Source organism: Babylonia areolata, chromosome 18 (genome assembly GCF_041734735.1).
Source record: "Babylonia areolata isolate BAREFJ2019XMU chromosome 18, ASM4173473v1, whole genome shotgun sequence".
Taxonomy (NCBI): Eukaryota; Metazoa; Mollusca; class Gastropoda; order Neogastropoda; family Buccinidae; genus Babylonia; species Babylonia areolata.
In genome coordinates this window covers 60,631,669-60,703,757 of record NC_134893.1, presented here as the reverse complement: position 1 = coordinate 60,703,757, position 72,089 = coordinate 60,631,669, and the positions used below count along the sequence as shown (strand labels likewise).

The 72,089-nt window shown below is 41.4% G+C and overlaps 3 protein-coding genes across 7 annotated transcripts in view; all 3 read left to right on the top strand.

Annotated features, from left to right (window-relative positions):
- Positions 1-277: 277 nt before the first annotated feature.
- LOC143292962 (ras-related protein Rab-5C-like) lies at positions 278-24,274 on the top strand. 3 transcript variants are annotated; one of them, XM_076603688.1, is made up of 6 exons: positions 278-402; positions 3,867-4,073; positions 7,517-7,668; positions 10,787-10,909; positions 16,401-16,494; positions 17,748-24,274. In XM_076603688.1, the coding sequence occupies exons 2-6, from the start codon at positions 3,911-3,913 to the stop codon at positions 17,855-17,857; spliced, it is 642 nt and encodes a 213-aa protein (XP_076459803.1). In that variant the 5' UTR covers positions 278-402; positions 3,867-3,910; the 3' UTR covers positions 17,858-24,274. The 3 variants fall into 3 exon arrangements, with proteins under 3 accessions (XP_076459803.1, XP_076459802.1, XP_076459804.1); XM_076603687.1 differs by lacking the exon at positions 278-402 and adding an exon at positions 930-1,062; XM_076603689.1 differs by lacking the exon at positions 278-402 and adding an exon at positions 937-1,080.
- A 6,360-nt stretch (positions 24,275-30,634) lies between these two features.
- Positions 30,635-54,581, top strand: LOC143292301 (EF-hand domain-containing family member B-like). The gene is made up of 8 exons (XM_076602489.1): positions 30,635-30,649; positions 33,117-33,447; positions 34,937-35,261; positions 37,599-37,821; positions 40,604-40,799; positions 45,920-46,087; positions 48,908-49,089; positions 54,402-54,581. Exons 1-8 carry the CDS (start codon positions 30,635-30,637, stop codon positions 54,579-54,581), a joined length of 1,620 nt encoding a protein of 539 aa, XP_076458604.1.
- A 4,044-nt stretch (positions 54,582-58,625) lies between these two features.
- Positions 58,626-72,089, top strand: part of LOC143292961 (protein white-like) — an 86,663-nt gene continuing 73,199 nt past the window's right edge. For 2 of the 3 annotated variants that reach the window (XR_013056698.1, XM_076603685.1), the window contains exons 1-2: positions 64,023-64,135; positions 65,747-66,525. Coding sequence is in view for 2 of the 3 variants with exons in the window: in XM_076603685.1 (XP_076459800.1) it covers positions 66,189-66,525 (337 nt within the window). In the remaining variant the exon portion in view is untranslated. Of the gene's footprint in view, positions 58,734-64,022; positions 64,136-65,746; positions 66,526-72,089 lie in introns of those variants that run through there. The other variant, XM_076603686.1, reaches the window with a different exon arrangement.

The following is a 72,089-nucleotide window of genomic DNA, read 5'->3' as shown; positions in this document are numbered from 1 at the left end:
AAATGGTGTAGGTCACGCGCGCGTGTGTATATGTGTGTGTCTGCGTATATATGTATAAGTGTGTTAACTATATTGGTAGAGGTCGTCGTGTCACTCTGTCAAAACAGGGTCCTCCATTTCTGAAGTACCGTCACATTTTTTGCCCTCTCCCCGTCCCAGTCTGACATTTACTGAGCCTGACTAGCTCCTCTCATCTTTTATAATGTCAGGCGATAGCGGCGGTTAGTCATACGATGAGCGGGGGAGTCTTGGAGACAGTGGTTGCTGAAGGGACAATTAAGTGGCAATCAGAGAAGACAGAGGCAGGTGTGAAAAATCCGGTTTGATTCTTGGACGTCAGTTTGCCCTGTGTGATCCAGATCTTGTACCCAACCATATATATCGGTGTACGGTGTACCACATGTGCGTTTCAAGACTTTTCAGTGTAGCACTTCAATGCTCATAGTCAAATGTTTAAGCACTTACGCCAAACAAGACTACACACACACACACACACACACACACACAGAGGGAGAGAGAAAGATTGTTACGGACAGCTGTAATGAAATCTTCAAGGACAGTCACATCAGCGACCCTATTCACCTGTGTTTCGCGTCTTTGACAAAGGCCTATATCTTGTTTATTTGAAAGGATTGGAAGAAAAATAAATTGAACACTCTTCTCTCGAACTCTGTCACCAGTGTTGCCGAGTGTCAAAATTGATCAATCATTCTCAGCTGATTCTGCTCCTGCATTACGTCATAAAATTCACACAAGAAACAAATTACTCCGCACGTTACTTCATTAGTAAATTTGATTTACGTGGATTGACTGACAACTTCAAGTAATGTGTGTCAAAGTATCTTTAGGTAATTAAAGATGAAAACGTCAATCTTAACAATGGGTTAAACCGACAACACTGTAGTACTTTTTCTTGTGTGCGAAGCTTCTTCCGGAATTGTGCATACATTAGTTTAGCTGAGAGGAGGGTGGTACTGTGTTCAAGTGCCAGACGATTTTTCGTTCCCACCCTGATTTTGCGTCCAATTCCTGTGTGTTTGAAGGGCAGTCAGCGTTTGACTTGTAGGTTGCCTGTAGCTGGTAAGATTTAATATCAGTTTTCAAGATCATTGCAACTATGGTAGTTTTGTCTCAAAAACTGAGCAAAATGGCGACAGATTTGATTGCTCACACAAATTCATACTTTCTTGTTTACATTCAGATGATCTCACAGTGGGCTGAGTTTCTTTTATTGTTGTGACATATTAAAGACATCATAGTATTGTAACTGTTTATATTTATTCTTGTACTGTTCATGACACTAAAAACATACATCCCACAACGAACCAAAACGCATGACAGTCGTATGGATCGGAATGACAGAATTTTAAGACAGTGAGAGACCTTTAGAGCAACTGCCTTAAAATCCTAGGGTCTCTGAATTTCACAAGGAATCAAGATGCATGTCAAAAGAAGACTGTCATTTGATCAATTCGACTCAAAACCGAGTGAGATACATTGAGATCTTCAGCCATAAAACCTAAGCGTTCTCTGACCAAAACACTTGATAGAAGAATGATACTGACATGTATCGTTTTTGTTTTCACTTTCAAAGTGCACAATGTGAAAGTAGAATGATCCGAATATGAACAAGGATATAACTAAAATTTCGGAGAAAATGATAGGAAATTGTGTGTCAGTGTGTAAGGTTTGCATACAAATGTGTTGTTTGTTTTGGTGGGTTTTTTTTTTGTGTGTGTACCTTATGCTGAGAGCCCCTCCCTGTTACCACAAGAGTGAAATTATGAAATAAAATTTCAGAGAAAATAAGATTTTAAAAAGTGCTTGAAAATGTGTGTCACTGTGTAAGTTTAAACACTTGAGCTTTTTGTGTACAATATGTTGAGAGCCCTCCTTGTTCATCACAAGAGTGAAACTAAAGTGTTATGCAGGGTGTAATCTTATAAGAGAAAAGTTGTTTGATTTTTTATAACTTTGTCACTTTGCTTTTCAGATATAATTAGCGATGAAAGAAATGGTTTGTCAGCACAAAACAGTCAACAGTTGGGAAACAACTTTTGTTTCCTGTTAGAAAAAGAATCATATAATATATACTCAAAGCAGCGTTAACCATTAAAGTTGGTTCAACTGATTTTCAGAAGTAGAGCAATTAATATCAAAAGCATCTTTTCAATTGCAAATTGTCTATTTTGCTGTTGTGATATTCTTAGTTTAATAAACTTTAAATTCATTGGCGCCCTGTCTCACTCACAATACAGTACAAGATCAGCAATCTACGTTATAGAACTTTGGATAACAAATCTGCCACCTCCTGTTTCTGTAGCTGCCTTTACCTCTACACCCCATCTTGCTGTCTTCAATCAGCTTCGGATGCATTGTTTCCACATTCCCATATTCAAACACTTCACAGTTGGCTGTCGCTCTTTCTTTCTCTCTTGAGCTTGCGTAAGTTAGCACCTTCTTTTGTTTTATCAAGTCTCTGAACTCATCCCTTTCATGTCTGGCCTTAAAACTTACCTCTTCCAAAAATAACACCCCCATCCCCGCCCTCCCTTTTCTGTCTCTTCCTTGTCTACACATTCTCCAGCTTTTAAATGGTATAGAATTTATAAGGGTTTTTTGGTGTGTTTTTTTTTGTTTGTTTGTGTTTTGGTTTTGGTTTGTTTTTTTTGTCTGTGTGATTTAGAGTTATGCATGCATATGAATGACTGGTGTGTAAATACTTTGATTTGTCTCTGCACAACTCACAGCACTTTATGAATTACACTTATTATTCTTATTTCATTCTTAGCATTATTATTATTGTTATTATTAATTATTTCAGTTACTATTCCTCAGTTTTAAATATATATGAATAGCACTTGCAGCAGTATTGCATTTTGGGACCATTGTTCGAAATTATTCATAATATTGGCATTTGAATAATGGAACTGGAATGTACTGGTTTTCGCTTTCAATAATGTAGTTGTCTCAGTTTTAAAAGAAATTATATTGATGGGTAACTTGTTGCATACCACCAGAGTGTATTTCGTTCGTGTACTTGGTAACATTAAATTCATGCTGGAGATTTGAGTACATCAAGCTTAAAGTAGAAAACATGCCGCATGTGCATCACAACATGAACTGATTATAAAGAAAAAGTGATATGGTGGTTTGAGTAGGGTACACAGTACAAACCCTGGTACAAGCTTGGCTGTACAATTATATGTCTGAACCAATTTTGACATAAGTAAGGTATTTTAGGTCAATATGGCAAACTAAAAGTAATACTGAATGATCAGTTAAACTGTTACAGGTCCGTTAGCCTTCTACAGCCATAAACTCAGAGGCAGTAAATTGATACTCACTTTGTCTAGAGCTCAGCTTAGGAATGCAGGGGTCCAGTCCTCTACTTCACTGTTTCAACCTTCTCCAACTATCTCAGGTGCCCATTTACAAGTAAAATTTGATTCCCAAGGGCACAACACCATGTCTAAATCAGTAAATGTGGCCTGAAACTCTTATTACTGGTGAAGACTAGATCAGTTTCTTTTAACTTTTTTTTTTTTTTTTTTTTTTTTTCTTTTAACTTTCAGAAGTCAGATTCTTCAAATGCTTAACTGAATGTGCCAGGATGCCCCCTAAATAATAGTTGTAAGACTTGAAAATATCTTGCCTGGCAATAATTATTGTTTATACAGTAACTTAAGTTATGCTGTTACAACCCCATAATTGTCCTTGTGCATATATCATTTATTGACAGAATTTTACCACTTGCATGTTTTTCTGCTTCTTTCAATCAATGGATACTTACCAACTATAGCTTCTATGATTGTAGAGTTGTGATTTATAGTTGTATAAATATTGAACATGTTTCTGTTCTGCAGTATATATACAGATTCAAGTGTGGACTTGGATTTGCATTGGGACCATGGCAGGGCGGGGTAGTGCGCAAAGACCAAATGGAGCAACACAGGGCAAAATATGTCAGTTCAAGTTAGTATTGTTGGGAGAATCAGCTGTTGGGAAATCCAGCTTGGTACTTCGCTTTGTGAAAGGACAGTTCCATGAATACCAAGAGAGTACTATTGGAGGTAAGTAATATGCATTGGATATTACACATATACACGCACACATATGCACGCACACACATGCACACTCTCTCTCTCTCTCTCTCTCTCTCTCTCTCCCTCTGAATTGAAAAAGACCATATGGGACCATGTACTTTAGTTGGAGTTCAGCATCAACTATTGCCCAGCTTAAAACTAGCTAATTGTTTTCAAACCTGTTGAACTGTGCGAGTGATATTTTTGAAGACTAGCTTGGAACTTCTTTTCTTTTCTTTTCTCTTCTTTTTCTTTCTCAGAAATATCAGTTGCACTCATGATGATGATCATCAGAAATTCTTCACCAGATGATATTTAGGGTATCAACTTCAATAGGCCCTTAATGAAAGAGTAAAAAACTTAAAGACATGCAAAATGCCCTATGTAAAAACTTTTTAAAAAAGAGGTTTGTCTTCAGCTTTTCTGTTTTGGGTTCTCTTTGGAAACTCCTCCACATCAGTTTTTCATCACAGAAATGAATATGTATTGGCAGGCCACAAACACACTTTTATACAGCTACAAGTTTGCACAGGTACATTTTTAATGTTGCCCTAACATCTTAATAAAACAAGTAAACAAACAAGAATGATTACAAAACTTCTCAGCTTAGCAAGTTTCACTCTAAAATAATTCTGTGTTGGCTTAATTTGAATTTGAAATTTGCATTGTCATTGTCAGTGGAGGCAGACCAATCCAGTCCATATGTTTCATTCCGGTTCTAAGTTTAGCAGTTGTCGTCAGTCTGAAAGAAACACACTGACAGTGAAAGTAACTCTGCTGGCCGGGTCGCTGATGTCTGGAATTTCAGTTTTGCCTGTGCGAGAAAGAAAGAAAGCGGGAGTGACTCAGTGAGCAAGTGTGCGTTTTATTTATTTATTTATTTTATTTGTGTATGTCATAGGGACAGATATATATATGGAGAACATGTATTTCAGTTACTAAATAACAAAATGCAGTATTCATCATTTGAAATGGAGAAATCCGCTCATGTTCTATCTTTGCGAAAAATAAAATAAAATAAGTAAAATTAAATTTAAAAAAAGAAGGGGGGGAAGTTAGTCCATGGTGGGTACAAGGAATAGTATGTAAAGTTCAGATAAGTAAGCAATTGGACACACACACGTATAGAGAGGGGGGAAAAACAACGAAAAAAAACCTTGCGGTATTTAGCTTTTCATTTGTAATCAGTTAACAATTCATAGTTCGACAGTCAAAGAAAAATTTTAATTAGAAAAGGAAGAAAGAAAGCAAAAGTAAATTCTAGTATCAGTTTGCCACTGTCCCTTAAGTTTCAGTTATAGGCAAAGTAGAATGAACAGATTTGTTACTCATTAGGAGAATGGCATTTGTGGGAGAGAGAGAGAGAGAGGCATGGGAGCTCGGGTTATGGCCCTTGTTTGAACTGGTATGAGGTGTTCTGTGTGTGTGTGAATCCGAGTAAACAGTGGTGATGGGACACTGCTGTTCATTGTAAATGATATCAACAGACCACATTCCTAAGTTTTGCAGCCAGAAATAGGTTCCCTTGACTCATGACAGCCTGTCACAGTGTCAGTGAAGCCAAATCAGGATTGGTCAGGCAAAAATCTGTCCAACCGTATACCTGCATTTTAATTCAGATCCCAGGGATTTTTCGCTGGCACTTTAGAGGCCTTTAAGAAGAGAGTTTTAGTGCAGTGTGACAGTTTATCACTGGCTGCTGTTTTTGGAAATCCAGTGGTAATCAAACTTTCTTTACAACCAGTGACACAACTCCAAATTATGGCACAATATGATGCTCAACTTCAGAGAGTGAAATAATGATTCAGCCAGTGGAATGACCTCTGTGGAAGAGGAGGAAAAAAGTGAAATATTGCAGACAAACATTGAAACAAACATAACAATTAAAAACTTAAATTTATTTGGGGGTTTTCTGTGTTTGCGTGCATGTTCGTCTGATGACATCTTAACAGGATATGAAACCTGGGTATACCAGTGCAACCCAGATAAGAACCCACTAGCGAAAATCAAAAGAAACAGAAGTGCTTCCAGACAATTGGTAGGGTGTTTCTTTGTTAAGTCTGGCCACATTGCCACCATGCCACTTGAGGACAGAAAGACAGTTACGGCTGACTGGTATGTTAACCGCTGTTTGCCCAGAGTCTTTGACTAGTTCCAGTTATGGTGCAAATAGAATCCCTGAACAGGTATCTGTGGTCTGATGTTCCATCATGACATTGCCAGTTCACACAGCAGCTGCAACTGTGGATTTTCTAGCTGACAGTTAAACTCACCCACCTTATTCCCCTAACTTAGCACCCACCTTATTCCCCTAACTTAGCCCCCACCTTATTCCCCTAACTTAGCCCCTAGTGACTGGTTTTTGTTCCCTTTTGCCAAGAGGCATTTGAAGGGAAAGCATTTTCAGAGCACCGAAGATGCACAAGGTTTCTTTGAGGGTATCATTTTGGATCTGCCCCAGTCAGTGTGGTCAGGTGACATGGAAAGCTGGTTTGAGAGGATAGCAAAGTGTGTGCAGGCTGATTGGGGGTTCTTCAAAAAACTAGAGTGGACAGATTGGCTTAAGTGTTGTTTAAAAACAGGTTGCAAAACATGAATGACCCTGGTACTTGTGTACATTCAAGTCTCCACTGAAGGCTTCAGAATTCCGGTTGAAAAAAAAAAAAAAAAAAAATTTAAAGAAAGCAGATAACAGAGCAGGTGGACAGAATGACAGAGACAAGAAAACAAGTCAGATTCATATTCAGTTTTCCAAAGATGACATCATCTCAAAAGTGTACATCCTGCATCAGCTGAACCATACGGAAGACTTTGTGGTTTCACTTTATGGCATATGTACCTTATGCACTATATTGTATGCATATTATCTGCGCTCCAATTTTGATTTTTCTTTAAAATGGAGGTGCGCCTTATGAGCTGCAAGTGCCTTGTACTGTTGTACTTGTGTGCTGAAAGTGTGGTATATCTTGATGTAATGTGTTATGTATTTGTGTGTTAGGTGTTTTGTAAAGCACATAGAGCAGTTTTCTGGACAGAGTGCTATGCAGGTATCCATTATGATAATTGTTATTAAGAAGTGTACAGTTAATTCACATAGTTATACTATAGTATAAATTGTGTGTATTTTTGTGAACATGGACTTGATTGTAAAGTAATTATTCCAAAAACTTATCTGTTATCACTGAAATACACAAGGAAGTTGAGTCAGAAGGAGAGGGAGATAATAGCAGAAAGTTGATATTTTTAATCACAAACATGATAAAGAAGACTGTGTCCCCTCTTCAACCTCTTATTATATGTAGATTTTCCCAGGTACAGTGGTAGCTGTCCATTTTTACATGAATCTCTACCTCATTTTCTGTTCTCTTTTTCTTTAAAAACCATATTCAATTATGTTCAGTTTTTATACCAAATGTTTGTGTTTTTTTCAGCTGCATTTTTAACTCAGACAGTGTGTCTTGATGATACCACTGTCAAATTTGAAATCTGGGACACAGCCGGACAAGAACGATACCACAGTTTAGCACCAATGTACTACAGAGGTGCACAGGCTGCCATTGTTGTGTATGACATTACAAATCAGGTAAAAATAAATTAATTAATTAATTAAAAAAAGAAAGAAAGAAAAAAAGTGTACATGTTTATGTTTATGCTTGTTTTGTTTTCATTCTTTTCTTTGTAAATTTAAAACAACACTTGAGGGTGATGATGATAAACTTTAAGTTAGACATTGGACATTTTAGCTGCAAGCACAAGTGTTAAAGAGGTCCGAATGAGAGATAATGATAAATTAATGTTTTAAGACCCATCAATTTTATCATTATTATTAAGATACAACTCGGTGAATGCTGGTAAACATTTGTTCCTGCTCCCACTATGCGCCCTTGATAAACAACATCACACAGTCAAAACTAATGACAATAAGCATGACACAAAGCAAATGATGCACACAGGTGACACGCTTCAAAGCTACTTATGAACATCCCTCTTTCTTCAGTTTATGAACACAAGCCATAACAAAAACGCAATAACAAAAATACTGGAATGAATAAAATAACCAGAAAATCATGAACAGTTCTGCTTTTTGCAAGTTCATTCTTTCTTTGTTTATGCAGTGTAAGTCAGAAGCGTTCTTTCTTCTTATGGGTCGCATCAGGACTCTGTTTCGGTGGAAGGTATTCCCATCTTCAACTTTGTAGGACCTCTCATTCACTGTGCAGCTGATTGTTCCTGAAACTGTGAAAGTATACTTGTTTGTCATAGCTTTTCTTCACTGACTACTTGTTCTGTTCTGTTCTGTTCTGTTCTATGCCGATGCTGCGGCATGTGAATCTACCGCTGGTTTGTTGCTGCTGGGACCCGGGATCTTGTCAAATGTCCATACAACAGCTGTGTTGGACTCCGCCATGCATCTTGTTGTGATGTGTTTCTTATTTCCAGAAGAGCCACATATGGATCACTCCCGTGGATGATGCATTTATGCATATGTGTTTTTATGACTTTCATGGCTGTTTCTGCATTTTCATTTGTTTGTTGATAATTAGGGGATGTCTTGCTGTGAATGATTCCGCATGAGCCCATCATTTTCTGGAACAGCGTTGATGTAAACTGTGGTTCATGGTCTGTGACAGTCTCAATGGGGACACCATGTTGGGGAAAACTGCATTCTCAGTTTTTGAGTAATGATACTGGTGCTTGTGTTGGTCAGGAAGTCAACTTTATTGAAGGCTGAGAAATAGTTTACTGTCACCCAGTAGTGTCACCCATCCATATAAACAAATCAGCACCAAGCTCCATTCATGGACCATGTATCTTCATCATGCTGTTTCTCTCTGGTTCTATGATTTTATGCTTTGGCATACGTCACAATGATCGTAGATCAGCCACTTTTTTGATGTTTTTGGTCATGCCAGGTCAGTACACTAACTGACGTCTTGTCTCAATATTCTCTTACAGTTACACTGTCACCCCACAGTGCTGCAGGTACCAGGATTCATTCACCCTTGAGCCTTTCACTCCCGACCATGGATGTATCTGCAGTTTAGGGGCAGCTGCATTATCAGCAGTCCAGCCACTCATTTGCATATACCTACTTTTCTAATGGCAATTGCCTTGATGCATGTTCCAAGCAATATCTCGGCAAGTTTTGGCTCAGTTGTTATGCTTTTTTTTTTCCTTTTTTTTTTTTAGTGGGGACGGGTCTGCCTTTTTTTGTGTTTTGTAAAGCAAAAAACTGTGAAGCGTATTCAGCATGGCTGCCAAGATGTACGGTACAGAAGTGATGGCTAGAATTTTGTTTCATTTTCCGCTCAATGTCAACAGTAGCAACTACAAAAACATGATAGAAAACGAAAGTAATGTTGTTGATCAACTGAATTGATTCTGGTTATCCTTGTGATGATTACATGCTACAAGGTACATTAACAGGAAGGGGTTGGGGCTGTGTTAGAAATGGGTGTAGAAAAAATACAGTATTTCAGCTAGAGACCTTCATGTTGGGGTTTTCTTTTACCCTGAAACCTTTCAGATGAAAGCTTTTCACCAAAATATTGTTTACAGTGAGCTTTTGTTTGTAATATTATGAGATTGTCGGCAATGAACAGCTGTTTGCATTGCACATGATCGAATGTGAAGTCACACTTGTACAGCCTCACCATCAGCGGCTGAAGTCATCTGAATACTTGATAATGGCATCTTCAAGAATGATGCTAGTGGCTGGTGGTCATTTTGTATGCGTACCTTATGTCCATTTGTACTGATTTGACCGCTCCAGTCCATAGATCAAAGCCAATGCATCCTTTTCTATCTGGGCCCAGTTCTGTTTTTTGAAGATGTCAGAGCATGTGACGTATATTTGAGTGGTAAGTTGTTCTGTATCAGTGTGGCCCACCCTTGCTGCTGTCTACCTGCAGGACCAGTTAAGGACTGAAGAAGGCCAGTACTGGTGCTGAAGTGATTTTCTGCTTTTGTCAGTGCATCTTCACATTGTTGGTTCTATTTAAGTGGAGTGATGGCCTAGAGGTAATGCGTCCGCCAAGGAAGCGAGAGAATCTGAGCGCGCTGGTTCGAATCACGGCTCGGCCGCCAGTATTTTCTCCCCCTCCACTAGACCTTGAATGGTGATCTGGATGCTAGTCATTCGGATGAGACGATAAATCGAGGTCCAGTGTGCAGCATGCACTTAGCGTACGTAAAAGAACCCACAGCAACAAAAGGGTTGTTCCTGGCATAATTCTGTAGAAAAACATTGATAGGAAAAACAAATCAAACTGCATGCAGGAAAAAAATTTAAAAAAGGGTGGCGCTGTAGTGTAGCGACGTGCTCTCCCTGGGGAGCAGCCCGAATTTCACAGAGAGAAATCTGTTGTGATAAAAAGAAATAATTTTTTTCTTCCTCCTTTTCGCATCTGAAGACTGAAGTCCAAAGCAGCTTTACCCCAATGAACTCAGTGCATGGATATGTTGTATTACATGATAAATGAAAATCAACTGCCTTTAAGAATGAAAACTGTGCTTTCTCTGACATGACTCATAGGACAGGCTTGTAATTTTCTGTTTTTTATTATAAATTTCAAGTACCTTGTTTCATTGAAGAAGAAAAATTGAAGGAAGAATGTTGCACAATAGGTAATCATGTATTCCTAGAATGTATACCGTTAATTGAGTTATGATAACATGAATTTGAAACGTGGTCTTTTCAGGATACATTTGGACGAGCAAAAACGTGGGTGAAAGAACTGCAAAGACAAGCCAGTCCTAACATTGTGATAGCCTTAGCTGGCAACAAAGCAGATTTGGCAAACAAACGCATGGTTGAGTTTGAGGTAAGAATTATTTGGGTTTGGGTTGGGTTGTTTTTTTTAATTTGTTTCCCCTTTAACACTGAATGTTTTTACTAGTATTACATGACTTTACATTGTTCTTGTCATTCTTTTTTTCTTTTTCTAAAATTTTACATTTTGTATTACAAGATTGTCTTTGATATTGACAAGTTGAGTATCTGTCCAGGGACAGACTGTGGGACGAAGAAATTATGTTACTGTAAGTTGTAAAACATAACAGTCAACCTCTTCAGCGTCTGAGAATGTATTTATTGTAGATTTTTTTTTTTTAATTTTCAATTTTTGCCCCAGGACATATATATATACGTACATCCACATTATTTCAGGAATTTTCAGTTACATTTTAAAGTTAATGTGTCCCAGTAGCCATTCATCAGAAAGCTTGATCTGTGAGGAGCAACAGCCAGTCACACTTTGTATGTTCAGAGATCAGGTTGGGTTCAATAGACAATAGGTCATATGACCGGAAGAACATAAAATCAATAGGTCATTTTGAAAATCAATAGGTCAAATATCACCCGTCCTGGGCTTTTTCAAACTTTAATAATGCACAAATGAAAGGAAAATGTAATACATTGGCCATTCTGGTCATTCATTGACTAGAAAAAAAAAAGAAGTTAAGAATGTCATTGATTTCTGACAAGAAAATGCAATGTTCTGGGAACGCCAATTCTTCTCGCGAAAGGTAGCGATAAAGATTTGTTTCGGAATTCGTTTCGTCACGGATCCGTATTTTAATAAACCAGTTTATAGTAATTTCCTGTAGGAGCAGACAAAGCGATCGCAATCGTTAAAGAGAGAGAGAGAGAGAGAGAGATGGTTACCTTGGTTGACTGGTCATAAAAACAATAATTCATGTGACCTGGCAACTTGAAAAACAATAGGTCATTTCAAAATTAAATGCGTCAATGACCGATGTCGAACCTGATCCCTGTATGTTAATTACTTGATTTTATTGTATGTGCCCCTCTCAGAAATTCAGACAATGCTTTCAAAGTGGCAAATGACGAAGCATATCTTAGCTTGAAACAGCAGCATGTTGCAAAAACCTTATATGATATTGTCCCTGAAGATGTTGCAGAATCTGTACAAGTCATTGAAGAAAGAGTGTGTATGAGGAAGAGAAAGTTTGTATATGTTTTGATTGTATATCAGGATGCTATGTCATTTGTATGTATGAAGAGACTTTTTTTTCTTGATTTATCTCAGCTACTTTTACTGACAATATGTAACACCTATTCAGTAATTATCAAAAATTTATATATCTCACATTCTCTTGTTGTTAATCAGTGTGTTACATAAGTTTTGACAATCATTAATAAATGGTCTGTTCATTTTCCTTTCCTTCCATTACCAAAAATCACGTGACAAAATAGGCAACAAAGCCAGAATAATGTGTGGCACTGAAGGGGTTCGTAAAAGAGCACACTCAGCTTGAGCAAATTTTGTCTGCTGCCATAAAATCTGATTTGAATGGCCCATCATAAGAGGCCATCACAGAACATGTGCAATGGAAACAAAATATGGCCAGCACTATCACCTGTTTTCAGCTCATCACCAAATGCTGAAACAGTATGCTGCAGCTGGATGCACAGAAACAATAATTTGATGCACAGAAATAATTATACCATGGGTTATGTTTCATAGCCAGAATGTTATAACATGAGATCACTTGCAAATTTATTGCTGTTTGTGTAATATGTAGTAGACTCTGCTTGTTGTATAATCATTCCTCCGTCACTCACACACACACCTTTTTTTAGATGGCACAAGACTTGTCAGGTATTTGACTGTGATAAGTATTAGAGTGTGTCAGTGCGTGTGTGTGTACATAAGGATGGGGCTAGGTATGTACATACATTGGTAGAGGGTGTCATGATATTGCAGAATGTTGTGTGTGCATAATGTGTGTGTGTGGCATATGTGCATGTGCACACTTGAGTGTTCACGTGTGTGTGTGTGTGTGTGTGTGTGCATAAAGTGCACAGCTTCCCTGTTCTTTGCCCATTTTCATTCTTATTTTAATTACTTGCCTTCACTGTATGCTTATTTTTATTTCATTTTTATTTTTACTTAATTACCAATTTGTTTTCTTGGTTTTATTTATTTTATTTCATTTTTGTTTACTGTTTTTCTTTTAATTCCAGGCTGTTGGGTTTTTTTTTTTACTTTTGTTCAGTTTTCACACACACACACACACACACACACACACACACACACACACACACACATTGCAGTCTTAATGGAGTGTATAAGTGTTCAGAATCACTCATCCCAATCTCTCCCCCCTCTCTTAAAGGAATGTATAACTTTCAGTTATAGTATAAATGTATGAACTCTGTTGCTGTATCTCTTCCCCCTTTCTGTTTCTGTTCTCTCTCCATCCCTCTCTCACAGCTGTCCAAGTTCTAAACAGAACCGCACACTTAGCAGACGGCGAGCTCCCGCGGACAGCACAGATAGTGCCAGACCTGTAAACTGGTTTGGCTGCTGTGCCTGCCTAACCCTCCTCTGACCCTTCTTTGTCTTGTATTAAAATGCGGCAATTTCCCACGCCTTTTGGGCGGGCTTGTGAGCGTACGTGAGATTCTGTGGCATTAAAGTTTGTACTGTCGGATTGTTCAGACATTTCTCTTTCTGGTGGTGGTAGTACCTTTCTCCATAGGAACCTGTCTTTTAATATCGCAGCATTTATTTGTGAAAACTGTTTGCTGGCAACTGTGACTGGCAGTGGTGTATTTTTCACAGCAGAAATTCGTGAGTAGGGTTTCCTTCATCTCCTCTTCTCTCTCATTTTCTTTCTTTCCTTCCATATTTCGTTCTGTGTTTTCCCTCTCTTTCTCTTGCTTTTTGTTTTTCTTAGTTCACCACCCTCTCTCTTATATCTTTTTTCCTCTCTTTTTTTGTACTTTTTCATTCAGTATTCATTCATTCATTCTCTGTCTCTCTCTCACCAGAGGACCAGAATCTGTCATCCTTTCTGTTTGTCTTATTTCTTTCATTCTTCTTTCTGTTTCTTTCAACACGTGCTGTCCACTTATATCCTGCTCTCTCTCTCTCTCTCTGATCACTCATTCTTCGCACTGCATCTCTCATCTTGCATTTATTCATTTTTCTCTCTCTCTTTCTCTCTCTTTATCCGAATTAAAGAAATCCTCTCTCTCTCTCTCTCTCTCTCTCTCTCTCTCTCTCTCTCTGGATTATTAAATAAGTGGTTCTCTCTCTCTCTCTCTCTCTCTCTCTCTCTTTATCTGAATGAAAGAAATCATTCTCTCTCTCTCTCTCTCTCTCTCTCTCTCTCTTTGGATTATTAAATAAATCGTTCTCTCTCTTTCCATCTCTTTATCTGAATTAAAGAACTCTCTCTCTTTGTGTCACTCTACTCTCACCACCTTTTTCTCTTATCTCTCTCTTTGCCTCCTCTTATCATTCTCGCTCTCTCTCTAGTCACCCTTCTCTCTTTACCTTGTCTCTCTATTCTCTTATCCACATCACTCTCTCTCTCCCCCTCTCTCTCTGTCTCACTCACTCTCTCTCCACCCCCCTCTCTTTCTATTCTCTTATCCTCATCTCTCTTTGCCTCATTCACTCTCTCTCCACGCCCCCCCCCCCCTCTCTCTTTCTATTCTCTTATCCTCATCTCTCTTTGCCTCATTCACTCTCTCTCCACGCCCCCCCTCTCTCTCTTTCTATTCTCTTATCCTCATCTCTCTTTGCCTCACACACTCCCCCCCCCCCCCTACACACACACCCTCTCTTTCTATTCTCTTATCCTCATCTCTCTATCTCACTCAGACTCTCCGTTACAATCCCTCCCCCCTCTGTGTCTATTTTCTTATCTTCATCTCACTTTGTCTCTGACTTTCTCTCCGTCAGGGCAAGCTAGCCCATCCAGCTTGCTGGGGGTAAAGAGTGAAAAGTAGTAACCTGCTTGCAGCTCCACACTTGACCACGTTAACTGTTAGGCAATTTATGAAGTGGACAATTGATTAAGACTTTTTGATAATGTGTCTGTCCTTTCTTCTGACAGAATAATCAGTTTAGTGATTACTGCCAATGACTGAATGGTGATGACCACCACTTTCACAAACTAGTCAGCAGACTCTGATTTTTTTTCTTCAAAATACTAAAGCTGCCATCCAGATATGTATCGTGACTGTTATTCGCTTCCATGTATGTGATTGACTGAATCAGTGTGTGTCAGTGGAGTACTTGCACAAGCTACAATAGTTGAATCCTTTGACACGCTACAGCTTCTCCCAGACTTTCCAATGGTCAATACAGGTTAGTGAGCAGCATGCCAATGTATTATACCGTGCTAGAAATGCATTTGCGTGTTGTGCTAACTCTGTGAAATTAGATTTAGAGTGTTCAAAATGTGTCAGAATGCACGTGTTAACGAAATGGTGATAAGCATGCATACTTTTTCAAACAGGTATCCTGAAAAAAATAATTGGATGTTCATATTCGAGTTTCCTATCGTTTTGAAGCTAAGACTGTATTCTTTAAAACCGTACTGTTAATAAAACGATTGCGGTGACAAGCAACGTGTTATCAGATGTTAAAGAAGATGTGGTGTTTTCTCTCTGTGGCCACTGCCGTCACTCGGCACAGCACACACCGCTCTGCTGGTCTTTCTCCCTCCCAACAGCTGGTAACAGCTAGAGGCGCGACATGAAAGAGCACCCATGGCGCTTTGTGCTGCTATCTCTTCCAGGCCACAGTTATAACCATCCTGGCTGCTGCGTGTTATTTTTAATTGGTGCCTTTCCTTCCCGAGTTCACTAGTTCATTGAACTAAAAGTTAAGCGCTGAACACGTGTGCTCTCTCTTCCTCCCATGGTGTGTACATGTGCATAAATGTACTTCCTCCTTCACACACACACACACACACACACACACACTCGGAAGTGTTTGTCTGCAGTGTTTCTAAGTATGCTTATGTTCTGATTTACCTATGCACTGGTATATACTTTGTATACATGTATGTCTCTCTCTCTCTCTCTCTCTCTTTCTCGGACATGGGAAGGTAGATTAACCCCTGAGACTAGAAAAAGCTTGCGACTTACGAGACGCAATGGTGGCTGACTCGAAGCTCAGAGCAGTGCCACTTGGATAATGTTTTTTGGTACATATCATGATGTGTCTGCTCACATCGTCTCAAACTCAAAGAACATGACATTAAAGGTAATTAGTAAATAACAGTGAAGTTTGCATTTGTTGTTAACATATATGTCCTGTAAGGATGCTCTGGCATGTTTCAGAATGTTTTGCATCAGAAACACATGTTCTGGGGACCTTTCATAGTTGTAAGCCTTTTTAAGTTTTAACCAGGTTTTTTTTTTTAAACTTCTGAAATCTAGGGCGGATGCAGCTAAAAAAAAAAAAAAAAAGATAAAAAAACAAACAAACTATGATAGTAAAGAATGAGCAGATTTGACTTCATTACTTTGCTTTTTCTTCATCATTTCAGGAAGCACAGGCCTATGCAGAAGAAAATAGTTTGTTGTTCATGGAAACTTCAGCAAAGACAGCCATGAATGTCAATGACATATTTTTAGCCATTGGTAAGTTCATTATTCATGTTTATTTTGTGAAAATAATGATAAAAATAATGATAATAGATAGTACTTTTATGGCGCAAACTCCCCATGTAATTGGCAACCATATGAAATAATACCTGTACATTGATGCTTAATAACTTGCCTCTGCACATGAAAAAGTGCATAATAACTTGCCTTTACACATAAAAAACAACACATATATGTGTATCTATACACCAATATGACCAATTGCAGATGTGAACACACACACATACACACTCACACATGAAAGACAACAACAAAAATGCCTTACACATGTGTGCACACGCACTTGCATGAACACAAACACCCACCCACAGACACACACATACGACTTGATGATTTCAGTAGAGGGCAAAGTGGGATGGGTAGGGGGAGGAAGAATGCAGACAATTAGCTATGCTTCATCAAATTCAAAGGCCTGTTTAAACAGGGGGGATTTCAAGTTTGTTTTGAAAGAGGACATTGTGGTAAGTGATGGAGATCCAGAGGAAGAGAATTCCAGACTGAAGATACTGAAAGGCCCTGAGGCCAAATGTCTTTGAAGAGGTTTTGGGGACTTGAAGATTTTTAGCAGAAGACCTGAGAGAACGGGAAAGGGTGTAAGTATGAAGGACAACAGATAGATAAGATGGGAGAGATTCATCAAAGTGGCTGTGAGCCAATGTGGCAATTTTGTACTGAATTCTGTACTGGATGGTAACATTACATTTGGCTGCTGAATTCATGAGGGTCATGGACAGGCAGAGACCACATTGCCTCAGGAACATACTTACACTGAGTGACAGAGACAGCTCTGATGCTGTCTCTTCTGTCTTGGAAAAAGTGTTGACTTGTCACATTTGCATTCATATTATCATCAGGTACGTAATAATTCACATATTTCAGTCTAAATGTTCCTTTCTTGATTTAGAGTCTCACCATCTGCACAAGATAAAGTCTAGCTAGCAAAGAAAACCAGATCGGTGTGTGCATGCACACATATATTTACTTGCAGAGATGTATTTGCAGAACACATGATTAACTCATCAGTGCATGCTGAAATTACACAATGGTATTAGTAGTAGAACAAACACACTAGCTTCAGTTCTGTCTGTTGCCTCTTCTTACCTCCCACACCTTCTCCTGTTTTCTTTCTCACAGGCACATGGATTTATAGCTGTTGTATAGCTTCCATTTACTATGAGTTAGATAAGTATGAACTATACTGAAATCCTGTATACTCTTTCCCATTGTAGCCAAGAAGCTGCCAAAGAATGATGGTGGAAGCAGTAACCAGCAGAGACAGCAAGGTGTACGATTGAACAATGAACCCAGTCAACAGTCCGAAGGAGGGTGCTGCAAGTAGCTGTGCGCTGTCTTGTAATCAGAACCTGTTCAATCCTCCTTCAGGTGTCCATGTGAAAGGGGACATGTGCGGTTAGTGTGTGAGATCCTTCAGTGATCTAGAAATGGGTGAGCTGCCACTGGGACGAACGCAGGTTCATCACCCTGATGAAGCGGTGTTGGCTGTGCTGGCTTGGCATTTTACCTAAACAACTGTATGGGGATGCATGGTGAACACACTTGTTTCTTTCTCTTGAAAGTTTCTCATCTGTATTTTACATTTGACAAAACTTGGTCATTTGGTGAAACCTCTATCTGATTATAATCACAAGGCTGTCATTTTCCTGATGTTTCCATTTAAATATGATTGGGGCTTATCAATTTGATTGGGGCTCATGACTCTCTTTCCACATTTTATCAGTATGATTTTAAGATTGTGTAAGTGCTCACATTTTTCTATGCCACAGGAAATTCTTAGCCACGTGTTGTGATTATAGTAATTAGGGTATAGCGGTCATACCCTTTAGTTAGAAACTTTTGACAGAAGAAATTCATTTACACATATAGTCGGTTTATTAAGAGACATTCCATTGACAGTATTGTGGGTTGTTGCACACTTACATGGATCATATAATTTACTTCAGAGCTAATTCAAAGTTCACATACGATACAGAAGCTTTTTTTCTTCTTCATTCAGATAAGTTTCTTTATTGATATTATCTTGGTAGAACAGATCCAAACATTTGTTTTAACAATACATGTGAAAACATGAATCATGCTACAAATGGATGAAACTTCATATCAGTGAGAATTGCTGAAAGAGGGTAGGTGGAGATTATAAATGTGTACCAGAACAAAGGAAATAGAGTACCTCAAAACTGTTCTCGATTAGTGTGTTTCAAACCAATTTTAATGATGACCGATGCAGGAACATCTTATGGTTTATTTAGAAGAGGGAACTTTTCTTTCTCTCCTTGCATTCCCATTCTTCTTTTTTCTGTCTTTATTTCCAGCTTCAAAGATTTCTTGTTAATCCATTATCCAGCTCCTGATGCATCTGTCTGAATCTCTCTCTCTCTCTCTCTCTCTCTCTCTCTCTCTCTCTCTTGCATACTTTTCATGGTATATTTTAAGTAATCAACAGGCAAAGTCAAATATTTCCAGAAATATTGAATGGCCATTTGTTTGTGTTGTAGAATGATATGTTTTATTGGTATCCACCATATTTTCTGCAGTGTGGATAAAATAAAATCCATTTAAACTCATCTAAAGAATATTTTCAAAATCTTTTGACTTTACGATTATTCATGCTGTGGTAACAATACCTGTACATGACAAAAGCAACCTTTTCAACAGATCCAACCAGAAAAACCCAATCAACTCAGCATGAACTGCAGCCTAGCATGTTTTAACTCTGCAGCAGCAATTTTTAGATGCTGTTGGAAAAAAAAACGCACATGAAAAAACATGATACTTGATAGGTTTTGTTATCACTGGCATTGCCTATATTTCTCAGTTTTCAGGACAGTATTGAAATCTTGTTTTTCAAGATCAGAGTCAGTGACTGAATTAAGGAACTTTTTTTTCAGTTCTGCTAACTGATGATGAAGTATTAGGTTTTGGTTATTCTCCTTGAAAGATAGTGGAATAGAAGTATCATGGGTGTAGTACAGAAATTTCAAGTGAGACAGGTCTGCTGGATTAGTGGTGAAGGGCATTTAAATACAGTCCAGGTAAGGGTAGTGTGTAGTAAAACTATGGAATAGAACACAGGTATTTTGATATGATCAGCCTTGACAACATGCATAGACAGTGCACAATTTGTCTCCCTGCATAGTTTTACAGGATTTTTGATGATTTGCTTTGCTTAGTTCGGAGGGCTAGAAAGTCAGCCATTAAAAAAATAAGTTTTAGTTGTCTAAAACCAAAGTCAATTCTGCCTTAACCTGTTGCCTGCCTTAGGATGTGAGACTTTTGGTCCATCAGTTGCACTGTTGTATGCCAACAGGACATACATGGTTGATAGTTAAAGAGAAACGACCTACTTTGGCTCTTCCTCTCTCCCAGAATGTTTGAATATTGTTTACATCCCTTGCACTTGTGTGGTTGATACTGTATGACTCCTAGGCAGTCGGAAATTTTTAACCTCTTGAAAATTTTCTTTGTCTCGGATTTAAAACAATAACAACAGTTATACAATGGAGTTATAACAACTTTATCACCTACTTAAGCCTTTTACTACGGATGACAGATGTAACAGCAGCAGTTTAGGGTAGGGGTGACTGCATTAGCAACTGTCCAGCTACCCATTTTCATACACTTACTTCATTGTTAATGGCAACTGCCTTGATGTGTGTTTGAAGCAATATTGCAGCTCGATTTGGCTCGATTTTTATGTATTGTTTGCTTTTTGTGAAGTGAAAAGATGTTGAGTTTGTCAACATGGCTGCCAGGATATACAGGACAGAAGAGGTGGCTACAATTTTGTCTGATTTTCCACACATCATCAACAATAGCAACTACAACATGATACAAAATGAAAGCAATGTTGTTGATCAACTGAAGTAATTCTGGTTATCCTGGTGATGTTTACATGCTACAAGGTACATCAACAGGAAGGGGGCAGGGTCCTGTTAGAAGTGGGAATAGAAAAACCCCAATGTTTTAGCTTAAAACCCTCTTTTTTTGTCTTTTTCGTATACTGTGAAACCCTCCAGATGAAAGCTTCAGTCCAAAATATTGTTTACAGTGAGCTTTTGTGTTGTACCGTTGTGTGATAGTGTTTGTGGGTGTTTGGATGAGAGGGTGTGTGTGTGGATGTATGTGAGTGTTACATGTATAGTGTTTATGTTTAAAACCACATGATAGTGGAGGAAACAAGATAATTGTACATGGTTGTTGTGTCTAGCACCATTTCCACCAATGAAATAAACAAAATTGAATTGCCTTCTTTTTTTCAAAATATTTTGTGTGTTGGTTTTTGTGTGTTGGTTTTTTCAAAAAATACGAGTTATCTTCCCCTGATTGGGAGTTGTCTCATTCTGTCAGCATTGAACTTATGATGATCATATTCTCCATTTATTTTCCTTCAAGAAAACATACACTTTTACATACTTATGAGCATGATTTTAATTTCTGTTGTTTTTGGGGGTTTTTTGTGTTTTGTTTTGTTTGGTTTTTTTGTTTGTTTGTTTGTTGTTGTTTTTGTTTTTTAGGGGTTAGTGATTACTTTGCAAAAATCACAAATAGTTCTGGAAGTGAAAGGGTTAAAGTACAAGAGCATTTGTCTTGCAAAATTTTAAGGATGTATCTTTGTATTTTAGGAAGTAGTGCACATTGTTGTTGTTTTCCTCAGTACACAGGAATGACAAAATTGCTACGTTTGGCAGACAAGGGGTTAATGACACTGCTGCAGTTGAACACCATACAAACAGAAGCATGACTAAGCCAAAGGGGAAACAAGTTCAGCAGCCTACCTGTTTCTGGTGTTTGAAATTAGAAACCCCTCCCAAAAGCTGGAGATTCAGAGTAGTACTAGAAACTAAGAAAGGGAGCATTTGTCTTTTTGAAATGGAGGATGGATGAACCATTCCTACCATCAGTGTGGGTGAGTGTCACTTGATTTATTTAATGACTTATTGTTTGTTATTACCCAACCGACCATGGAGGTGGTATCAGGGGCTGATGAGGGCCAGTCAGAGGCAAATGAAGGAGAATGATGTGGGTGATTGTTTTGGGTTTTTTTGTGATTCTGGTAGCATGCTTGTGCAAGAGGCATTTTCTTCCAGCCTGAAATTGTTAGCATGTTTACAGATGAGATCCCTAGAGGAAAGTATTGATAGGAAAGAGTGGGTTAAAAAAAAATGAAGAAGAAGTTTTAAGGCCTTCAGATGAGATGATTGGAGAGAGCTTTATGTCTTCATCCAGAGCATTCATATTCTATTGGGTGTGGGTTATTGTGGTATCACAATCATTTTCCTGCACTCGCAAGTTTTTGTTATTTATGCTGTTCCGTCACAGTGTTTCCAGATTTCAGTTTTACAGAATTTACCAATTACCACCACTATGAATATACACTGGCTTTCATTAAAAAAAATTTTTTAAAAAGAAGAAAAAAAGAAAAAATAAAGAAACATTTCCCACCAAGTAAATTGAAGAACTTTACAGCAGAAGTATCACTGTGGCTCAGTCAGTGTCCCAGCAGTTCTCTGGGCAAATCTGTTTCCACACAATTTTGAACAGTGCTTTCTCCTAAAGAATAGCATGGATTCATCTCAAGGAGAATGAAAAGGCAACTTTTTTCAGAAAGACTTGAAATTGTTTCTCTTATTCCATCCCAAGCAGGTACATGCCTTTTCTAGAAAAGAACAACTTTGAAGGTGTTTTTGTTTTTTGTATTGGTTTCAGAGGGGGAGCTGCAGATAACTAGATTTCTTCGAACAACAAAATTTAGCATAATAAAAGTGAACTATAAGATGCAGCTGTAGGCATTGTTCGTTATTGTTGCTGCAAATACATTTGTCACCTTGTGTTATGACTGTCTTCTTCATCATATTCTTTATTTCTTTATTTGGTGACAGGCAATGCATTTCATATGCTCATTGTAAATGGAACTTTGAAAATGTGATTGTTTAAAAATCCTTTTTTTTTTCTACGAGTGTATAAGTCTTCTGTCATCTAAATGTGTCATTAAACCAAGCCAGTAGGTTGTTTTTACACCTCCTGTGTATATGAATATGAAAATATGGCATGTACGACACGTGTAATGATGGTGATGATTTTAAATGAGTGAAAACAAACATTTGTGGCTTCTTGCTGTAATATTTTGTTATTTGTAATGGTATGAAACATTTTTGTGATAAAGTGGTCGGTGAATGTTGCTTTCAGAGTTTGTTTCATCTGGCATATATATATATATATGAATATATATAAAACAGGAAATGACAGCTTCATCACCTGATTTTTCTGCACTGTGCAAAACTCACCAAGTTCATGCCTGGAAAAGACATGACTGGCTCTTGAGAATGAGAGATTTGATCGTTTTTTCTTGAAAATGCAGATGCCATTGTTAGAATTAACTATTGTTTATTTCTGTTGTTTTTATAGTAAGCTAGTGTATGTTTGCATAAATGTACAAAATGTATATTTGCAGAAATGTACAAATTGTGTGCATGTGTGTGCAAGCACTTCACTCTTTTCTGTCTTGTTCAGGTTACCTGAAGCCAAGTTAATGGGGAAAATCTACACTGACATATCAACAGTGAGTGGAAGATTTATAATAATTGTAGCCAAGGGACCAGTTTCATGTTTTTAAAGTGTACTGGTTCTCATAAGAAATATGAAATGGAAACAAAGTTTGCCTTGTACTGAATGTGAAAACTGAAAAGAATTGACAATACCAAGAATGGAAGGTGTTTGTGGACTGCTATCTCTTCTTATTTCATAAATTTTTCATCAGTCCGTAAGTGGCTCCCGCGGCTCATTCAAGTAGGGGGGATGAGGTGGAGGGTGAAAGTAGAAAGCAGATACACCCAAAGGTAATTTTTGATTGATTGCATAAAGTATACTTTGAAAGATGACAGTTTTAGATATACAACTTGTTCTAAATACCTGGTATCTCAAGCAGAATTAATTACTTTCTGTGTGAAAGTGGGTTTTCTTTGTTTTGTTTTTTTGTTTGTTTTTTGCGCAATTTTTGCAAAGGTATGGGCATTGGAAAAGAGATCGAGTTTGTGTGGACGATATTGTATATGTGTGATATGGTTGTGGATGTGTCAGTGTGAGTGCCCATTTGTATGAGAGTGCATATGTCTGCATATGCATGACTAAAATAACAGCATGTCTCAAAATCTATTAGGAAGTTTTCTATAGTCTGTACATCTATGAATGCAGTGCTTTGCATCAATACAAACCGTGCGCTGTTTAACAAAATGAAGGGATCACAGTCACTGATCTAGCAATTAGTATACATTATACATGGTTAAGGTTCACACCATTGAGTTATTTATATTTCTGTTTCATGTTATTTGTACGTCTTGAGGACTTTTTTTTGTGTCCCCCTACCCTCTTCCATCCCTGTGCTTCCCCTCCCCCATCCCACCTCTCCACCCCACCCCACCACCCTTTTTTTTTCTTTTTTTTATGTAAAATATATTTCATGAATATAACCTGAGATGTGTGACTGAAGTGTAACCCTCACATGAAGTTCACGAGGGCTTGAACAAGTTGAAGCAGCAGAGTGAAAATCCATACCATAGAAGCATACTTCAGATTTATGGAACCAATTTGCTTGGGTGCACATCTTCAAGGTATATGGTCTTGCTTTGCAATATTGTAAATCTGCAAGTCAGACTTGAAATGAAAGTGTGACACATGTGTGTCCCAGCTTTGTATACAAGTAAATGTTCATATGGATGTACATTAAATCATTCAGTATACAGAAATGTTTTTTTGACTCATTGTGTGTGTGTGTGTGTGTGTGCGTGCGTGCGTGCTATTTTCTGTTTAGTCTTTGTAAAAGAAAGTAGGGGAAGCATTTCTTGCTTTACATATGAGTAAGATAAGCCTTGCTGTCTAATCACAATGTTAATCCTTGTAAGAAAAGAGAACTGTGTGAAGCACCTTGTCAGTTTTATGCAGTATTTTACCACAAAAATTTGGGAAATCATTAAATTCCCAATATTTTGTTCTTTTGAGACAAATGTTATCAAATGTAAGATCAGATTTGTCATATTTATTCAAAATTGATAATGTGTCATATTATTGAAAATCAAAACAGAATTTAAGCAAGTTAACGGTTAATAAAAAGCAATATTTATTTAACTCAGTGCATTGAAACAGTGACACTGATGATAAAAGGAAAATTGTCATGTGACCAGATTTGATGAAATCAGCTGCAGTGAATCTTATCCTTCCTCACTTCTTGTCTGATAGTTCAAAAATCATCAGTCATGGCCCAGTGACAAAGATCTTTAACCCAGTGCCGCTTTATGCTGCTTAGTAATTCCTATAAGCTTGCACATAGATGATGGAAAGAAACATAGTTCAAAAGTTCCCTTTAAAAAAAGTAATCCTCCATGTGTTCATCTCCACCATTTATTTTAGAATCACACATGGTAACAAGAGCATAGGAAATGTGTGAAGACGAACCATTCAAGATTGGACAATATCTTTTGGACTTGGAACATGCCATACAGAACGTGAAATAAAACACTGCTTCATGTTTATGAAATAAAACTGGCTGAGATTGACTTTTGAACACTATTAATATTAATGAACACCTCTAAAAGTACAATAAATTCCATTTAAGAAGGGCGCACAACTAAGTCAACGCTGCTTTGTGATTGCTTGATCTATGAAGACAAGGATATTGAACATTTCACTGATATTGAACAATTCCAGTAAGTGTTCAGCATCACACTGTCTCAGAAGAGGAGAGGAGTGTTTCCAAGGATACCAGCAAAACATGCCAGCCCAGCCTATGTTGATGCTTTGACATGTCACAATTTCTGGCATCTGTTGGGAAACCCCAGAGATGATCAAGCAGCAAGATGGATTATTCAGAACTACAAACATACTCCCAGATGCTTCATGATCCCAAGAGACAATTACCACAAACCAATCAGACATCTGAATCACTGTTTTGGACATATTTATTCGGACAACGTCCCATATTCTGAAGAGGCCTCCCGACTGTGAGAGGATACACATGTATACTTATCGATCCAAATAATATTTTTGATAATCAGAAACCAGTGTCTGTTGAACAGAAAGTTGTGGACTGGAAGCAGGAAAACAGTCCAAAACCGTCCATGTTGATCAGTATTTCATTATTTTACAATCATGATATACTTGTCAAAAGTTTCAATCTTTCCCTGTTCTCACTACTACCTTCCCAATTTGTATGAATTGTATCATAAGCACCCAACACATTTTCGGGGTTAGTACACATAATTAACCCAGGCGAGACCAGCTCTGTTTACAAAAACGCCACCACCCGTTCAGAACATTTGGTTCATGGTGTCTTCTTCGTGACTCAAGTCAGGGTGACTTGAGGAGCGCATGCTACCATAGGCACAAATACCCCCCAAAGTGGTTTAGAGCAGAACAATCCAGTCAAAGTGACCAGCTCAATGTGTATATTGTACATATAACATGTTGCACGATCGTCAAATGCAGCTGTTTTCTTTTTGAAGGCTTTCTTTGATTGGCTGTTTCAAAAAAAGTTTGTCAAGTCCTTTCCAATTTTTTTTTTTTTTGGGGGGGGGGGGGGGGTCAACGATTGAAATAACAGGGATGTGTGTGGATTTAATAATGTGAACAGGTTAGTCTGTGAACGATGGGTTTGGGTACGTGTGAACAATTCATAATTCAAACAGAAGCAGGTCTTGAACCCATTAGATATAACATATTCTTGGAACATTGCATCAGACTGTTGAATTGTTGGTTTGATTACACACACACTCTCTCTCACATTAAAACACACACACACACACCACAGACCACAGAAACACGCCCTTTTTAGAGCACTCAGTAACTGTGCAGCATCGTTCGCGAATGCACGCATGTCAAAATACCATATGGTTAGATTGCAAACGACAATATTTTGGAGATTCCTGTCAAAACTGATGTGCCGGTCTGTCACCAACATGCTTTCTTAAATTCCCCCAGCACTGGTAATGCACAACTAGTTAATCATATATACAGTCAAATCGGCTATTTTAAACTCCAAGTTCAAATCCAGTCTTGTTTGCTTACCTTGGTTTTTGTCTAGGATTGTGAGAATATGCCAGTGGAGTTCGTTGGCAATGGTTCGCGAAGAGAAAAACAGCTCGGAAATAGCCAGAAATAGCAGATGTTTGGTTCTTGGAAATGAAGATTCTTCTTCTTCTTCTTCCTTTGTACAACCAACATCATTCTATTGATGGTTCTGTTGTAGTTTGGGGAGGTTGCTGAGGATTGCGCTGTTGTGAGGATTAAAAAAAAAAAAAAAAAATCTCTTTCTTTTGTCTCTTTTCTTCTTTCTTTTTGCGACCTGGCCAGCCAGTGTACGTTCAGCGTGCACTGACATGATGCCAAGCCTCTGCATCAGCTGTGAGCGGGGGGGAGGGGGGGTGATTTGGGGTGTATGGGTGGTTAGGAGGAGGGGGGGAATGGGGGGGTGGGGGGGGATTCACTTTTAGAGATGAGAGGCCAGTCTGGACTTGAAGCAGTCCAGTGACTCGGCTGTCACAACTTCCTGAGGCAGCTTGTTCCACTCTGGTATGGTCCTTGGGAAGAATGCCATCTGCCTGTACAGTGTTGTGCAGGAGGGAATGTCGTAGCTCAGGCTGTTGTTCGTTCTACAGCTCAGCCTGCTCTTAGATGGCTTGGGCAGGTACTTGGAGTTGATGGAGATGATATCATGGTGGAATTTGTAGAACATCTCCAAGCGGGCTTTCTTGCGGCGCTGTTGTAGGGGAGGCCAATTGAGTGAATTGAGGATGGAGTCCACGCATGATGTTTGGCGGTGGCGATTTGAGACCCATCTTGCTGCTCTTCGTTGGATCTTCTCGAGGGCCTCAACCTCGTTTGCAGTGTAGGGATCCCAGACGGTGGCTGCATACTCAAGAAGTGGGCGAACAAGGGCTTTGTACGCAGTTTCCTTTGTCTTCTTGTTGCCGATCTTGAGGTTGCGCCGGACGAAGCCTAGGGTCTTGCTGGCTTTCTTGGTGATGGAGTCATTCATTAAGACATCAGAACGAGGTCGAAGCGGACGTTGAACTGTGAAATGTGTGTTGTGAAAACGCTTCAAAGTGGGGCGGTACACGAACCGTTCGTAATTAGGTAGGCTATACACGCTGTTCGCAATAACTGAATAAGGCATACCAACCCTAATCATTGTCGAAATCTCTTGAAATGCACGCTCATCTTCAAAAACGAATATTTCTCTTAAAATAAATGCCGAGTATTACTCTCGCTGATCCACTCAGAAACTTGGAAAAACTCTTCAGATGTGCAGAGTTTAGATTTACTTCTGCACACTATAGTTCGTTTGACCAGTTCTTCAAAAAACCGACGTCATTTTCAAAAATAATGGGTCATGAAAAATATCCCATTCTTCCTCCCCCATTGGCAATCTTCCATGCCCCCTCCCCCACCACAAAATGTGTATTTTTATTTTCAAACTGTCCAATACACATGTGAAACTGCTTAAATCTTTTTGTCTTGTCCTGTCTGTAATCCTGTACAGGGCAAAAATCCTCAATAGGGGGGTGCGCTCTTGGAGACTATGTCTGTGTACGACCGTTAAGCCCCCAAGTTCAGCCAGGGGAACCCGGTCCCCATACAGCATCGGTAAAACCACTACCAACAACAACAACAACAACAACAACAAAACCTTGCCCTGTAGCTTTTGTGAAGCTCGCAGCCAGGCCTCAGTCCTGGTCTTGAAAGCCTGAGGGGAAATAGCTGGGATGATATGGTCTGGAAGATGGTTTGAGGGGTTCGAGTTCCAGCCTGGAGACAAGCTCGCCGAGCTGATCTGCGTTGCACCATTTAGTGTTGGTTGTGAGATACTGTTGCGATGGATCCCGGACTGGTGCAGCATAAAGTGTAGGCCTCTCAAGCCCCTTGTAGCATGTCTTGTCAGGGTGGTGTAGGGGCATCCTCTCAGGTTTCTATACATGAAGGCGCTGGTCTTGTCTACCTTTGCTGTTGTGGCCTGGATGTGTGCCCCCCAGTGAAGGTCTTTCGTCAACTCTACACCCAGGTATTTGGCTTTCTCCACCTTCTGCATTTCGTCATTATACAGACAGTTGGTGGTAGGGAACGGCTTTTTCTTCCTTGTCACTGAGAGGACATGACTTATGCTGGCATTGAATGACATCTGCTAGGTCTCCCAACGCTCAAATTCGTTCAAATCTTCTTGGAGGGCGTTGGCATCTGTTTGGGACCTGATCTGTCGGTATAGGATGGTGTCATCGGCAAACCGACGGACCGTGGATTTGATGTTTTTGTTGATGTCGTTGATGTAAATGACAAACAGAGTGAGGCCAAGAACAGATCCCTGGGGAACCCCGGAGGTCACTTGGCCGATGGTGGAGATATGTCCTTCAACATTCACTTGCTGGGTTCTGTTGGTGAGGAACTCTTCAATCCAGCGAAGTATTTTGTCCACGGATTCCGAAGTGACAGAGTTTGAGAAGGAAGAGGCGGTGAGGCACCTTGTCAAAAGCCTTCGAGAAGTCCAGCAAGATGTTATCTATTTGTCCTCCCTCGTCAAGCGCTGCTGCCAGGTCATCTGCTGTGAGGATTAGTTGTGATTCGCAGGATCTTCTTTTGCGAAATCCATGCTGGGCGTCGACAATGATCTTGTGCTTGTCGAGGTGTGATGTGATGGCACTCGGAACAATATATTCCATCAGTTTGTCACAGACGGATGTCAACGAGATGGGACGGTAGTTTGCTGGGGAGCTCCGATCTCCTTTCTTGTATGCTGGATGGACTGTAGCTTGTCGCCAGACTTCGGGTCTGAAGAGGTGGGCAAGTGCAGGGGCCAGTTCCTGAGTTACTGTAACCAGGAGGCGACAGAGAATGTAATCTGGACCAGCTGCCTTTCGATGGTTTAGATTCATCAGTAGCTACAGAACGTCCTCTTCAGAAATGTCGATGTTAGGCATGTCTGGTAGGGGCTGTCGCCTGGCTCCAGGATCTCTCTCAGGTCCTCCTCAGTGAAGACAGAGCAGAACTGCTCGATTAAAATGTTGGCCTTCGCTGAGGGGCCACTGTTTGTTACGCCCGCTTTCTTCAGTGGAGCCACTCCAGTTGTGTCGCATTTCGTACTCTTCATATACTGCCACAAACGTCTTGCACACTGCCACAAACGTCTTGCGTCGCCTTCTTCTGTGATCAGGGCGGAGATGTATTTAGAATGCGCTGTGCGGCAGGCCTTCCTCGTGTGTGTGTGTGTGTGTGTGTGTGTGTGTGTGTGTGTGTGTGTGTGTGTGTGTGTGTTGCTGTTGTTGTGTTGTTGACTCCAGCAAAGGAAATGTTTCCTGTTTAAGCATATCAGGGTCTACAAGCACTTTCGACCTTTCTGGATCGGGGAAATTTACCTCGAGACAGTCAACACACACACACACACACACACACACACACACACCACACCACACCACACACACACACACACACACACACACACACATATATATATATATATATACGCGCGCGCGCGCGCGATCAAATGCACTCGTTAAGATCCAGTAATCCATGTCAGTGGAAACAGGTAAATAGTCATTACGTCTTTCGCAACGCCAGTCAAACCCCAATGCTTCATTTCTATAGCTGCCCAGTTTTTCTCTGCCTTACTGAGATGCGAGACACTGCGGATGTGTCAGCTGCTACGGTGGTCTATTTGAGGAAACCTGTGTGGCTTGAACTCTCGAGTTTCAATCCGAGGGTCCCGGGTTCGACCCTGCATATTAGTGGCAGCTTTTGGTGGGTGAAGTGTCGATTTCTTGTTCCAGATTCTCAGGTCAACAGAGAGGGAAAACTGACTGAGTCGAGATAGGAGTGAATGTGTGCAATTATTCTTATTTAGATATGTTCTCATTTCGATACCGCATATGCAGTGTCATGATTTAGATTTTTCATTTCTTCCATCAGTTTAGCTTAAGACTATCACTTGTTGCCAAGAACAACCGCAGTGATGGGTGCCATACTTCAGACGTTGAATTGTGTCGCAGTGTGTTTCAGTTCTTTGTGTACTGATAGATATAGGCCAGCACACTGAAGAGGGCAGTTGTACGGAAAGGACAAAATGGCAACAGAGACAGTTCGTTTCCCGGAAATTCAACTGAAGCCGATCTATGAAGGCCAATTCCGAGACAGGACACCTTCGATTAAGGCGGTATGTCAATTGGATTCATCAACTGTGAATGATGGTCAATAATCAAACTATGTTTTGTTAAGAATCCGTCTGTACCATTTTAGATCTAGATTATAGTACTTTTCCCGGTAAATTCAGTGAACAGATCAGGCTCCATTTGAAACAGTTAATGGCGGGCATGTTCAGTCGTGAAACGAACTGAGATTAACAAATTGTTAGTAATCTAGATCTGGAGTCTGGAGATTGATCTTGGCACAGGGCAACTACGTTGGGACTTGGACATGACGGAAGGGGACTTATTTCATTCTGGTGGCCAAGACCGTAAGAGGCAAAGTAGTCCGAGATCCTATGCCCATTTACGTCACAAATGATTTGATGGTCAGTAGGCTATCACTGTCAGTTTTAATCGAGTCACAAGATATCGGTTTCTTTATTCAGTATCCATTCGCCCGTCCCTTCGTGCCATTCCCTTCTCTCTCTCTCTCTCAATCAGTGTATCCTGGAGTGGGATCTTGTTCGAAGTTTCCCTTATTTTGTTCCAAAATCAGTCAATCAGTCAGTCAACCAACCAGATAACCAACCAGTTACCCACCCATATGTACGCTCCACCCATCTCATACTTGCCAACCAACTAACCAACCAGTCATGCCAATGGGTAGTATGGTCTGGGCAGATGATGTGAGGCATATATGTGATCCATATGGTCAGCAACAATCTTAAGTTTTCTTACAGGAAATTCTGTGGTCCATCTGCCCGAGCTTTGTGTACACTGGGAGTTTGGTGTTGAAGATGATCTTGTCATAGTTTAATGAGTTTCAGCTGGCATCACACCAGACAAATAAACATGAAAAAAACAGAGACACAAACATATAGTATCACACACACTCGTTTCACTCCTACTCCTTCTCCCTCCCTAGCCCCCCCCCCCCCCCCAAACCAACACAACAGGATGTTTGCTTACCGGTACATAATCCCCCCCCCCCTTTTTTTTTTCTTAAACAAAATGATATAATTTTATTATATGTCTTGGTCACTCCATGATTTAAAAAAAAAAGTGACATGTCCGGTTGACGATGCAATGTTTCACCCAGGCTGGAAAACTGACGGCCATTAGTGGTGATGGTGTCGGGACCTGCATGAAACCGAAGAGAGGGGTAAGAACGTCTGTGTTGAATTTCACTTTAGTTTACAGTTATCAATAGATGGTGCTGATGCATGAAAACCTGCAGCCACAACACACACAAAAGAAACAATAAAGAATATGTCATCACATATACTCCTATTGTCCGAATCCTCAAAGAAACAGATGAAAAGAGAAGAAACAAAGAAACACAGGAAAGAAGTAACTAGTTTCTGTGACACAGAGGGAGAGGCAGACACAGACAGATAGATGGTAAAGTTGTTGTTTTTTGTTTGTTTGTTGTTGTTGTTGTTGTTGTTTTTACAACGACCCATGTTTACAATAGAGACATTATGTATACCTATAGAATAGCCACTCGACATGATTTTAATCTCCAGGTTTTGAATTAATTTCACCGAGAACCGGTAAAGTAGGGGCCTAAAGCTGGACATGAAAATGGAAATGTGACTGCCACGCTTTCCTATCCCGTGTCAGCGAAGAGGCCATCGTAATATAGCATTCATTAAGAATCTTTTCCTTTAAAATCTGGGTTAGGTCAGATACAACCGTAAAAATAAGAGCCAGGAAACTTCACTCATACTTAATGATAACTTCACGGACCGACCAAGTAACCTATAAAAGCACGCAACAATTCAGGTCAATCTAAATCAGTAATCAGGCTCATGCGTTTCGAACGGGAAATAAATTACAAACACTGAAAGATTTACTTAATTACCGTCATGTTTTATGAATGCTTATTTTCGAAGATATTTCTATCAATCATGGACACGTGTATGCATGCATTCCCTACCACTTAGAAACACACACACACACGCGCGCGCGCTCGCTCTTACTTGCCCGCGCAGACGCAGACTTTGAGTAAATTGGCATACATCTCTGTTACATGTTTGTCCATCTGTCTGCCTCTGTATCAGTCTCTATGTTTTTCAATTGTCAATCTCATTTATTCTGTCTCTCTACTTCTGTCTCTCTACTTGTATGTCTGTCTATATAACTCAGATAAACACAAGATGCATGATAAATATTTTGTCCTCACATCACGGTATTTGTATACTGCACACATCTCACCTGGTCGTAGAAAATATACGAATCAATATTCCGGAACAATCATATTAGAAGAACAGTCTAATGATACCTGAGGTTAGGATTCATTGACGGCACTGCCGTTGTTACAAAAGAATGAAATTAAAAAATGAGATAAAGTTGTCAAGTGCATTTCAAACGAAACCATGAAATGATGGAGGGATTAAAGCACGGTGAACATGTCGACAGCCCAGAAGCCCCGAAATCATCCGACGCTTCCGCAGAACCTTCCGACCCGATGCCGCAAAGAGGACTATCTTCTACGGCAAGGCCTACGACCCCCACCTTCGATGGGCCGATGAGATGCGGCACGGGGTGGAGTCAGAAGCCTCCATATCCGCAAAGAAGCTGGTCAACCCCAACCCCAAGACCCTGTTCCAGCAGAAGGTAATTGACCAGAAGGAGCGGATCTACGCCAGCCATGTGCGTGCTCCGCTTGGACATACCCATGATCAGACGCCTGGGTTACCTGCCGATTTAGACCCAACCACTTTCACCTTCGGGGCTCCGACACCGTATGGTAAAGGGGGTTGGCAGAATAGAATAGTCGTGGGTTGTCCTGTTTTCTTGTCTCGTAATCATTGGGCAAAGGTCGGTAAAGGGCACGTTTGACTGTTGGTCAGTGATGCTTGCATCTGGTACAAGAGTGTCAGCATAGTCAGTCTGCGGAATCTTATTTTGGAATGTGTGTGTGCGTGTGCGTGTGTGTGTGTGTGTGTGTGTGTGTGCGTGAGTGTGCTATGTTTTCGTTACTTCAGTCAGCCAGAAATCAAGATTTACCTTTACATTTCATTCTGGTCATGTACCAGTCTATAATTGTTCCTATTTTGTTGTATGGTGCAGAAATATGGGGTTATGAAAATATAGATATACTTGAAAAATTAGAATTGAAATTTTTGAAACGCTTGTTCAGACTGAAAAAGAAATACTATGACCCAAATTGTTTATGGAGAAACTGGTATTTATCCAATTAGTGTGTTAGTGAAAATGAGATTAGTTCGATTTTGGACCAGCTTAGTGATATCAAACACAGAAAAATATTCTGGGAAAATATATTTGAGATTACTTGACTTTTATCGAAATGGTATTTATTCTTCAAATTTGATGAGTTGTGTCAGACAAATTTTAATAGAAGCAGGGTATGACTGTGTTTGGGATGCTCAATTCTTCTTGGAGAGGGAATCTTTCTGCAAGAATGTCAACATTGCTTTGAGAGATAGTTTTCAAAATCTATGGAGACATGCTCTAGAGGCAAGTAGTAAATGTTTGTTTTACGGCTTTGTAAGGTTTGTAACATGCCTGTGATTGGGGATGAGTTTCATTTTATAATGGAATGTCCCAATTATGAACAGTTACGAAATAGATATGTTCCTAAAAAATATTTGTCTCCAAAATCGGTTTTTAATTTTTGTAATATGCTCAAAGGAGGCAAAAAAAGTTATTTTAGTTGGAAGTAAGATGATTACATTTTCAAATGTTGCCTAGCTATACTTTTGGAGTTAAAAGACATTTGTGTTTTCTCAACTTTAATGTGGCCTGAAAAGATTATTTTGCAGTAATCATCCATACTCCAGTAGGAGTGAAAGGATAATTAAAACTTGAAACTTGTGTGTGTGTGTGTGTGTGTGTGTGTGTGTGTGTGTATGTTATCCAGTAATAGGTCCAGGAACAAGATTTATTCCGACTTCATTCTTTGATTCTAAATAACGTACTTTTTTTTTTCTCAAACATTTGCTCGCGCGTGTGCATACAAGGAATTTAACAGCTTTTTTTCCCTTTTTCTTTTTTATCTACCCGAATTCTCGTTTCCCAATGATGTGCTTAAGTCTGACTTCGCAGATGGAAAGATAATATTTGTATCCATCATGACTCGACAAGAGGGGCCTAATCAAGTGCAAAAATAGACAAGGCCGCTATTGTGACATCATTGATTCATTTTTAATTGAAATCATCAGCAGAAAACGAGTAAACGGCAATGATGATGATGACGATGGTTCATATCATCACAGATGAGGGAGTAGGAACGATGGTCAACCCTAAGAAGACCTACGCCCAGGTGGAGGAGGAGTCAGCGGTCGGCCACGACAACTACATCACTTCCCACAAAGATTACAATATCTTCGAGCATGTCAACCGCCGTTACAACTCGCCCCTCTTCAGTCCCCAACGCCGCTACGGAATACCCACCTACACGGACTACACCGGTAAGCAGGCGCGATTGACCCTCAAGTGGCCGACCGAGACTGAGAAGGAGAAAACCACCAGAATCGTCAACAAACGGATCGACGACTTCCACGAAAAGCACCAACCCCTAGTGGGCCACTTTCACGACCCGTAAGTTCTGCTTGCAGTGGAAGAAAGCAGCAGCAGTCACAAAACAACATCGACCGCTACACTCACGAGAACTAGATATGCTGCTTCTGTTGTTGTTCAGTTATTGGTGCTGTTGCAGCTACTACAAAGCTTACTACTGTTGCCGTAGCTGTTGTAGTTCATACTGCTGTCACTACTACTGCTGCATAAATGATTCTGCTGTTGCTACAGTCTCTGATAGCCATCACTTCCTTATTTTATTATTCATTTCTATTGTTCCTAATAACCCCTTCTAAATATTACCATACAAGCATGACGGCAATAGGGGCGCTAAATGGGTAGCATAATATGCAGTTTAAAAAACTTATATTTCTCTTTCAGTGGTGAAACTTGTGCACACATACAACAGGCTACACACCCACACACACAAACATGCACACATGCAAGAGAGAGAGAGAGAGAGAGACATACAGGTTGGTGGAGAAACAGTCAGACAATCGCACAGACATGATAGAGAGAGGTTCAAAGCATCCGAAGTTCACAGTGAAAACAGTTGTCATGTCATTCAGGGACATGATCATGCCTCTCCTTTATTCACCAGTCTTTGCTCTTTGAGTTCAGTTTGAGACAGTGTACGTTTACCATCCATGCGTTTGCCCGTGAACCTGTTGTCATCGTAATCTTCCTCCTCCTCCACCTCCTCATTAGCGGTCGTGTCATCATCATCATTGTCGTTGCGGGAAGGACGTGGTTGCGGTTTCCACTCGTTCAGTCTGAGTCCGCGACAGAGCGATTACAGGGGTGTGGTAAAGGGCTATTGGTGGTGTTCTGCAGAATATGTTGAATCAGAAGATACATCACTGAACTCCACAGAACTGACTCAGTAGCAGTAGAAAGTTACTTCAGGTCTCGTGGTGACCAAACTGCGTGTGAACTGTCGTGAGTGATGAATGCGTGAGAGAGGTGACTATGAACTGTGCACCAAAGACCTGCGATCTCAATGCTTTCCCTATCACCCTTCTGTTCGAATGCCTTGATGAAACCTTACCTGTTTTGCCTCATGTAATCAGTAGCTCCTTATCATCTGTAAATTAGCATTAGCTAACGCCCTGCTCAAGAAACTTTCCATGACCGTAACGACCTAAAAACAAAACAAACAAAAAACAACAACTGGCGTCCAGTGTCTGATCTGTCCTAGTCGTCTCAAAGATAATTGATAAGATAGTACTTCAGCTTTCCATCTATCTGATTTTCCATGATCTCTCCAGCTTTGGTCAGTTTATGTACCGCCCGTTTCACAGTACGGAAATTGCTCTTTTGAAAATTACAAACAATCTTCTCCTTACACTGGATTCTAGAAACGTGTCCATACATGCGTTGCTCGATCATTCGGCCGCGTTTGATACGATCGATCTTGATATTCTGCTTTGCAGGTTCGAATATGTCATTGGCATTCGACGAATGGCTCTGTCATGATCCAGATCGTATCTGTCAGATAGGATCAAACAGTTGTAGTGGAAGGCTCGAGGTCAGCACCACCCTGTCTTACGTATAGTGCTCCACAGGGTTCGGTATTGGCGCCTCTTTTGTTTGTTCTCTACACACAGTCACTTGACTACATTTTCAAAGAACACTCCAACAGTCACCACGCATTTGCAGATGACACACAGATGCAGAAATGAGCTCCCCTTGAACAAATGAGCACAGCCATATCAGATATGCAGACATGCATTTCACAAGTTAAATTCAGGATGAGCACAAACAAATTAAAGCTGAACGAAGAGAATACTGAAGCACTGCAGATCAAGTCTAAAAGATGATCTTTCCGAGACACAGCACCCACTTCTCTCCATGTAGGTCAGACCGACATTCTCTTCGCAGATCACACAAAAACTCTTGATGTCACTCCTTTGATACAATGCCTTGTCATAAATCGACATGTTTGCTTACTTAGTTGGACTGATCTGCACGTTTTGATGGATGATATATACATTTTTATTGGAACTATTGTAATTGTAAATGCTTACAGCAAAATCATTTAATTAGGCATTATAATCATAATAAACTTTTTATTAAAAAAAAAAAATTCATTGGAACTATTGTAATTGTAAAGCGCCTGGAACAAAATGTTTAGATCAGGCACTCTATAGATAAAATTATTATTATCATTATTAAGACGAGTCTTGTGTGATTGTGATGGTGGGGGTATAGTAATGTTAATGAAAGAGCGCAGCAAATGGGGCAGTAGGGAAAAAAAGGCAGACCCAACAAGAAACAAACATTAAAAAAGAAAGAAGAGAAAGAAAAAAAGATTCGGCATCATTGTCATCGTCATCATCAAACTCCCTGATTACCCAGAATCAAGGAGACGATGAGGGTGGGCCCAGACCACGTGTTCGGAATTCCCCTGAGGACTCAGAACTACGGGGTGAATGAGCTGCTGCATGACCGCCTTCCCAGGACCTACACCGAAGGGAGGGATCAGCAGAGAGGCCTGGTGATGGCCATGAGGCAGCACCTCAAGGATCTCAGCTTCTACAGCTTCCCAGAGCTCATCCATGCCTTCCGCTTCTATGATAAGGTGAAGGCGGACGGGAGAGCGGAGAGGAGGGGCGCAAGGAAGGGCGGGTTTGATGGAAGAGCCAGTGGGTGGGGGGAGGGGGGGAACAGGAAGGGGTTGGTGTCACCAACAAAGAGGCTCAGTGCTGTTTTCTTGTCATGGTATATGTCTTCGTGCGTGTGTTTGTGCGGGGTGTTTGGCGTTATAGTGTGTGTGTGTGTACATGCGTGTGTACATGCGTGCGCGCGCGCGCGCGTATGTGTGTGTGTGTTTTGGGGACCTCAGCAGCCACAGACTTCTTAACCATCCACATAATACATGTACCCTCCGCTTCAGTCTGTAGCGCGTTGAACTTGTGGTTGCAAAGATCATTAAAACGCAATGGGCGATGGTGACGATAATACGTTTAAGCATGCGTGTGTCAGCACGCACGCGCGCGCGCGTGTGTGTGTTTGAGTATTCATTTTTCGGCATTGCGTACGCACTTCATTTTGCCACCAGTAACCTGCGGGTGTTTTTTTTTGTTTGTTTTGTTTTGTTTTTTACTTATCCGGTTCCACTTTTCCTACGTGTTTTCTCTCCCTTGGATCATCGCACTGCGTCGACATATAAGAGCGAACTTGAATCTGATAATGAAGTGATAATCTATCAAACCACCTTTCTTTGTTTCTCAGTCTCATTAATAGTTGGATTTTTTCCGTATTTTCTTGTTTTCTTCTTCTCTTTGTTTTTTTTTTCTTTCTTGTTTTACTGTCACTAAGAGAAGCTGATAGGTCATAGCGAGTGTTCTATTAATGATTTGGGTATATCATGGGGAACAAGTGATTTTAAAAGAGTTCAGATAGTTCCTTCGGTAGCCTATAACATTTGACACATTTTATTTCAAATCTAGTTTATAATTTGATAATGTATGTTTTCCCATACCATCTTATCTCTCTCCAGCCATATTATGCGTGGGTATTCCCAAGCTTGTATATCGAAAAGAACAACGATTAAAAAAAGAAATAAAAAAAGAGGTCCTTAAAAAAATAATGTTACCCTGAGTCATTTGCTCCTTTTATATTCTGCTGCTGCTGTTCTTGTGTGGTTTGGTTTCCCACTATGTTCTCAGACCGTCTGCAGACTGACAAGGTCGCGGGCAACCCTTCTTGGAACAGGAACGTCTCCGCGCCTTGTTTCTGAAAGTTCTCCTGAAGGTCCGCCACCTCTGGCTGATCAAAGAATGCGTGTTTATGATTATTTTCAAAGGAGCGGGTATTTTTCTGCTCTAAATGTTTCACCTGGTTTCAGCAAACTGTCACAGTTTCAGTGGCATTACTCCCACGCCGCTCAATCCGAGTCCCCCCTCCCCCCCCTTCCCACCCCCCTCCTCCTTACACGGCCACACCTGTTCGTCTGTCACAGTCCAAGCGTAGGCACTCCGCAGGAAACCATCGATGTTAGGTCGTCAGGAGGCCACACACCAGAGAAGACCCTGCACTGCTGCTGAGTCACTTCGGTGGTGTTCAGTGGTACCTGTTCTGATTTAACGTACTTAATACACCACCTACTAAGCCCCCAACTGACGACAATAATGGCTTAGTCACGGAGCCAGACTGAGTGAGCGTCCCTCCCAGAGTGGAGACCGCCACCACGTCCCTCCAACAACAGCCCCCATGAATCTGCCGACGCTGAAGACACTGACAGGACTCACCCCGAGCACGGAAGTGGAGCGGTATCGAAACTGAGGTCACCATGACAGGGCATGAAAGGCCACAGATTATGGGACTTTAATGTTTACATTGATGATGAATAAGGAGGAGGAGGATGACGATGATGATATGGAGGCCCATTTTGGTTTGGGACTTCATGACAAGGCTGTACTCTACGCTTCCTGTCATAATGATACCCCCGGCCGGAGTCAACCATGCCCGAGCATACAGACACTTGCTGAAGTGGATGATACTCGATTCTGTGGTCCCAGTCTCCCCATTTAAGCGCATTGCAAACTCAACTCTGGGTGGGAGCCGGCCACGGGCCGAAAAACCCACCTCCGCTAGGATTCGAACTAGCGTCCTCCCAGCCGTCAGTTCGCGAGGCTAACTACTTCGCCACGGCGGCTGGTCTATTCATCTTTTATTCATTTAGCCTGTTTATCAATGTTTCCAGCCTGGGAGGGCAAAGGCAAGATCGATAGAGAGGAAGTTCGAGAGGCGTGCCTCCGTTCTGACTTTTATTCAGTTGTCTTTCAGTCATTTTATCCATTCTTTTATTGGTGTTCCCAGGAAAGTTATCTCTTGTATGTGCTTGAGGGAATAGCTCTGGTGTTGAATGTCTGTCTGCGTGTGAGTTACAGTGATTTCATGATTGTGAGTGTGACAGTCTTTTTACCGATGGAACGCTGGTCTTTTCTGTCACTTTTTGACCACGGACAAGGGACTTATGGTTCGATTTGTCAACCTCACTTTCTTCTTCATCTTTTATTACGCTGAGCTGCTCACTCTCAGCTTCCTTGTTCTCCAACACCACCCATGTCAGCTCACTTTAAATGTATGAAGAGTGGGAAAGGGAGTGTGTGTGTGGGGGGGGGGGGGGGGGAGGGGCGGGAGGGGTTTTGAGAGAGTGGTCATGAATGATTCATGTAACTTGTAATATTTTTCGTTCATGCAAAGCGCCCTGACCTCCTAGAGAGAAAGGGCGCTATATAAATGTACATTATTATTATCATTATTGGTGTAAAATCGACAGAGAGGCGTGCCTCTGTTCTGATCTTTATTCAGTTGTCTTTTAGTCATTTTATCCATTCCTTTACTGGTGTTCCCAGGAGGGCACAGGCAAGATCGACAGAGAGGACGTGCGGGAGGCGTGCCTGACCTTCAACTTGCCAGTGGACGTGTGGCTCCTGGAACAGGTGTTGGACTACTGTGACGAGGAAGGGGACGGCCAGATCGACTACCAGCAGTTTGCCCGCTTCCTGGACTGGAAGCAGAGACTGCCCATAGGCTTCGCTTACGTTCCTTGTGAGCTGGGATTTGGTTTGGAGGTGGTGGGGTGGGGCTGGGGTATGGGGCGGCAGGGAGGAAGAGGAGGCGGGGTTAAAAGTTGATTTGAATCGTAGTACTTGTATTTATCAAGTGTGTGCTTGGTTTTTGGTGGTTGTGTTTTAATTGATTCCACAGATCTGTTCTTGCCACCGTGTGTGTCTGTCTGTGTCTGTGCGTCTTTGTGTTTTTGTGTATATGTTGTATGTGTGTGTGTGTTTGTGTCTGTCTGTCTGTTAATCTGACATGTCTGTCTGTCTCTGTCTCTGTCTCTAGGTTTGCAATAAGAGTTAGCTATGATGGTGAATGCTATTGAGCTGTATCAGCTGTAGTAGTGTTTGTATTTGCGTTTGTTTCTGATTATGTGAACATTTTTTTCCAATATCCCTCTGTAACTCATGTTCTTGATGTTTCATTTGTCGTCAATAGTGTGAATATATTAACCTTGTTATTATTCTTTTATTTTCTTTTGTCATTGTTCAGTACCACTGACTACTAAGTAGCTCTTTGTCAGTCTCCCTTTCTTGTGTATGGTTCTTTTTCTTCTTTTTTCTGTTTGTTTATGTGTATCTGTGTAGTCTTGTGTATTTGTATATCACCTCCACCAGAAGGCCTCCAGCCCTCCGTCCCTTTCTCCCACCTCCTCCCCCCCTTTCCCTTTCGACTTGTGCTGTCCATTACCGTGATATAACTCGCAGTTATTAAACAACTGTTCAGTTGTCCAACTTTTTTTTTGTTGTTGTTGCTTTTTTGGTTGGTTTGTTTTCTTCGTTTTCTTCTGTGTCCGTGGGCTACAACACGCTATGTTCAGACGTATGTGTTTGTGGGATGTTACATATAAATCATAACCGTCTTTACTCCGTCATATTGGCAGCCATACTCCGTTTTCGGAAATGTACATGCTGAGTAAAAAAATATTAAAAAAAAGATAAAAAGTTCTTGTGTCCATGAGTCATCGAACTCAGATTGAGTGCGGTATCTGACTCACGTGTGTAGACAAAGTGAGTCTATATAATGACACGGTGTCCATGATTGAACTTTAACGTTTGCATTTCTCGGCAACTACAAGTGGCATATGAACCAATCTTGGCAGGATGGTAGGTATAGATAAGACCTTTGAAACCATCCAATTTATTGTGACATGGCAAGTAAGGTCAAAGGTCAAGAGTATGATATGTAAGGAAATTCAAAATCAGATTTAAGGTCAAAAGTCACAAAACGGCATCATTATGATAGGCTGTTCGTAGGAACAGTTCCTATGTGCAAGAGAGAGAAGGTCTTGTAAATAATCTTCATCAAATTTGTTACAAAATTGGTCATGGTGAAAAAATATTGTGTAAATAGACAGTCAGAGATCAAGGTCAAGATCACAACGTGGCATATTTGAAAAACATATAGGAGCATGACAGAACGTCGGTTTTTTTTCCAACTGTCATTAAACATTGAATGACAGTTTGTTTTGGCCAGAACATAATGTATTACAGATGTAGAGGTCAAAGGTCTAGATTACATCAAAGTGTGTCTTTTTCCTCATATGATCTGCTTTGCAGTTTTATGTGGTTTAAGTGGGAATCACACGTAAGTCTTGAAGATCTTGCCTCTCTTGTTTGTTTTCGTTATAGGTTGTCTATATCTTTAGTCGTGCAGTAGATCGGCATGATCATTATATAGACAAGGTGAGTGTGATCCAACACACCATGCAGTGCTCGTCCTTTACTGTCGCATGTCAGATGTCGTCTTTTTCTCCCCCTCTTTCTCCTTTTCTCATCGCTCCCTCCTTTTGTATATCTTTTGTCTGTCTGTCCCTTAATGTCTGTGTTTGTTTTTATCTCTTTCGCACTGTCTCCCATTCTGTGATTCCCTGTCTGTCCGTCTCTGTCTCTGTCTGTCTCTCTGTCTCTGTCTCTGTCTCTCCCCAATCTCTCTTTCTCATCGTCACTCTGTCCCCCTCTCTCTTTGTTCGCTCGCTTTTTCTCCCTCCCCGCCCCATTCTGTCTTCCTTCCCACAGTATTTAGTACACCCCTCTCTCTCTCTCTCTCTCTCTCTCTCTCTCTCTCTTATATATAAAAATATGATTGTAAGGAAAAAGATAGAATATAATGAATTAATTCTAAAGGAACTGTTAGGTTCAATTAAATGTCAGAAGCTATTTTGGGAAACTGTAAATAAAGTTGTACGCAAAAAATCTCAACCACAAAATAGTATATCTATTGATCAGTGGTTTGATCACTTTAAAAATGTCCTTGAAAAGGAAGCAGAGGAGTACAGTGAAGATGATATTTTAGATGAAGGTGTCGTAGATGAAGGAGATGAGGGAATAAACAGACCAATATCAAGAGAAGAAGTATTGTTAGCAGTAAGAAAATTGAAGACTGGGAAATCAGCTGGACCTGACGAATTAATTGGTGAGTTTTTCAAAAATGCGGGATTCTACAATAACGTTTTTAGTTAGACTATTTAATCATTTATTTGATAATGGCAAATATCTTTAAAGTTGGTCTGAATCGATTATTCTACCATTGTTCAAGAAAGGTAAAGTCAATAACACGAACAATTACAGAGGAATATCATTATGTAACATAAGTAGCAAATTGTATAGTTCTGTTATTAATTACAGATTACAGGAATGGGTTAATTTGAATAACATAACAGGTGAACATCAAGCTGGTTTTAAGAAAGATTATTGTACTATTGATCACATGTTTACTTTATTAGTTGCTGTTCGAAAACAATTTGCCAATAATCAAAAGTTGTATGTTGCATTTGTTGATTTTGAAAAAGCTTTTGATTCGATTTCTAGGAAGTTACTATGGCCGGTTTTGTTAAAAAAAGGAAATAGAGGTAAACTGTATAGATGTGTTAAAAGTATGTATAGAGAAGTTAAAGCTAGGATAAGAAGTGGAGCGAAATTATCAGATTTTGTGAATTGTACAAGAGGCGTGAAACAAGGTGATGTGTGCAGTCCTGTTCTATTTTCGTTGTTTGTGAATGAGATTGCCCTTGAAATTGTTGAAAATGGACGAGATGGAGTTACTTTTGATTTGATAGAGTTGTTTATGCTGCTTTTTGCTGATGATATGATCTTGTTATCAATATCAGTTGTAGGTTTGCAAAGACAGCTGAATAGTTTATATGAAGCTGCAATGAAATTGGACTTAAAAGTAAACATGGAAAAAACAAATATCATTGTGTTTCGTAGGGGTGGTTATCTAGGTAGACGTGAACAATGGTCATATGGAAATGAAGCTGTAAGAGTGGTAAATGTGTATAAATATCTTGGGATCTTTTTTTCAACCAGACTCAGTTTTACTTATGCCTGTCAAGATTTAGTAAACAGGGCAAAGAGAGCTGTTATGGTTATACTTCATGTTATATACAGATTAGATTGTAGCTCATACACAGTATTTGCTAAGTTGTTTGATTCTCAGGTACAGCCTATTTAACAGTACGGTGCAGAAATCTGGGCTTTTGAGAATGATGTTGAAATAGAAAGATTGCACATGTTTGCCATGAAACGCTTCTTAAATGTTGATAGGCGAACACCCAACGATTTAATTTATGGTGAACTTGGTAGATATCCAATATATATAAACTCATATGTATAGTGTATTAGATACTGGCTAAAGATAACGAGAATGGATAATTATAGATTACCATACAAGGCTTACATGATGCTGTATAACTTAGACAATAACGGAAAAAAGACTTGGGTTACAGGTATTCGAAAATGTTTGTGCTCTCATGGATTTTCTTATGTCTGGGATAACCAGGGTGTTGAAAATGTTTCATGGTTCACAAAATATTTCAAACAAAGAATTGTTGATTGTAGATGGCAGGACTGGCATAACTACATTCAGAGTAGTGACAGATTTGCTGAATATAAGATGTTTAAGTTGACAAATAATGTAGAGCCATACATTGAAATGAAAATGAATAGATATGTGAAATGTGCTTTGACCAAAGTTAGACTTGGTGTATCAGATATTGCCTGTCATCGTTTAAGATACAGTGAAAAAAGAGCTGAGAAAGTGTTGTGTCGTTTATGCCATCAATCAGAAGAAGATGAAAGTCACTTTATGTTTTGTTGTCCTTGTTTACTTGACTTAAGGTTGAAACATATCCAGCCTAAGTTTTATAATAACCCATGCCGCTTTAGATTCAATTTGCTAATGTCATCCAGAAATGAAACTGTATTGTGCAATGTGGCGTTATACATTTACAATGCCTTAAAGCGATTGCGTATTGCTATAACTTAGATCATAATATCAACATAGATTGTCAAATATAACAAGCATCTGAAGTGTAAATGTTAAACAATGTGTTTTTGAAAAGTGTTTGTGTGATTGATATAATTGTGACTTACCCCTTCAGTAAGGGGCTTAGGCCTAAATCTGAATAAACAATTTCGTATTCGTATTCGTATTCGTATTCGTATTCTCTCTCTCTCTCTCTCTCTCTCTCTCTCTCTCTATATATATATATATATATATATATATTATAAAGAGAGAGAGATATGTGCGTGCGTGCGTGTGTATGAGTGTGTTTTTGTGTTTGTGTGTGTGTGTGTGTGTGTGAGTGTGTCCCTCTCTTCCGCATCTTTTTTTTAATTTTTTATTTAATCCAATCATTGTTCTATTGAACAGAAACACAACTAACAAACGTTAGAAAGCTAACAATTATACGAAGAACAAAAACAAACACTGTTAAATTATACAACAGTCACGGTATGTAAAAGATGTTACACAATGTGCATTTTTTTTATTGACAATGTTAACTCAGATGTTGACATAAACATGATGATGATGATATTTCATCGTCGAAAATGTGGTACAATACTATTTTTTTCAAAGGATAAGAAGAAAATAAAACTGTTACAAATTTTAGAAATGGCAAATCACCAGATACAGACACAGAAACTAATACATAAACTACAAAACAGTGAATAGAATGAAAATAATGAATAAATGAATATGATTAATTGTAATGTAATACATTTCGATGCTTTCACATCCCTTCTCCCTTCCCTCTCTCTTTACCCCCCACCCATCAGTGTGTGTGTCCTCAGCACACAGCGCTGATGCTGAGAGCCGTGTTGCAGGTGAGCTGAACTATCTCCGGGACAAGGAACGGCAAAAGAACAAGGGGACCAGCGTGGACGCCTACTCTGCCCGCATCCAACAGGAGGTGGACCGATCCGTCCATCACCAGCACACCACCAACACCCTCATACACGCGGCTGCCGGACCCACGGGGCTGGACACTACCAGTGAGTGGGTTGGTGGTTGGTTGGTTGGTTTGTCAAACCGACTGATTGTTGTTGTTGTTTATTTATATACATTTATATACTCACATCTGTAAACAAAGTGATTCCGATGTAAACACCCGGTCTTGGTTGATCTCTCTGTGGTGTGTCTCTGGTCTCCTGAAGTTATGACCAACACGGGAGCTCCTCAGGGCTTTGTGTTTTAACCAGCTATGTTTATAATGTACACATCCGACTGTAGATGAGAAGAGGGTGTTCTGCAGGTCAAGTTCTCTGACAACACTTCTCTGACAGGAATGATTGTGGAAGAAGAGGACAGCTTCTAAATGGACTCCATGAGTAGGATGGTTTCCTGGCGTGGACAACTATTTGTGTCTCACTGTTAACAAAACCAAGGAGCTCATAACTGACCTTAGGAAGAAACAGACGCCGTTCACACCCATTTCTATCAAGGCTGAAGTGGTTAAGTCGTCGAGCATTACAAGTACCTTGGCACTATCCTGAACAACAAACTGAACTGGGCAGACAATAACACTGCACTGGTAAAGAGGGGACAGCAACGTCTTCACTTTTTAATGAAATTGCGATCCTTCCGGGTCAGCCCAACCATCCTGCGGATGTTTTATACCAGTACAGTGCAGAGCGTTATAACTTTTAACAGTCTATACTTCTTTAACAGCCTGAGGGAAGTAGATGCTGACAGACTGACCAAGTTCACCGGCACAGCGAGAGATGTAATCGGGTTTGACATGACTGGTCTTGAGGCACTTTATGAAAAGAAAGCGTTAAAACGTGTACGTGCCATCTTTGCTGACTCATCGCATCCATAGCATTGTGAACTGAGGGTCACGTTTGTAAGGGACACATCAGGAAGGCCACTGAGCATCGGAGCAAAGACCGACAGACTCGTTAAACCCTTTCTTCCTAGTGCCATCAGACTGTTCAACAAGGAAGCCAGTCAGTGAACGAACAGAAATGGTGCTAACGGACAGCCGGATGTGGGATGTTTACAGTGCATGTGTGGGGTGGAGTGAAGTCTTTTTATGCATCACTGTAAAGACTTCTATTTAATGTGTTGTTGTTGTGGTGGTAGTTGCGTGTGTGTGTGTGTGTGTGTGTGAGAGAGAGAGAGAGAGAGAGAGAGAGAGAGCATGTGCGTTCGTGCGTGCGTGCATGGTTTGTGTGTGTGTGTGTGTGTGTGTGTGTGTGTGTGTGTGTGTTCTGCAGATTCACGGAGTGTGTATTTTTGTGGGGAAAGTGGCATAAAATGTCAGCATGAAGTAGGCGTGTCTGATGAGTCTAGCAGAAAGCAAGTCCTTCATTATTTACTGTTGTTTTTAAACAAGTACAGTGTTTTTGTGATCATACTTAGCTGTGAATTTGGCATTTATATATTTTGTAGAGTTTGTTGAGTGATGGAGGGGGAATAAGGAAAGGAATGGGGTCAGTTCAGTTTGGTATTCTTATGTATTCTTATGCATTTGTTTTTTAATGTGTATAAGTGTTTTTATGTTATATGTGCAGCTGAAAGACACTTTTCCATGTTTTGTAGACAATTAAAGGTGTATCTTGTGTGTTTGTGTCAAAGTGTGTGTGTGTGCGCGCGCGCGCGTGTGTGTGTGTATATGTGTGTGTGTGTGTGTGTGTGTGTGTGGTGTGGTGTGTGTGTGTGGTGTGTGTGTGTTCTTTAGACAATATCAGCAGGCACTTTTCCCCCTTTTTGTCCTCTTTATTGATTATTTCTTTCTTCTTTTATACTTCCCATGCTATATGTATTTCATTTCGTCTTTCTTTCTAAGTTCATTGCTTTCATCATTCCTTCCTTTATTTTCATCTTTATTTTTAACTCGTTTGTATAAAGAAAGTGAGTTTTCGTGATAACCCTGTTCGGTTGTCAGTGTGTCTGTGTCAGTGCATCATAGTAAAACTAACTAATTAATTTTCTTCAGAAATATCTTGTAAACACCAAACTTGGCTTATAAATAAAAATCATATTTTCCACCTATTCCAGTTATGGGATGCGAACGGTGGGTCAAACCGTAGATCCGGATCGTCATCCAGCCTCCGGATCCGCCTTGGTCGTTTCAAGTTCGTTGCCGTGTTAGCAAAAGTTGCGGTTTTAAGATAGAAATTAGTATTATTCATTTTTTGTCTTCAGAGGAAAAGAAAAGAAAATTATGGACTGAGTGTACAGAATCACCATCCACGTGTACATTGCACATTATGGCAGTATTGTAAAGAGGGTTGTGAATGAACTAGCTGAACACTCGATTCGACGACACGATTTGCAGCTCTTCAGTCGTCCACCATCTTGCCTAAAAGTCGGTTTCTGTTGTAGTCGGCGATAGCTGCCTTTGTTATGAATTATCTGAGCAGTAATGTCTTGGAAACTAAGACGGGAATTAGTCAAAAGTTCGACAGATACGAACGTATAACTTGTTGGATATTAAGTATTCTTCCATGAATAGTGAGACCTGTTCTCTCATTGCAGAACATGACTTTTAGCGTCCTCAGATTTCTCATTTCAGTGAAAAAGAGAGAAAATAAAAAGTTGTTTAGATGTCAGTGAAATGCCATCCGACATAATCAGAGCTGTTTAGCTGTATCTCCTCTCTCTATCTCTCTCTGTCTCTCAGTTTCTCTGTCTCTGTCTCTCTCTGTGTTCAGCTGAGCGTTTACTTTCCAGCACCAAACATGATAGGTCTATATTATGATCGTAAAACAAAGAACTACCAATCGCATCCTTCCTCTTTCTCATCTCTTTCCTCATCTTTCCTTCCTTTCCTCCTATCCTATTGTTTTTTCCTTCTCTCTTTTTTTCAGATTTCCGATCCTGCGGTGTCCCCACCATCCGCGCAGACCTGGCCCCTCCCCGCATGCGACGCGTGGATGACCAGCAAAACTATGGTGATGAGTCCACGGCCTACGGACTGACCAACCCCTCTGTCTACAGCCACCACGGAGTGTACGAGAAGGATCTCCTCATCCCAAGAGGCCAGGGGGAGGTGGGTATACGTGGAACCTGTCTTCAGATGTCTGTGCGTCATGTGACCGAGTGAGTCAGTGTGTGTGTGTGTGTGTGTGTGTGTGTGTGTGTGTGTGTGTGTGTTTGTTTGGTGCGCGCTTGTGCGTGTGTTGGATGTGTATATCTTGTATGTGTAGTTGTGTGTGTTGAATGTGTATGTCTGTACGCTGGAAGAGCGCACACGAGGGAATAGCTGTAACGGCAATGAGAGGAGATGCTGTCTCCTTGATAACTTTTTCCTTTCCGTCCCTTCTCTCATTTGGGATTCTTGGTTTGTATCCATGCATGTTGAACGCGAAGAGCGCAGCAACCGTAACACCTGTGCACGTGGGTTTATCTGTATGGGCGCATGCTGGTGTTCTTACATGTCCCTGTTCAGTCGCTCGCACACGCGCATGCACGCATGTTCGCTGGTATGCAAGATGCTGCGTAGACATACCCGTGTATATCTAAATACAAATATACACCTAGAGCGGCTGTCAAAGAAATTCTTTAGAATCGGCAGTTGGAATTGTTCCAGCGCGAGAATGAGAATCTCAACAATTGAGAAATTGGCATATGATTTTGACATTTTATGTCTCCAAGAGACCAGGACAAGTGCAGACCAATACATTTTGAGAATTTCACAGTCTTTCAAAGGAATGAAGGAAGAGGAGTAGCAATCCTACTGAACAAAAACCTAAAAAACAAAGTTTCCACCATAAATCTAGAGAAATGGTGTTGCAACTCATGTGAACTAGTGGGGGTGCGTCTCGAAGAACCTGACGGAATTCACAAAAGCATCGTGCTCATCAATGCCTATGTTCACCCAGGAAACTGCACAACAAAAGAGGATTGGGCCTTTTTAGAGGAAATAGAGAACGAACTTGGAGACTCAGTCATTATCTGTGGAGACCTCAATGCAAGATCGAAGCTATGGTACCAGCGGAACACCAACCCACAAGGACTCGCACTTGAAGGAATGATAGGGGAAATTCTTCTTAGCCCATTAACAACCACATCCCCAACTCGCCTTGGAACAAGACAAGGGGACAGTGACAGTGTGATCGACATAGCTCTAACATCTCCAAAATTCAGAGCAGAAATGAATGCAGAGACGCTTCTACACCAAGGCAGTGACCACCTCCCGGTAGTGTTCAGCCTACAGAAACTGTCAGATAAACCCTGTATGAAACCGCGTGATCCATTTCAGTATGAAACCAAAGAGACAACCGTCATCGAAAAATTAAGACGCAGAAGAAACAAAAGAACGGCACCGAACAGGATGCAAACTATTCAGCCCCCATGGTGGAATACCGACACACAGAGAGCCTGGATAGAAAAACATGCGGCTGTCAAACTTTGGCAAAAAGAAAGAACAAAACCATCTCCGGACAAAGATATTGAAACAAAAATGAAAGAAAAAACTAAACAGTTTGAAATCATTGCTCAAGAGGCCAAAAATGACAAGTGGAAACAGTTTTGCGAGGCACTCAGTTATGACTCAACATTGACAGAGTTCTGGCAATTTTATCGTCGCATGGAAGGGAAAACATGCACAACAACAACCCCAGACATGGTAGACACTGACGGAACCAAGCTTAAGACAAACGAAGAAAAAGGATCCGCCCTGCTCAAACGTTTCATACAACAGAGCGATCAAAGAAACTTAGATGAGAAAAAGAAATATGTTGAGGAGTTAAACCAAACCCTTATGCAGACTGGACCTGATGATGACTTGACAATAGATGATCTAAACGAAGCAATAGCTAAATGCAAGAAAGAATCAGCTCCTGGCCCAGACAAAGTTCGCTACTCGGACATCAAGGAACTATCGGAAGAAGACAGAAGCAACCTTTTCAATCTATATCAAAACAGTTTCCACAATGGACATGTGCCGGAGGACTGGACACACAGCTTCTTAAAACCCATATCAAAACCAGGAAAGAACCATCATCAGGTAAGCGGCTACCGGATCCTAACCATGCAAAACATTGCCGGAAAGCTCATGGAACGCATGATAGCCAGGAAACTTGCAAGGGATCTTGAACACAGGCACATTCTCCCTTCAAATCAAGGTGGTTACAGAACAGGCAAATCCACATGGGAAAACGCAGCTGCTTTTGCATATGAGGTGTATGAAGGATTTCAAAGGAAAGAAGAAACACTAGCAGTAGCAATCCATCTTGAAGATGCCTACAATAAAGTCCAGTTTGCGCACCTCATGGAGCTGCTACTGAGGTATGGAGTAAGTTTGACACTGACAAGATGGATAGCAGCAGCGCTTCAGGAAAGAACTGTCGTCCTACGCCTCGGAGATTGGATGTCTGCACCTTCTAAACTATCCATGGGACTGCCACAAAGGTCTCCGCTTTCTCCTGTCCTCTACAATGTCTACACGAAGGGCCTCGCAGACTTAAACAACAATGGAATAGCTCGGGTGCTTACTCTTGCGGATGATGGCCTGGTCTTCAAAACTTCGAAAGATGCTCAGGAAAGAACTAAAGCCGTCCAGAAACAACTAAACAATATTGCTCAATGGTGCAAAGACACAGGATCTTCCATCAATCCAGCGAAAGCCCAAACGTTGCTGTGCACCCTCAACAACAGAACCGCGAGCAGATCAACACCTTCTGTGTCACTCGATGGGATTCAGATCGAGAAAACTGAATGCCTACGCTACCTAGGAATACACTTCGACAGGATGCTGACCTTCAGAAAACATACGGAAAATACTGTTCTCAAATGCAAAAAGGGTCTTTCAGTCTTAAAAGCAATGGCAACCAAAGGTATTCAACAACGCCACCTCTTCCTGCTATACCAGTCACTCGTCCTCAGTGTGATCGACTACGGACTTGGGCTAACAACACCGTCTCAAAGCAACCTCCTAAAATTAGAAAGAGTTCAAAATGAAGCTATGAGGCTGATCCATGGAACAACAAAAGACACGCCCACAGAAACCATGCGATACCTGCTTGACCTTCCTTCAGTGCAGGCCAGAAACAAGTTAGAACAGGTCAAGACCTACTTCAAAGCATTAGAAAACCCTCAAAACCCACTGCATGACGCAGTCAAAGAACGAAAAGGCAGCCGCCTAGGACGAGGAAGATCATGGATGGGGCAAGCAGAAGACACAATCCAGCTAGTTTGCCGACTACAAGACCTGAAAGAAACAAAAGAATGGGAGAAAACCCCCGAAAACCTCAACCATCTATTCAACACAGCCATTTCACCCACTCTAGGAAGACATTGTCGGGAATGGCCAGAGGGCAAAACTGATGCAGAAGTGAAGCTACTCATAGAAGAAAACAGTAAAGAAGAGTACATCATCATATTCACAGATGGCTCAGTCACCAAAGACCAATCCGGTTGGGGATTCACTGCGAAACAAAATGGAAAAACAGTTAGGGAAGAGAATGCTGCCTACAAAGTCACAACCTCCAGCCTAACGATGGAAGTTGAAGCTGTGACACATGCCCTCCAGTGGCTATCGTCCATCCATACGCCCGGAAACCAACTTGCCATGATTCTAACCGACTCAATGAACCTCATACAGAAAATTGAAAACGGAATGGGAAGCCCAGAGTGGCATAAGGCAATGCGCAACTTTCAGATTAAAAAACTCACATGGTCATACTGCCCGGGACATGCAGGTGTTAAGGGAAATGAGCGAGCTGACAGACTTGCTGGTAACGCAACACCAACGAGCGGCCTACATCTAGGAAAATCGGAAATCCTCAGAAAAGTCAAAGAATATAAAAAAGAACAGGTACAAGGCCATCACACCATCGATCGCCTCAAAGAAATAAAAGCAGAGAGAGGGAGCGGCCGTAAGTCTAACATGAAAGGTAGAGCACGATGCTTTGCAAATCAAACAAATATCGGCATCATTTCCAAACCAACATTGCGCAAATTTCTTCAAAACGGAACAGAGTCTCTGTGGGCTTTTCCAAATACAATAGTCTGAGCAACACACTAGACGCCACGTTCTTGGCATCAGAGATCTTTTCCCATCCCTCTTGCGGCCAATCAGTGGCAGCCTCTGTGCGTGTGTGTATGTGTGTGTTTGTGTGCATGTGTGGGTCTGTATTTTTGAGTGCGTTTGTGCATGCGCGAGAGTGTAAGTGTACACAAGTGTCAGTAGAGTTCTGTGCACGTGCGTGTGTGTGTGTGTGTGTGAGGGGGAGGTGGGGGTGCGGGGGGAGGTGGGGTAGAGGATGAGGTATGTGAGTGTATGCATGCCTACACTGTGGGAGCAACAGGATATTGGAACGTATATATATATATATATATATATATATATCTTTGTATATATGTGTGTGGGGTTGGGGGTGGGAGATATGGGCATACGTGTGTGTGCTTGTACAAGTAAGTGTTCATCTGTGTGTGTGTGTGTGTGTGTGTGTGTGTGTGCCGTGGAAGCTGCGATACGTAGACTAGAAATGAGTGTGTGGAGGAGGGGGGTAAAGGAGTTGCAGGGTAATGTGTGTGGTGTGTGTGTGTGTGTGTTGGAGCTCATGTACGTTTATTTGTATTTAACTGTGCTTTCATATCTGTGAAACTGCATGTTTGGTGCATATCTGTTATGCATGTGTGGGTGTATATGTGAATGTGTGTCTTCATGTTTTACATCTATTTGCTTATTTATCATCATTGTTATTTATTTATTTATTTATTATTGTTATTATTTTTTATTATTATTATTATTACTACTACCTTTAAAAAAAAAAAATTATTATTTATTTATTTATTTGTGTAAGCTTATCTATTATTTATTCACCTTTTTTTTACATTATAATTATTATTTATTTATTTATTGTGTAAGCTTATCTATTATTTATTCACCTTTTTTTCCCTCAAGGCCTGACTAAGCATGTTGGGTTACGCTGCTGGTCAGGCATCTGCTTGGCAGATGTGGTGTAGCGTATATGGATTTGTCCGAGCGCAGTGACGCCTCCTTGAGCTACTGAAACTGAACTGAAACTACGCATAAAGCCACAAAAATGGCCTTTTACACGGACACACACACACACACACACACACACACACACACACAGATATTGTGGTGCTGCACAATGCTGCAGACTGACAAAAACCTTCGTCTTTCTCCCTTCAGTTGACTTACTGCGGCCAACGTGCTATTTTTTATTTTAAGAAGTATAATATCATGTTCGAGCCACACACAAATGTGTCTGTGTGAGTGTCTCTGTGTCACGTGTCGTGTGCGAGCGCGAGTGCGTACTCATCCGCACACGCGAGTGCAATATGCGCGTGCATGCTTGTGTGTTTACACATTCATACATGTGCGTGCAGTTGAAGGACATCTTCAGCCGGGTTGGAGTCCAGATGACGGACGAGGTCTTTGACTCCATCTACAGACGGGTGTCGTCCGAGCACCCTCAGGGACACGTCAGTGTGGAGTCCTTCCGTGCTGCTCTGGACGATCTCCAAGCTTCCAGCATTGCCACGGGACAGCACCCTCTGGCCGTCTGACCGCCACAGCTGAACTTTTCTCTGTGTCTGAACAGGACGATGTGTATGCAGATTGTTTATTGTATATACATGTGCATGGTGCACTTTTACAACTTGAGTGCAAAGACACACATATTCGCAAGCGGAAGTGTTTGTCTGCAGTGTTTCTAAGTATGCTTTGTATGTACGTCTCTCTTTCTCTCTCTCTCTCTATATATGTGTGTGTGTGTGTGTGTGTGTGTGTACAGATGAAGGAGAATGTCAGCATAATGCTTAGATGCACTGCACACGAATACATATGCGTGCATGCACGCGCAAACATAGAGAGACACACAAACGCATAGATGTGTGTGCGCGCTCATAGACACAAACGCACATGCGCTCACCGACTATTCTCAGTTACTACCCGCACCCACCACACAACTGCTGCCTCTGTACACCCCCCCCCCTCCCCTCCCTCCTCCACACACACACATACACACACAAGCAAACACACACACACACACACACACACACACACACACACACAGAAACATGTGTTTGTTTGTTTTTTTATTTTGTTTTTTTTGTTGTTTTTTTTGGCGAAAACCCAAGGATATACATCGCAGCTTTGGGGGCGGTGGGGGGAGAGGAACTACAACAGACAATGACAATTAATAGATTAAATAAAGATTTAATTATTTTTAAAAGAAGTGAAAAACCAACATGGTATTGTCAAGTAACTCTCACTGACAAAACAGTCCATAACAAAACACGTCCGCCCTGATATGGCACTATACTAGGCGTTCATCAGGTGTGTAGAATGTCCAGACGAAGTGTACCTTTTGGGCTTTCATCAGGCAGGTACAATGTCCAGACGAAGTGTGTCCTAATTCTTCACCATTTGGTCAGAGTTCATCACCGAACGAGTCACAATAAAGACAGTGTTGGAAGCGGGCTGATTCCACATTATTGATGACACAGAAACCTGCATGCGGGTGAACATTACACATCGCTGGTGCTGTCCACAGACGAAGTTACATGACTGGCCCATGCGTTTTAGACAGAAGTATAAGGGACCACTGCAGGCAATAGTTTACGCTTTTGTGGTTTTACTTGAAATACAGTTTTGTCGAATTAAACGACACGCAGGTATTTACGGCCTGCATGAGTTTGTAGCCACACATAAAAAAACAAACAAAAACCGTGATTGAATGATTAAGAATTTTCTTCTTTCAGTACAGTTTGCCATTTGTCTTTTATTGATCTCTCATATTGTTTGATGAGTCTGTTGTGTGCACATATTTGATTCAGTTTTTTTAATTTAGGCTTATAGTATACTGCAGCTTTTATTATTGCCATTAGAACTTTCAGAATGCGAGCTTGTGTGTGTGTGCGCGCATATATGTGTGTGTATGTGTGTGCGTGTATGTGTGCTTGCATGTGTGTGAGAGACATACATACCAAAAGAAAAGTTGTGCTTGTGTAACCGGCCTGAATTGATATCTATTCTCTTTTTTTGTGTGTGTGTATCTTGTTGGGTATTTGGAATTGTGTAATTTTATCTATCAAACTTAGCTGTGCACTATATTTGTATATAAAGAAAGTGAAGAGCAAAAATAAACGAACAACCAGTCTTAATTGTGTGGGTGTCTGCCATACGAATTTCGTTTTACCTTTGTCCCTAACCAATATCATATCCTGTTTGCTTTTGTGATTTGGGGAGTAACATTGTCACACTATAACAACATTCTGATTATTCGGATGAGACGATAAACGGAGGTCCCGCGTGTATCATGCAATCAGCGCAAGAAAAAGAACCCACGGCAACAAAGGGGTTGTCTCTGCAAAACTCTGTAGACAAATCCACTTTGATATGTGAACAAACACGCTTGCAGGCAGAAAAAAAAATGTGGCGCTCTCATTGTAGCAACAGGCTATCCCTGGGTAGAGCAACCTGCATTTATATGATACAATACGATATGATACGATACGATACATTCAGTTTTGATCAGAATCTCTCCCCACTAATAGTAAGACACAAAAGGGTATTGTTTGATTTCTGCTCGCTAGGCGTTGACGCCTACCGACGTGGTTTTTGTTTGTTTGTTTTGTTTTGTTTTTAATAAAAGAAACAACCGGAGAGGCGTTGTTTTGGGCGTCACAAATAATAAGTGTCACCGCTCTTGGCCCTTATCCGAGTTACAACACACACACACACACACACACACACACACACACACACATACACAACGTGATCAATAAACTGTGTGTACTGACCATGGAAAACAGCCCAGTGATTACAAACAAGAAATTGCAACCCATGCATGACAGTTTACAAGAAAAATATTTTCTTGTTCTGTAAAAGAACTCATTGCATGGAGGAACAGCCTGTTTTGATGAAGACGATCATGCATGTGCGCGATACTCTGTTGGGTCTGACATGGTGTTGAAACAGAACACAGTCAAATTGACGAAACCAAAACGGTATCGCAGGCGCGCACTTTCCCCCACGAAAATTTTAGGCAAGACTGTCTGAAAAACTAACCAGTGTCGAAAATTCTCTTAATGCGTTATCATCTGAGCAAACAAATCGTGACGTTAACTTTGTTTCAAGACCAGAAGACTCCAAAGTTGTCAAAACTGACATCTTGATCATGGAGAAGAGTCGTTGAACTCTGCTATTGACGGCTTAAAGTCTATGATTTCTGAGACTGATTAAAGAATCAATGCTCTAATGAAAGAAAACCACTCTTTGAAGACGTGTTTTGCAGCAGTCCAATTGGAGTATTTGTATTTGTATTTCTTTTTATCACAACAGATTTCTCTGTGTGAAATTCGGGCTGCTGTCCCCAGGGAGAGCGCGTCGCTACACTACAGCGCCACCCATTTTTTTGTATTTTTTCCTGCGTGCAGTTTTATTTGATTTTCCTATTGAAGTGAATTTTTCTATAGAATTTTCCAGGAAGAACCCTTTTGTTGCCGTGGGTTCTTTCATGTGCGCTAAGTGCATGCAGCAACCGGGACCTCGGTTTATCGTCTCATCCGAATGACTAGCGTCCAGACCATCACTCAAGGTCTAGTGGAGGGGGAGAAAATATCGGCGGCTGAGCCGTGATTCGAACCTGCGCGCTCAGATTCTCTCGCTTCCCATGCGGTCGCGTTACCTCCTGGCCATCACTCCACATAAAGCAAATGAAGAAAAACGCTCAGTCAACAAAACATGCATGTACACAGTGTGATTTTTTCAGTCAGTGAAAGTGACTGAGCTGAAAGAGACCGTTTCTGATGACCCATTTTCCGTGTAGTCAACGGTAACGTGGTCTGTCATCTTCTGCCCTCACACGACAGCAACTCTGATATAATGACCACTGTTTAGATGCTACCTCTCGGTAAGCTCATGACAGCGGAAACGACGTCAACGTTGATTCCTCTCAGCCAGCTCATCACACACACACACACACACACGCACACTTGGCATGTTCAAGGTATAAATATATATATATATATATCTATATATATATATATATATATAAATCTCACATCAACATTATTTCACACCAACATGAACCAATTATCTCAAACTGACATGAACCATTTGACACACATGAACCAGTTATCTCCCACCAACATAAACCAATTACCTCACACTAACAACGAATTATTTAACACCAACATGAACCAATTATCTCACACTAACAACGAATTATTTAACACTAACATCATCACTGAACCAATTATCTCACACTAACATTAACGACTTATTTAACACCAACATGAACCAATTATCCCATGGCAACATGAACAAATCTCTATTGCTGGCAGAAGGAAGGTGGGGCTCCGTGCAAGCGGAAGGAAGAGGAGAGATGTGTGCGTGCGACCCTGCGAATTAGCGCCTTTGCTTGAACTTGTGTTTCTAGATCCGTCGGTGATAATACAACTGAAAGAGAAAAAGCAAAACTCAACCCCCTTCAGAAAGTTCACAGTGCAAGAGTAAGTGCACTTACGCAACAGAACTCTCGCACAAATAACTGATCTCGCGCACGTATTGCACTGTCATAGTCCTCGCGCGCGTTGAGACCAACTGTCGTGGCTGACCTTTGCACCGTTTGAACAAATATAACCCACCTCTTCTTTCGCTGCTCTCCACACGCGCACTCTACTGAGCAGGTTGGTTCGCGCAGGTACAAGTGGGTGAGTTTCGCAGTGTTTAGTTGTTTATCCCTCTGTCTGTCTGTCAGTATTTTAGTTTTGACTAGCAATTGTTTGTCATGAGGCATGGGTACACAGATTCAATATTTTCGCGTTGAATTTTTATTAACCTATCTTTTTTAAAGGACTGATCAGCCAAACGCATGAATGTGTGTCACTGAGTAGGGGGTGTTTAGGCTTGCCCGTTGAGTAGAAGCCGCTCTTAGATCATGAGTGGTGCTCAGATAATGGTGATAATAATAATGATAATAATAATAAAAGTGAAAATGAAAAAAGAACAAGGATTAAGTTATGCTGTTCTTTAAGTAATTGGTTTCACGCAATAAAGGGTTTGTCGAACGGGTTTTCCTCAATGAGTGTGTCACATCTCAGTGTGTGTGTGTGTGTGTGTGTGTGCATGGAAGCTTTAACGTTTCCCGAATGCGCATCGTAAAAGTAATGGCCGTCTCAGAGGCAGCATTCAGACGAGTCAGTATGTCTGAGGACAGTCAGTATGAGTATGGTAAACAGATCTGTTGGGGACTGTCCCTTTACATGTTGGGGACTGTCCCTTTACATGTTGGGGACCGTCCCTTTACATGTTGGGGACCGCCCCTTTACATGTTGGGGACTGTCCCTTTACATGTTGGGGACTGTCCCTTTACATGTTGGGGACCGTCCCTTTACATGTTGGGGACTGTCCCTTTACATGTTGGGGACTGTCCCTTTACATGTTGGGGACCGTCCCTTTACATGTTGGGGACCGTCCCTTTCTTCCGCCATTCTCCGTGGTGACAGCTCCATGTGACGGACTGTCCCCGTCATATCGTCCAATCCATCACTAATGGTTGTCAGCTGATGCCTTCATAGCCCTCATTACGCCTCATCTCAACAATATGATTGCAGTGTCTACACTCAAGGTGGCATCGTGGCAAAATCAGTTAGACGTTGTACTTCCAATGTTCATTAGTGGTCAGCGGTCTAAGCTGCGTTTGGGCATGGCACAACGTCCATCGACCGGGAAATCAAATCATATCAAATCAAAAACACTTTATTAATCCACATGGAAATTAACTTGTGCAATCACAGGCTCGTTGTAAACATCAACATAAAATGATCATGCGCAACATAAAAAGAGATTAAAACTAGTCAAATAAGAATTCCCAATAGCTAGCGATAGACTAACCCCCCCGCACGCACACACACACGCACACACACACACACACACACACATACTCACGTTTAGACAATAGGGTACTGCACAACAATATTTACAAATTAAAACATCCTACAAATGAAAGGTATATATTGCTAAAATAACATGAGCGCGCGCACACACACACACGCGCGCGCGCGCGGACGGCACGCGCACGCACACACATACACTGGCACAAACACTCACGCACGCATGCACGCAAACACACACACATACGTTAAGACCATAAGGCATTGTTCAACAATACACATATAAAAACATCCAGGAAATAAATGGTATACATAAGTGAAATGCACACACACACACTCTCACATACACACGTGCACGTGGATGTAGGCACGTATGCACGCACATATGTCACGCCAATATAATCAGTACATTAACAGTAAAATACATGAAATCCCTTAAGGCAGTAAATCGATTTTCATCACTCCACGCAGGTGTGAATGGGAAGCTTCGGTCGGGGAAGATGAAAGTGGCGAAAGGAGGAATGTTGGGCCCCGCTTTTCTTTGCCGAGCCCCGCTGGTCACAGTGAATATGAATTCACCAAAAGCCACTGTGACCTCCTTCAATCCACATTCTTCGGGTTGTTTTCAAACCAAACGCACTGTCAGTTTCATCAAATTATGATGAAATATTATTGTTTGATTAATAGGATTAGTTAGGGGATGATTTGACATGATAAGGTAGTTTTCCACTGTCAGAAAAAGTAACTTTCGCGGGCGTTCTATGTATAATTTCCTGTCGCAGTTCTTAGATTTAACATGCACGTTAAATAAACAGTTTACTGGATCGATACCATCCATATCATTTAATAGTTTACATGTTCCAATCAAACCTCTTCAGTTAGTTTTGTGCCCCTGAAGACGGCATCTCTCTCTCTCTCTCTCTCTCTCTCTCTCTCTCTCTCTCTCTCTCTCCTGTGTCAGTGTGTGTGTGTGTGTGTTTCTGTCTCTGTCTCTGTCTGTGAGTATGTGTACGTTGTGGGGTGGAGGGGGCAGGGAAGAGCGCGATATCTATCCTTCATTGTTTCATTCATCTACCGTGAGTCTAGGCACTCCATCAGTGCTCTGTTATCGGAAAACCTAAGTAAAAGCATCATGACGATAAACCACGGAGCACAATCAATCAGCAAGTCATCTTACTCCCGTCGACGGGCAAGCCGCGATAAAGAAAACTAGGCAAAAAGGTATAACGGGGATGAGAGCACAACAATAAGTTCGCTTACCTCGCTGTGGGCCTATTTTCAGCACGAAAGACTTAAGATTTACAACCAATTAGCGTATGTTCGTAAGGTCAAGTATCAAATCGTTACAACAGATAGACGCCTCAGTACAGTAGAGTGTTCAGCTGGAAGGCGGTTCTTTCTTGAAATCTATAAATAGACCAAATCTATATTCTATACATTTTCGGTATCTTAACTGTTGCTTTTAAAAGCATGCCACGAGAGTAAATACATGGCCAGTGGTACAACGGTTGTACCGGACTTAAAAGCAGCTTTTTCTTCACCTTTCAGCTCAAAGTTCTAACTCAGGATTGTTAGTCACCTTTTTATGTAGGCTAAAAGCAACAAGACAGCCATTGTCCGGTCATCAGGAAATAGACCATTTAAATGTGATTGATTAGCTTTTAGAAACTGTAAAATAATGTTGTTGTTTCTAAATTATAGAACTCAACCATTTGTCCGGACACCAGGACCTGCGGCTACCTGTGACTTCAGAGCGTTAATAGCACATGTATGTATAGTTTCGGCTTCGGCCGATAACGGCTCGTCCACTGAACTGACCACAATCGTTCTGAACCTGAACATTAATATTAATGTAATGATAACAAAAATCAGCATTGTTGTCCAAACAATTTGTGTTTACTTCGTTAAACATATTTCGAAAATGCTGATAGTATGCTCTGGAAGAAATAGAATTGTACCCACTTTGTTTAGACCTATTGGAGCGAACAGCATCCCCAAACCGTTTCTGTCATTTATATTTGATTGATATGGCTGGTTATGTAGCACCTATCGTCGGTCAAAGATCAAGCTCTGTGCGCTTTACAAATTGGTGTAGAGCCGACTTAGAGCTGCCTTTAGGCGCTCATCATTCGTTTCCGGTGTCTTTCAGTCCACACACACACACACACACACACACACACACACACACACATTCAAACATTCACACATACGTGGTTGAGGGAGGGGGTGATGGTTCAAGGGGGATATACGAAGGATAAACTACAACTGTGTGTGTGTGTGTGTGTGTGTGTGTGTGTGTGTGTGTGTGTGTGTGACTTTTATGTTCATTTTCATATGTCCTTTTTATTAATACCACTGATACTTGTGCCTGTGTGTGTGCATACGTGCGCGCGCTCGTGTATGTGTATGTGTGTGTGTGTCTTCTTTATATTTCTTTTTCCTATGTATTTTATTAACACTATGCTTGTGCCTCTGTGTGTGTGTGTGTGTGTGTGTGTGTATGTGTGTGTGTGTGCGGTGTGTATGTGTGTGTGCGTGCACGTGAGTGCGTGCGTGTGTGTGTCCGTGAGTGCGTGTGTGTGTGATTGCGTGCGCGCGTGTGTGTGTGTGTGTGTGTGCGCGCGCGCGCACGAGTGTTTTAAGACCTTTTCTTTTTTCTTTCTTTCTTTTTTTCTTTTTTAAAAAATCTTGGTGTGACCTTGTTTTGGGTGTTTGTTTTGTTGTGGAGAAGCTGTTTGCCGTGTGTGTGTGGGCGGGAGGGGCGGATAGGGGAGAGGGATGTTGATGAGTGTTCGTGTGCCTGAGTGCGACGGTATTGCAGGGATGCGTTTTGTGGAGGGCGTCACAGGTGGGTGGGTAGTTTCCAATGTTCAGTTGCTGGAGTTTTTCACGTGCTTCCGAGTGTGTGAGTGGGTGGGGGTGAGGGTGGAGGGGAGTGTTGATGGGGAGACGGGGAGTGGGGAATGAAATGAAAAGCGCTTTGAGCAGTATTTCTGGAGAAACGCGCTATATAGATGTTCAGTAAGTTATTATTATTATTATATTATTATTATCACTTCTTGCTTTTGATTTTATGTAGCGTTGTATAGCGTAGACCGTGTTCAGGGCGGGGACTGGACGTAAAAAAGCGCGCCAGTGCTTATCTATTATCCTCGACTGAAATAAAGAATTTGTCTCAGTGTCTTGTCTTGCTCTCTCTGATTACAAATAATGAGAGGATTACTTCAAATGAAAATCTGATTACCGCAAGACCTTTCTGTGGCTTCGTTGTTTTTTTGTGTGCTATCTGATGGTCTACTCATCAGAACGTCAGTGGAAGTCCTAATCCTAGTACACTTCTTGAATTAACTTCTTTTACATTGCATTGATCATGAGTGGATTATTTCATGTGAAACTGACGTTGAATACTGCATGATTATTCTTCATTAAATTAAACTGATGCATTGTCTTAGTCTTCCTCCACCCCACCCGGCCCTCTCTTTCTCTCCGCTCTTCACACACACACACACTGGCGCGCACGCACTCGGCACGCACACCGTACAGTGCACACACACACACACACACACACACACACACACACACACACACACACACACACACACCCCTAGATAGAGATATGGAGATATGGATAGATAGATAGAGTACTGAGATACGGATAGATAGAGAGCTCAGAGAGAGAGAGAGAGAGAGAGAGCAGTTTTCACGGAGTTAGCTGAACCAGATAAGTAAGAAGTAAGCCGGGTTGAAACAGAAATTTAAATTTTGTTACAGGAGATGAAGAACTGAGGAGGAGCGGATTAAATGAAGTAAAGAAAACTGGGGAGGAAAAAGACTGAAGAAAAAATATGGAAAAAAAACACCCCAAAAAGCCTCTCGTCAACTGGAGAGAGAGAGAGGGGTGTGTGTGTGTGTGGGGGGGGGGGGGGGGGGGGGCGGCGGGTGAGGACTGCAAATGTTTTTTTCCTTTCCACTTTTGCCATCAGCGGTACACTATTCCTTACGTTCTGTCGACCCGTCTTCTCGCCCTAACGGTACATCTGCACTTGAAACTGTCAGTGGGAAGGGGCATAACCAAAGCAACATTTCATTTTTCTTTCACGCAAGATCGCCGAACGTTGTTGTGACGCATGCGGTCTCAAAAGAAAGAAATCTTCCACGTGCCGTCGAATTTGGTGAAGCAGACTGTACACAAGTGTATTCGCTGTTGTGAACGAGATCAGGTAACAGTCGACAGTAACGAAGTCCTCAAGGGTCTCAGTTACGATTACCTCATTTATGTATTCAAGATGTACTCAAGAGTTGATCGATCGATAAGCTCGCTGGCAACGGCCGGTGTTAAAAAGCCGTAGACCTATTTCCCGTCAGTGAAGGACAGAAAGTATTCTTAGCGCTCAGCGGCTTTCTCACGAGCATAAAGTGATCATGGAGTTATGAAACTTATGAGATGCCGAGTATTGTGCATTCAATTGTTATTATTTATTTTCACTGTCTGAAACTTAGAGAATTTTACAACCGCTTTCCTTGCAGAATGTCTGCTTCGCCTTATCGGTTTGGTGAGAATGTAGATTTCACACTGTTCGTTCGTGTGCACTGACTCATGAGTACGTGTGCGCGGTACGCCGGGCGGTGCAAGCCGGCGTGAAGGCCTGTGACATTAATCTATGCTGCTTTTAGTTTTACACACAAAAAATCATCCAGTCGGCCGGGTTCACTGGGGAGAGAACACAGAAAGGTGATGCCACATCTGACTGATGCAGATGGAGTTACCCAAGTCGCGGAGCAAGTCAGTCACAAAATACCTCAGTGTGTCGGCCATGATGGGGCCACGAAGGCAGCTTGGCAGAGGCGGAGACGCTTTTTGGTCAACAGACAAAAGCAACAACAACTAATTTGAACAATTATCACAGCTTGTGCCATCGAGTAGGATTGTTGGGAGGGGGGGCAGGGTGTGGGTGCCAGTGCATAAGGTGATCTGTCTGAAATGGAAGGTGTGTGTGTGTGTGTGTGTGTGTGAGCCTGGAGAGAGAGAGAGAGCATACACAATAAAAAAAAGAAAAATAAATCTCTGTGTGTGTGTGTGTGTGTAGAATGTTTGATGCACGAGTGATTGTTTTGCATTGCACGGTCCTCAACACGACTGATCATGATGGTGTGTATGTGTGTGTCAGTGGTACTGATGTGTGCGTGCGTGTGTGTGCGCACGTGCGCGTGCATTGCGGGCAAAAAAAAACAAAAAACAAAAAAACTTACAAACTTCTTATTGAAGAACTGTCGTTCGCCTAAAGACGCTGCATACAGTCGTCGTTCAACTAAGAAAAGTCGGTCACCCTCTCTCTCCGCTCTCTCAGTCTTATCTATGCGTGCCGTGCGCGTTTGTGTCTGCGTGTGTGTATTACATACAATATATGTAGTATGTGTGTGTGTGTGTCGTGTGTGTGTGAATGGTTACGTGTGTCTATGTGTAGCCTACGTGTTGAATGCCGTAAATTAAATGTGCAGTTTGCGTCCACGCTGTTCATTTTCTTAGCGCTTGGTAGCTTGTTAAGTGCTGTGATTTAAGTCCACACCACATGAGTGCATGGGATGCATTTCGATTGTGGGTCTGTTGAGATTAGCGAAATTCAATGACTTGAAGTGTGTGTGTGTGTGTGTGAACGTGGGTAGGGAGGAAGGATCTACCGGCGTGCATGCGTGTGCACAAACCTCAGTGCTGCCCCACAGGCGTTCGATCCATCACAGCGGCGTAGAGTAGAATCGGTAAGACGTGTAACCATGGCGATTGACCGGCTGAATGTCCGCCCCTAACAAGAACAATCAATGTGTCGTTGCAGGTCAGTGGCAAGCGTTGACGATCAGCAAAGGTGCAAGTGGCACGTGGCACTGCACGTGATTTCAACACCACCGTCCAGCTCGAAGCCAGTCAGTTTACTGACTTGTCGAATCACACCTGAAATCAGCCACAACTGATCAACGAAAGACTTAGCTCAGCATCCCCTACTGAAAAAAAAAAAAAAAATCAAATAGAAAAGAAAAAGAAAAAAATAAGAAAAGATTCAAACGAGAAAAACACGGACAGCTTCGATACCGTGGCATCAAAACTGGGCCGATGATAAAATATTTTGGATAAGACTCAAGAAACAGCAAGCCAGCCCTGTAAATCGTTCGTCATAAACTTATCTGGTTACCCCATTGCCACCCCCACGCCCCACTCCCTTCAGAGCTCGTGGTTGGTCAAGAAGCGTTCAAAAGCCCCGCCTCCCTAAGTCAACAACAATGGCAGAAGTGACTACCATTGACCGGCCCCTTCTGAACTCGGGTAGCCACGCAGTTGACTTGTGCCCACAGTCCACTTCGGACCACGAGACCGCTCTCAGGAAACCCACGCCGGACTACGGCAGTTTTTCTACACCCCGGAGCCAGAGGAAACAGTCTGTTGTCATGGAGCCCAATCCCGTTACTTTATCATGGAAGGATATCAGAGTGTTCGTCCGGGAGAAGAACAAGAAGAAAAGCCGCACGGAGGTGCAGGCGGCAGAAGGGACGTTTTACACTGCCAGCTCCAGTTCAGTGCAGGTCAATGGGGGCAGTCGGAAACCGATCATCAAAGGCGGTGAGTACCACAGACTTCAAATTCTATTGATTGTAAGTCCGAAGGTGAGTACAGGTGGACGTTGTTAGTTAGTTGGTTTAACGCCGTGTCAGCCGTGTTGTTATTGTTCTTTATTATCATTAGTATTACTACTGTGACTGATGATAATGATGATGGGAGAGAGGATGTACGTCAAAATAGCACTATCATGACAGGCATATATATATATATATATTCTCAGCAATATTAATGTCAGTTGATCAGACAGGCTTTTACTGGTGTGTGCGTTAGTGAAAGTAGCCTAAGTGAAAACAAGTGCGTCTTACAATTTCCTAGCAAACACAAAACACAAAGTCATGAGGGAAATCACTCGGACGGGGACTTCATCTTTTCTGGCAGTTAAACACAAGTCACAACACACAACACACCCACAAGCTCATCGTCAACGATAGCAGCAACAAATACAAGTGTTGGCGTGTACCCTGCGAACAGTCTCAAGGCTGCCGGATGACCAACAGTGAACACGTTCACTAAATTTGACAAGAAAGCAGTGAATAGCAATAACACGTGTATATTTCGGGCACGTACAACAAAAGAAAAATTGACTCTTCAGCTGTCGTGGACTGTACCTGACAATCTGAGAGTATCGTGCCGGGGTGGGGTGGGGGGGAGGGCGGGAGTACGAATGTGGGTGGGGGTGGGGGTAGTTGAGGGGGGAGGGGAGGGAGAGGTTGGGGGGGTGGGGGTCAGGCGGGGAGTGGGGGGGGGGGGGGGTAGGGAGGCAGTTTATTCGACAAGGGGGAGTATCGACACGCTCCCGGTCTGGGGGTAGGAGTAAGGGGGTGGGAGAATGTGAGGGTGTGGAGGAAATGGGTGGAAGGGATGCAAGCGCTAAGAAGCAACTGCATCACCTCTGTCTTACATTAAAAGAGCAAAACTTACTTTGTATTAGAATAATAATTGAAAGTTGAACGAGTATTGCAAACTTGAAATCGCCAAAACCTACAGTGTAGGCTCAATATATACAGGGCTGCGATGCATGCTGGGAGGTCGGACACCCACGATCCTCGCTCGCGGGCAGCCCATCGCGAAGTTTTACCAAAGCTCAGTAGAAGAGAGAGTATTGCAAATACCCATATGTGTAAGCCATTGCACTCACATGGTGCAGAAATAACCCCCGTCATTTACATCACCAGATGTGTCGACTTCAAAACCCGACTGTGTGTTACGTGTGGGCGAACCCAGAAACTGAGTGGACCCGAACACGTGTACGCAGCGATACAGGACTAGCTTGTCTGACTGTGCTATTGATAAGTGATTGTATGATAACATGGGTCAAGGATGAACAGTTTCTCTCTCTCTCCATCTATGTCAGTCTATCTCTGAGTCTCTCCAGTCCCTCTCTGTCTCAGTGTCTCTGTCTGTCTCTGCCTGTCTCTCTTTTTCCCATTCTATACCCGTCCTTTAGTGTCTCTGTCTCTCTCTTTCCCATTCTATACCCGTCCTTTAGTGTCTCTGTCTCTCTCTTTCCCATTCTATACCCGTCCTTTAGTGTCTCTGTCTCTCTCTTTCCCATTCTATACCCGTCCTTTAGTGTCTCTGTCTCTCTCTTTCCCATTCTATACCCGTCCTTTAGAGTCTCTCTCTCTCTGTCTCTGTTTCTCTCTGTCTCTCTCATTGTCCCTGTCTCTTTCTCTCTTTCCCTAGCTCTCTGTCTCTCGATCTCGATCGTCTCTCATTCTAAGTCAGTCTCTCGCTCTCTCTCTCTCTCTGTCTATCTATCTCTCTCTCTCTCTCTCTCTGAGATATATACACACACGCGGCAATGATTTATAGATTTTTCAAAATGCACACACATAATAATGCCCACGCACGCCCTCACTATGTACACACCTTCACCACTGCCACCACACGACGTCATTCTACACACACCTCTTCCTCTATGCCCCCTCCCTTCCTGACCCCCTCTCCCACCCCCAAGCCCCCCAAAAGAAGAAATCTTTTAAAAGGGATCCCAAATGGATTATGGAAATTATCGACCAGTAAGTTTAGCATGCATATCATGTAAAGGTACGTCTCATCTATAATTCGGGATGTTATAGTTAAGCACTTTCAGAACAATAACTTGTACTCTGAATGTCAACATGGTTTTAGAAGGAAAAGATCATGTGTAACACAATTATTAGAAGTAGTGGAAGATTTTACAGCTAAGTTAGACAATGGAGACACAATAAATGCAATATTTCTGAGTATTAAGTAGGAGTTCGATACATTTCCTCACAAATGGAGACACAATAGATGCAATATATCTGAATATTAAGTAGGCGTTCGATACATTTCCTCACAAAAGACTGTTGATCAAGCTAGAAGCATATGGAATGGAGGGAAAACTCCTTGTATGGATAAAGAACTTTTTTAACATGTAGAATACAAAGAGTAAGACTTGGGAACTTCTAATGAGAAGTAACTGATGTTTTAAGTGGTATTCCACAAGGTAGTATACTAGGTCCCATTCTTTTTTCTATATTTATCAATGATCTGCCAGAAAATGTCAGTGAAAAGTACATGTAAAAAATTAGCAGATTATACAAAGGAAGGGATAGTGAGCCAGACCTTTACTTACGACATTGTAACACTAACATCCGTAAGTTCAGTTTTACTAATCGAGTTATCAAGCACTGGAACAGTCTGAACACTGACATTAAAAATGCACAAAGTCTTTTAACAAGTTAAAAAATCTGCTCGATCGTGATCCCAAAATGCAACAGTTCTCAATATTTCGATGAGTAGGATTTTATTTTCATCGATGATAAAAGGAAAATGAGTTTCGAGATTTTGATGAGTAGGGTTTTATTTTCATCGATGATAAAAAGGAAAACTGCGAAAGTAGGCATGCAAAGCAAGCCACTAAGAAATTAGGTCGAAAAAAAAAGCGGCGTAAAAGGGTCGAAAGGTAAAAACAACAAAAACAATAACAAAGCACCCACAAGTACTGCTAGAAGTAGAAGAAAGAATATTAAGTACATGAAAATCTAAAATTAAAAGCCTTCGGGAGATACATAAAAAAAAAAGTTATTTCGTTCATTTCAACCTCAGCCAGACGTGTTTTGCTGAGAGTTTGCTCAAAGTAAACATGGAACGTGTTCTAAAAAGCGTGTCATTCCGGTGCTGTCGACTCAGGTCGGGTGGAAATCAGCGGTTTGCTCCCGCCGCCACTCTCACTTCCTCTTCTTTTACACAACCGCACACACACTCGCACACACACACACACACACACACACACACACATTCACTCTCTCTCTCTCTCTCTCTCTCTCTCTCTCTCTCTCTCTCTCTCTCGCACACACTCTCTCTCGCACACACACACACACTGCATGTGCACACACATCCAAAATCTGCACCACCAATCTTCGTCGGTCATATCATTCACAGAAATGGTTGTGGACCATAAACTTTATCTGATGACATACGACATGAATACAGACACTGTACACATGAACGTTTCAAGTGTTGTCCTGTAAACGCAGATAAGGTGTAATAAGGAGGGCACATAGGCATATAGGGTGATTATTTGTTTGGTGTGTGTGTGTGTGTGTGTGTGTGTGCGTGCGCGCCCGCGCGAGCGTTTAAATCGACGGCTTAGACCAAAACGTCTCCACACACTTCTCTTCGAGACTTTGCAAACACTTCTGTTCGGCACTTCATGGCCCCGTTCCACTTTCTGCACCTCTCTCACCTTTTCACACACACGCACTGAGGCCTGTAACACACACACATTTTTTCTCCATTCAACCACGCCTCGGTAGTTTATCTTGCGACGCAATGGAATGAAATCCGAGGCTCCAAGTTTCGTCCTCGTCATTCACGCGAAACCGAGAGCTAAGCGGTCAGTTTTGTGTTATACTTGTTGGCCTCGATCATGGCACCTGCCACGTTACCCTAGAAAGGACATTAAATTCTTTCACTGCCTCTGGACGTTTCTTGTGTCACTGAGGTCAGTCTTGGGTTACAAGCTGAGCGATACGCCTTTTGACCCTTCCATGATTGCGTCCTTGAGACAGTTGGCTTCACACAAAGTGCATTCCAGCAGGAACACACTAACGTAGGCAAGAACACACACACACACACACACACACACACACACTAACACACACACACACACACATACTGACACACGCGCGCGCACACACACACACACACACACAAACACTCACGCACGCGCGCGAACACACACACACACACGTGGCACACACACACACGTGGCACACACACACACACACACACACACACACACACACACACACACACACACACTCACGCACGCGCGCGAACACACACACAAACACACACACACACACACACACACACAACCACAAAGGGTATGTGTTGTGATCATGCAATTCAATTTCAGAGACTGAATAACAATGCTCAGCTTGTCAGTGTATACCTCATAATGCACAAGATTTTACATGTTATGTTGTGATAAAGCGAGAAGAGCGATATTTTATTCAAAGCATTACACGACCATTCCGTGACAGTTGTCGTAGAGAAAAGTAATGCTTCAGCGCAAAATTAATGACTGACCAAGCATTACCATGCCAGTGCATGACAGCAAACCAGTGTTTACCTATCAGTTACAGCTGTGGAGTTTTGCCAGATGCAGTGCGAATAAAGTAAACGGTCTCAAGTGGACATTATGGGAGTGGGGCATTACATTGTTCATGGGACTTGTTTATCTGTTCCCCGATGAAGTGCTGGTGCCGGCTGACGACGACGTGTCGTCTGCAAGCAGTGAGGTCAGGTCGAAAAGTTATTCGTCCAGTCTCTCTTAGATGTTGTGCCATTCAGCCCCGGCCTTGTCAGCCCTTTGAACACAAACCCTTTCAGTGTGCTGACAGACTGTCAGTGTGTAGGCACCAATGTCTGTCTGTTTCCCTGTCACTTACCCTTGTGTGTGTGTGTGTGTGTGTGTGTGTGTGTGTGTGTCAGTGGCTGGATCTTGGTGCACACAGTAACAACTCCTTCTCTCGGCTGACATTGAGTCACGATTGTGGTGTTAAAACTGTTACTAACCTGCAGCCAGACCTTTCAGGGGGACATAGGCAAGCTTCAGACCCGCTAGCTGAGATGTATGAAGGTCAAATTCGTGAAGAGTTCATGTCAGAGAGAGAGAGAGAGAGAGAGCATACAACTGAAATAAAACTGATGAAACTCTGCATACTCTTTCAGTCGTTTGAGAATAGATAGCAAGAATCTGATGCAACGTATAAAATTTGCTTCTGCTTGCTCTTGATCTTCTGTTGGCTGCCCACTTCCCTGGAGCCCCCACCCACCGTGGCCCTCGTGAGAAAAACACGGGCCGTGTGGCTTGAAGATTCCTGAGTCAATACTAATAGCGATAGAAGAGATCGAGTCAGTTTTTTGTAGGGCCCGTTTCTTAGTAGGAGCATGACTTCAGTTGTTGTTGTTTTTTTTGTTGTTGCTTTTTCGCAGCATTTAATTGCATTTAATTCTTCGGGGTCATCCAGTTCTGAATGTACAGGAAACATATGTTTCTGAAAACTTGACAGGTTTTCGACATTATG

Bases quoted from the DNA above. Each gene is read 5' to 3' on its own strand.
- LOC143292962 (XM_076603688.1), top strand. From the start codon at position 3,911: ATGGCAGGGCGGGGTAGTGCGCAAAGACCAAATGGAGCAACACAGGGC. The intron at 4,074-7,516 runs GTAAGTAATATG...TGTTTTTTTCAG, and splicing joins CCAAGAGAGTACTATTGGAG to CTGCATTTTTAACTCAGACA. The intron at 7,669-10,786 runs GTAAAAATAAAT...TGGTCTTTTCAG, and splicing joins TGTATGACATTACAAATCAG to GATACATTTGGACGAGCAAA.
- LOC143292301 (XM_076602489.1), top strand. The intron at 35,262-37,598 runs GTAAGTTCTGCT...CTGATTACCCAG, and splicing joins GTGGGCCACTTTCACGACCC to AATCAAGGAGACGATGAGGG. The intron at 37,822-40,603 runs GTGAAGGCGGAC...TGGTGTTCCCAG, and splicing joins CCTTCCGCTTCTATGATAAG to GAGGGCACAGGCAAGATCGA.